Raw genomic sequence first — 68,940 nt, forward strand, 5'->3', positions numbered from 1 at the left:
ACGTGAGATATATATGTGTTCGCGCGATGGAGAACGGTAATTTCACGTTGTCATTGGCTGCGCCCCAATCCTAAAGCGACCTAAAAGATACCAAATCACGATTAATAACAACAACAAAGCGCATATTTCAGTTTCGAAAAGAATAAATTTGAAAAAAATAAGCAATGAAAAAAACCCCACGAACTACACCTGCTGGGTCTCCAACTCAAGCCGTCAGCCCTGGTAGGGCGTATTTTACATCGAGGCCACAGGTACCCGCACGGTGGACTCGTTTTAACAGGCGCTCAAATAAAGAGTGCGTGCAGTGACATCACACATGTCACGTGGGTGCTCTGTGCAGCGAAGCGTTTGGAAACACGCCGGCATTTGTGTCATTGGCGGGCTTGCACCAACGATCAAACCGAATCTCGTCACAAATCTGTGTGGTGGTGGTAGTGGTGGTAGTGGCGGCAAAAAACTTTTTTTATCCAAAGCTGGAAAGAAACAGGCGCCGGCTGGGAGCACCGGCACAGTGCAGCGCCTAGTCGACGGCCAGGAGTTCGTGGCCACTAGCGGCAAGTTCGACCAGCTGGATCACAGACTCTTGCACTTGTCTTTGCACCAAGAACGCGTGCTACGCCATCCACTCCTTCATTTTGGGGACAGATAAGAGGCCATGCTAGACCTTATAAGGTGGTGTTAATTTTTGTCTATTCCCGTTTGCAGCATTTTACTTATCTTCTTACCGTAAAGACAAGGCCTTCTATACAGCTCTCCGATTATTTTTGGTGCTCCTGTGGCATCGCTAACTAAACTAGATTCTTTTTGGCAAACCCAATAAGTGGGTATGTTACATTTTCTGTAGACAATCACCATCATTTCACTATCATTATTATCATCACCATGGCTGTTTCAGGCCCTCCACTGTGACCATAGAGGTGGGCGCTGGCTGTTGCATTTCAGGGTCTCTAAAAGCAACTAACGCCATCCATCCAGCCGAAACAAGAAACGCAGTTGGGTATAATTCCTAAGGAAAGAGGAAGACGAGGTCTGTTTCCCTGCTATGCGCTTTAGTCCGCCTTAGAGCGCCCGGTGCGCATTTGGGGCGGACGACGGCCGAAACATGAGTGATCACGGCAGCGCCCGCGACCGTCTCCTCGGGATGCTCGTGTTGTCGACTCTCACCTTTGTCGTCATGACCATCACGCCGCCTATACGCTTCATCGTGAGCTTTATCTCGAACGTGGTCTTCTCTGTGGTCATCGGTTTTCACCTGGCTGAGCTCGTCGAACGGAAGTACCGCAAGGAAGTGCGTCTCAAACACCCCACTGTGTTCATAACAGGTAAGGCGACAGCGATGAGTGATTAGTTTTCTGTGCAACCAGTGACCATAGAACTGCACATCTCTGCGGGGGTTCTCATATAAACAGGGTTGTGACTATCAACCCGGCAACCGTGAGATATACAGACAGAAAGTTGTCATGGCAGTCGTCTCTGATTGGCTAAGCACGCTGCACGTAGATTCTATGGGATAAATGTACCTACAAAGATGTGTTTGCAGATCCCCCTGTGGCGCTGTGATATCGTACTTGGTTTTAAACGAAAAGGCTCAGGTTCAAGTCCGAGATTGCGATGTTTTTTTTTTAACTTTAAGAATTTTTCAGCCATCGTGATTTTGTTAATGCATTTTTATACTTTGGGTTTTACAATACCAACAGATCGACGCACAGGGCTTCTAGAATTAGTTTAATTCGTTGTATATAGGTTGTGTTGTGTGTCGTTGGGCTGGGTTAGATTAGGTTTGCTGCATTAGGGCTGGATTAGGGTAGATTATGACGTGTTGGGTTAGTTGGGTTACGAACATGCTTGCTGTATAGTTATTAATTCGGGAAAACACCTAATTTTCAAACATTTTTGGTTACCCCTTTTCTAAAACAGTGTTTAGATAACTGTATAAGTTACATATATCAATAAAAAAAGTTCAATATCTGAACTGGCCTGTGATAAAATTAGAAATATCCACAAAATTGTTGCCGGGCATTTACCTCTCTCCCGAGTGTTAGTTTTAAAAAAATCACCAATAGTGAGCTCGTACACCGTAATAAAAATGTGCTGATAAAATTTAGAGCCATTTGAAACCGCAGCTTGACACGGCGTTGATATCCCCTGTTAAGCCTTTGAGGTCGTCGGGGGTGTCATTTGGACACCAATTCTTCTCGTGCTTTTAAAGGAGTCGCAGAGTGGCGTTTGTAAAATTTGTTTTGTGCGTTTGGATGAGTGAAATTCATTTGAAAAAAAAAAAACCAGTGGGATATCTCAATCAGTAAGGCAGAATTTGGGGGATCTCTTAAAACACCCAGTTTGCTCTGCAATGCAGATGCACGCCAGTAGTGTTTGTTAAATCAAAACCCCTAACTACTCTTTGGATATTCTTACGGGCTACATACATCAGCAAAAAGGACTTCGATACCTCTCCAGGTCGGCGAGATAACCCCAAATTTTCCAGGACACAATTTACCACTGTTTGTGTGAAAGATCCCTAGGTGGTCAAAATTAATCCGGAGCACTCCCCTACGGCGTGCCTCATCGCCTGCGTTGCGTCGGCGCGTTAAACCCTACAATCAATCAATTAAGAGTACAGTTCCCGACAATCCCGCCTTATCGAGCCCGTGCGCCATGATAGAAATGTCCTCACGAAGTTTCAAATTTTCAAGGGTAGCAGTTCTGGCTGGGTGTTGATGGGTCCATCAGCCAGTGTACCGGGCACCTGTTTTTGTAGGTATAGATTTTTCTCAACGTGGGCGTCTACAGAAATAGTTGAAACGTGAGGTAGCAACTGCATGTTAATGGGTACGTCAGCCAGCGTTTTGGGCACTTCTCTTCATAGGTATACATTGTTCTCAACGTGGGCGTCAACAGAAACAGTTAAAACGTGAGGTTGCAACTGCATGTTTTTCTTCAGAGTGACCGCGTAGATGGCGGGAGACAATATGTGGATTTAAAAAGTAGATATACAGAATGCACCAAGAATGAAAGCAACATCACGGCATCGCTGATAAAGCCAACATTCAAATAGCCTTGGTGCCTATCTTAGATGTTAATCGAGATCACTTTACGAGGAGGCAGCCCCTCAGACTTCAACACGGAGCAAGAATATATAGGAAAGGAAACGCCATTGCGGCAGGCGCGACCAAGCGACCAGATAATGGGTCTATTCGTTTCACCTGCACCGCGTGAACCAGTTCAGGCGGTGCCGCACTTCGCCGTTCGTTTCAGCGGCGCAGCTCGCGGCACCTGAACAACGCCGTTCGATTCACCGGTGGTGCCGACGGGTGCAGGACGGGTTCATGGCTTTGCCTGCACTCCCTGCCGAGGAGGTAGGCGGAAGCAGACGAAAAATGTGCAGGTCTGGTTCCGCCCATGGCGGAACCCGCTTTGCACCGCTGCGAACTGGTTCAAGAGGTGCAGGCTGAATCGAATAGACCCAATGTCACAATGATAACTACGGCAACCTACGGAGCTCCGGAGCTCTGGCGGCAAACAACTTGACAGCGGCAGCGGCACCTGGTAGAATGTAGTAAAAGAAATACTGTTTGCAGCATTCACCGCAACGCGTGAATCGCTATGCGCTCGAGGTGCTACACGACACGGCGACGGAACGCGCGTTTATCTCGGACGTAGCACGCGCGCGCGCGTGCGCACGTCATCGTACCGCAACGTCGGTGATGCTGGCACTTTTCAGTGCACTGTCGCATAACCAATAAATTGACCGGTGCACTCAACTTGCCTCCAGCGCATCGCACGCGAGATAAGGCCATGCGTTTACAGGTTTTACATTTATTTCCATCTACAGGTTTGTAATTTGGGCTTGCTGCTCGCAAGATAGCTTACGCATTAAAAGAAAATTACCCTTTTATTCGCTCATACCGGCCGATTTAAATTTGACAGAAAATTAATCGCGAAGGCGGGCTCTTCAACCAACGGAAGCGCAGAAGAGCGCACACACTCTCGCTTTGGCCACGGATTAGAGAGTTTTAGCTGACCGTTTCTGACGGTCCGCTCCGCTCGGATAGCAAGCGGGAGCTCCATTGCGCATGCGTGGCGCGCTAGGGCGCTAGCGGTGATACCGGAGCGGGGCACCGTTCCGCTAACCGGGGCGTCCTAGCGGACCGTCGCAGCAGCTTAGGCTTCCGCGCTGAATTCCAGCATGGCTGCCCTGCGAGGCGAGCGCATTACGGCGAACTCCGTTTCGCCAGTTACACGAGCGACGAAACCGCGAAAGCGCTTCCGAATAGGCTAAGGTGCCACACACTTCAACGCTTCAACGAGGTTTAGAAAGCAAGCAAAAAATTCCGACCGAAGCGCGGAGCTACTTCTATGCAGCTCCAAGAAAGGCAGCCTTGTCTTGGCTATTCCTAAGCTTATCGCTTCTTTTAAATTATTTAGAACCATTGTACCGTGTCTGTGACTACATTATAGAAAAGAGGCTAAAAGAGGCAAAAAACGCGACGTTTTCATTTACTTGAGGGACCAAATACCAATTCTTATGCTTCCTTTTGGATGAAGTTTTGGTTTACACACGCGCAGGAAAAGACCAGTCACGCGAATCATTCCGCGTCGCGTGAGATACGCTTATCGCTTAGCTAAACGCCTTTCTGCTACTGACGCTCCGGTTGTTCTAAGCGGGTCGTAGGGAGCAGCGGAGCGTCCAAAACAGTCAGCTAAAACTCTCTAATGTGTCGACGGTCCGGCGAAATACCGACGCGATGCCGCGGCCGGGTTGGACTGGGCGAGCGCCAAGACAACGCCGCCTGTATTAACATTGCCTGACGCGTCGCGCGCTTTTCAATGGGAAGGGTAGGAACGCTTAGTTCAGGCACTGATCCGCTATGTGGCGCGTGCCGGCGGACATCTCGCCTTACGTCACTGCTCGCGAGTCGCGAACGCTGCACCCACTTCTACGACGTGTGTCTGTCAGATTGCCTGTTGGGCTTCAAGGGTCGTTTCGCTTACATCTTAGCCACGACGGGGCGCTAGTTCTGTGGCGCACTGGGGATCTCGTTCAACGTGTCGCTCGCTTCATACTTGCTGCATTTTTCCAAAGATAAAGACGGAGGCGGACAGAATTAGTGTAAGAACATACTGATTGTCGGGTAGACAGATAGCTAACAGAAAAAGGATATTTTCGGATGGGGCAGCCATTATTTTACTGATATTTTTCTTTCTGGAGTATTTAGATAAGAAAAAATTGCGTGCACGTTTTTTGTTCAGGCGCTCACTTCTACGATTACTTTCCAAGAATATCACGTGCTTGTAAACTTCAGAAAATTATAGGAAACAAAAGGATAAGCAGCTGGGATCCCGCCACGCTGTCCTGGCGCTTCTACAGTACGTCCTCAATTTTAGAAGTGCGTACCGATGCGGAGTGCGAACAGCGGGGTCAAAACAATACCTAAATGCGGAGGGGATAGAGGTGGGATGCCCCACTCAGAAAATTTCAGGGCCTGTGATCCGAGTAGATAAGCGCGCAAAGCCGGCATCAGCCTGCGAAGGGATTTTGCTTCGTGACAAAGGAAGTTTTATCAGTGACAGACCAAGACAGACAGGCATGGTGAAAAACAAGAAGGCGTAGGAGCGCCGCCTCGGGAACGCTAAACAAACTTTCCACTATTTTGCATAGTTTCCGAGAAGCGGCGCTGGCTGGCGGACACGAAAGCACGCTGGAAGGCTACGGAGCGGGGAAGGGTAGGAGAGAGCAACAGGAGAGTGGCTGTTTGGCCATTTTTCGCTCACGCGTTAGGCATTGTTTATACAGGCGGCGTTGGCCAAGAGAACGCGCGCCGGCCGTGGTGATGACCACTCACTTCCTTCGCTTGCCGCCAGATGCCGGACACTTGACGCTCACCAAGTGCTTGTGATGTTATCAGGCTGCCCCAGGAGGCTCAGTTTCCCCTCCTATTTTATTCTTGCTCCGTGGTCTTCAATCCAGTGTCGTGGTTTATTCCTGGACTAGCACCACATATTCCCCTGGTGAGCCCGGGGAAACATTATTGCGTAGAAATTGCCATAGCAATGCAGCCGCTACGTTGGAATTGAAAGCGTTATAATCGCCATGACAACCACGCGAGGAGGCGCAACGAATGGGGGAGAGGTGATGTTCGCGCCATACTGTGGCTCTTGATTTTGCCCTTCCCCCTCCCTCCTCCTCATGCGACCGCCGGGGCCCTTGTTTGACCCGACCGGGGCGCAGCTAACGCAGCCAGGCCAGGCCAGTGTACCAGTAAAGAGGCCAGCTCAAATTGCGCTTGAATCTTTTATTCCCTCAAAGTGCGCGAACGCGGCGTGCCGTGAGAAACACTGATACGCAGTACAATACAGAGTTGTCGCCAAGCAAGCCGCACGCACGGCACAAGTCCTATTCTTCAGTTCAGCTTAACGGCATTCGAACACCTTTCGCTACCACGATTAAAAAAAAATTTTTAGTTGCGATCAGCCTTGGTGTTCCTGGCGTCTCCCTGTCTGCGCCGTAATGTCCGAGAAAGCCCGCACTGTAAATCTCCCACAGCGTGAGATGTGTGCGTTCTCTTTGCCGGACAGCAGCGGTGGCCGCGGTGACCGTTATCGCCATGGAGGGTGGTTATCGCGCCGGCGCGCCCACAGCCGCGCCGAGGAGAATAGGGGAGAGGCGGAGAGAGAAAAAATTAGCAGTGGCCTGGAGCGGCCTTGCCAGGATATACGTAGCGTGACTTAGGGTTCAGCAATCCAATTTAAATACAATCCAGTCCAGCCCAGTCCGGTCCAGTCCTGTCACTGCTCCTCGCGCATGCGCAGCACGGCTCTCCAGGAGCCACGAGAAACGGCTATCAAACGGCTCCGCGCAGCGTCAGCCCAGTCCGGTCCAGTCCAGTCCAGTCCTGTCACTGCTCCTCGCGCATGCGCAGCACGGCTCTCCAGGAGCCACGCGAAATGGCTATCAAACGGCTCCGCGCAGCGTCAGCCCAGTCCGGTCCAGTCCAGTCCAGTCCTGTCACTGCTCCTCGCGCATGCGCAGCACGGCTCTCCAGGAGCCACACGAAACGGCTATCAAACGGCTCCGCGCAGCGTCAGACTTGGCTACTGAGCAACGAAGACACACAGCTGGGAACGCGCCGGCGCCAGTGGGTCTGCCGCGCCTATGACGTCACTGCTCTGGACTGCGCAGATCGGCAAATGTGCAGACTCAATTCTCTACACACCCGTACTCAAATCCAATCCAATTGAATCCAATCCAATCTAATGCTCCTCGCGGTTGCGCAGCGCGGACCTTGAGGGTCGACGCGAAACTGCTCAACCTCAGCCAGTGTAGCTTACGCTACAAAAGTGACAGTAGAAGTCTTTCCCCGAGGCAGTTACATTTAGAGGAATAGCAAAACCGAAACTAACAAAAAGTAACATAGGCCTGATTTTACAGCGTCGTTCTTAAACATAAGTGGGGAGGGGGTGCCCTCCTGGCGTTCGTTGTTATTTATATCACGGGTAAGAATCCAATGAGCGTAATTTTATTTGCTTTCATGCGTAGCTGATTATATTTTGGGGGTGTGAGGCTGCTTTTCTGATGAAGGCGACTGGCGGGAACGCCCATGTGTCAAGGTTTCGGTGCGCGTCATGGAGGAAAGAAAAGGTTAGGAGAGGCCCTGACGTCACATTTGTGAAGCCGCGCACGCCATGTCGATGAGCCCCCTGAGCCCAGTACCCTTCCCCATTCTCCTCTGGGGTTTCCGGTTTGATAACAGCTTCGCGGTACGGACGGCTCGCGAAAGCGAACGCAGACGACGGGAGCAGTGTGTTGGTACGTACCGCACAGCGGCCTTTGTGCGTTACGTCTCAGTTGCGAATTTCGCTTCGCTTCACGACGAAGAAACACACAGCAAGCAAAGCACCGACTGTGGCTCTCGCCAACGCTGAGCGGGAAGGCTTTTACCGGCAGCAGCCGGCGGCGGCTGCTGCTCGCTCTGCTGATCTCGAGGTGACGCCAGGGCCGCTGCGGCCGTGATACGAGTTGGGGCCACCTCCAACGGCAGAGTTATCAAACTGGCCTAACCTAAAAACGTTTGCCGTAGCGACTGCACATTTTTTCAAGCGTAACGAGGCAGCCAGAGTCAAAGTGCAGTAAAACATTATCCGTGGCATTTGGCCAAATTTAGCAGCCGCAGCCGTAAAAAACTAGGCAATGCTGTCTATGGGCTCAACAAAAATGACGTCACTTCCTTCATACATTTAGAAAGGCTTTGAGATGCTGGGGCCTCTCCTGAGTATTCTTTCCTCCATGGCGCGCGTTGACGATCTCAAGTTGGTTAAAATTTACCCGGAGCCCTTCACTGTGGCTCGCCTCATTGTTCGTGTGTAGCTCTGGTGCGTTAAACCTTACAATCAAAAAACCTTAAAATTGTAGTTTGCAGTCCGTGGTCCATTTAAGGGGAACTACACTGTTTACATTCCCATAGGACGTACTAGTTAATGACCCACAGCCTTAAAAACCAACGTTCACCAATACGAACAGTCTTGCAAATACATACAAATGTTCGCAACCGCCTATTTTTGAAGTGTTTGGCTTATCTACAATCGAACCTCGTTATAACAAATTATTATCGGGGAAGCAAATTATTTCGTTATAACCGATATTTGTTATAGCAGTACATGTATAATTCGGCTATAACAAATCGACAATCTGGCTCGAGGCTATAGAACCTACTATATTTTTTGAGGCTTAGAACCTACTATACACAAGGTAATCCTTACCTTTCTCCGTGCTGCATTTCGAGCTCAATGAAACGGAACATGAGTATGTGAAATTACAACAGAACAGAGCCCACTTGACAAAACAGGACTCCGTCCTTATTTATTTGATGAAGGATGTGGTCTTCATCTGGTGGATACATACAGCACTGAGCAGGATGAAGATTTTCAGTGTCCACGAACAAAAGGTCCTCTATACTTCTGTAGTTTAGAACTAAAGGGGTATTTTCCAATTCGCTTCTCAGCCTCCTGATAAAACATTTCTTTTTTGATATCCGATATCGCGTGGCTCTCATGGTTTCAGCTTTCTTATAAAAATAAGTGTCATTGATATAAATCGTGACCTACCAAAGGCTGTATTTAATTCGCTGTAGCCGATAATTCACTATATCCGTGTTCGTTATTACGAGGTTCAACTGTACTAAAATAAATACACAAATGCCTCACTTGCTAGACCGCTAGCGTCATCTAGAGAAGGCTAAATAAACCAAAATGTGTAGCTTCTTTATTTTTGTTTAAATAAAGAATTCATACATTTAAAAAAGGCAAACTAGTCCACGAGGAACAGTTGTGTGGATCTGTAAATCTTTCGTATTGACGCACGATGCTTTTTTAATCCTTCGGGTCATGAAATATTTAAGTCCCACAGGAATGTGATCAGGTGAGTTCTCCCTAAACTATAAGGTCTGCAGGGAGGACCTCTGACCGAAACGTGAGAACAGCGTGAGGTTCATGCAACGTACATTTTGTGGCAACAAAGACTTTTACTATGACGACACTTATGCTATGACTGCGTGGCTATGAATTGGGTCGTAAACACGCATTGCTGTATTATTGGTTGCGCATTGCGTTTCCCAAACGTTTCTCACCGCAGGCTGTGACAGCGGTCTCGGGCTGCACACAGCGCGGCGCCTCACCGAGCACGGCTTCGAGGTGTTCGCCGGCTGTCTCGATCCCAGCTCAGACGGGGCGTCCATACTGAAGGAGTTGCACGCCACCATAGTTCCCATCGACTACCTGGACGAAGACAGCATCGTCCAGGCCTACAAGACTGTCACGGCGGCGCTCGGCGAAAAAGGTGGGGCCGTACTGTCACGTGTTCTGGTATACCAAAACGCAAGTCTGAAATCCCAACAGGAATACCGGAAACACCTAGCAAGAATTCCTGTCGTACGACAGGAAGCTTTGTTTCGACAAGAGAAATCCTGCTGTTACGACAAAGCTACCAGTTGTTACGACACAGATCTGTCGTAACGACAAAGACAATTTTCTTAAAGACGAATGTTTCTGTAGTCACAACAGAACTGCCATTTACTGTACTCTTTACAATTTGCAATTACATTCAAACCGTGTGCAACTACTGATGGGTCATCATGATGACGACAAGACAGGAGTTCGACACGACGGAACATCACATTCAGGACAGGAATGCCACACACGACATAACAGTAGAATCACGACATGACAAGTCTACGACAAGACAGTAGGACACCCGAAAATACGACAAACTACACAAATTTTTCTTGTCCTTTTCGACTGGGGTTCCGTTTGAGCACATAATTAATTTTAATAAGTACTACTCTCCTTGTCGCACGGAAACCACCGCCATCACAAACCCTTGTTAGACAGGCGTCAGGTAAATAACCGTTGGCTGCTGCCTGTCATAATCCTGTGCTTGGGAATATTTCGCTGTATTTTCACTAGGTGGCGCAAGCTTGGCTAAGGCGCCCGATTTAAAGCTGGGATTTTTAAACGTGGCGCCGTGCACATGGTTTGTTGTTGCCTCACTGTATATTGACTAGATGGCACGAGTTCCCCTAACTTCCGCTTAGAGGTAAGGTCGGTTCATGGCCAATTTGTTGCCTTCCTTTTTTCCGACCTCATAAATAGCAGAGTTACACCCGAGGCGTGAGGAAACAGCAGTAGTCAGTCACATTTCGCCGCTACACTAAAACGATGAATTCACTAAGTAGTGATGTACTGTTATTTACACGTCCTTACAACTGACCACGTCCCCGTAGTTCTTTTAGATGCGACGCATCTCTTTCACTCGCCTTGTCCCTCCGGCGTCGTCCGGCGTAGTCCGCATCCCTCCCCCATTCTCCTCGCCGCGCTAGCTGCGCGCTAGCGCCGCTCTCACTGCAGCGCCATCTGCGTGTTAGCGCTCGCCGGCGGTTGCTCCGTCGCCGTGCCAGCTGTGCGTTGGTGCGGGTTAGCGCGCAGCTTGCGCAGCTTGCGCTCGGTTAACACATGCGCATGCGCTGCTATGCGCTGCTCTCTCATTCCGCTGCATATACACGCGGTAACTGCGCCGCTCCGCTCAGTTGTTCCGCCGCCGCTCCGCCGATGATATCCTTCGATGAACACCGATGATTTGAACGGAGACTAACCGGCCTGCTATCGCGATGGTCGGCGCAACCGTAACAAGCACCGGCCACGCCGATAAACATTTACACCATCTCCCCGCGAGGGGAACCATGGGGTAGATGCGACGCATCGGGGGTGAACATGCTGCGTAAAATATGGACACACAACAACATTGGACACGCTAACATAACGGAAACGCAACGGAAACCCCCGATGCGTCGCATCTACCCCATGGTTCCCATCGCGGGAAGATGGTGTAAATTTGTAATTACAGGCAGCGCTTTTCATGGCCGTTTTTCCTTTGTACGCAGCTACTGACAAAGAAGGAACAAAGTTATGATAATTTGCGCCGTACTGCTATAATCCGTGCCTCGAATGACAGCCACCCTTGGGGACATTCCAAGAAGCGGCATTAAAAAAATATCCATAGCGCAGAGTCTAGCTACAGCATGAACTGAAGCACCCTTAATAAATTCCATGAGTGTAGTGAGGGTTTCATGTGCATGCACAGGAAGCAAGGAATGTGTATTCATTAAGGGTAAGCAGGTGCAGTCCGGTCAAGAAAACGCGAACACAATTTCAAGCGTGGCATTGTTGAGCTCGAATTATTTCGCTTTTTGTTTTCCGAGGCTTGTGGTCATCCCACCACCAAGTGACAAGCAGCATAAATTCGCCCGTTGTTATCTTCCTCCCACGTTTAAACGTTGTGTAGTATGAAATAGAGAGTACTGCGCCGTTTCTTGCAGAAGTTCTGTGGACTTCATGTATGTTTTTTTTCACTTAAACCCTGAAAATCAACGTCACGGCACGCAGAGCTGTGGGGCATTGTGGCCAACGCGGGCGTGACCAACTACGGGGAGCTCGAGTGGATGTCGTATGACGAGCTCCGTTGGGTGGTCACCGTCAACGTCACCGGCACGATACGGTTCGTCAAGGAGGGGATACCGCTGCTCAGGAAGAGCAGAGGCCGCCTCATCATCATGTCCGGCGTCCAAGGTAGGGCCGTTGCTTCCATCATCATCATTAACGACAGCCGGAGGCCAGTGCGTACCGATTCCCTGTCCAATCACCCTCCCCGCGTTCTTGACATGCGTCAGCTGATTGTGTTTTTAAACACGGTAGTCTTCCTTGGGTTACTTTAATGCAGAAATTCTGGTCTGTCTGTCTGTCTGTCTGTCTGTCTGCCTGTCTGCCTGTCTGCCTCTCTGCCTGTCTGTCTGTCTGTCTGTCTGTCTGTCTGTCTGTCTGTCTGTCTGTCTGTCTGTCTGTCTGTCTGTCTGTCTGTCTGTCTGTCTGTCTGTCTGTCTGTCTGTCTGTCTGTCTGTCTGTCTGTCTGTCGGTCCCTCGATTCTAGCACCCGGGCAAAATTAAAGCAGTTGCTGAACGCGAGATTTATAAGGGTTGAAAAACTGCGCATAGAAGACAGGACAATAAGGAAATGACAGGACGGGCGCGGCCTGTCCTTTCCTTAGTGTCTTATCCTTTATGCACTGTTTCTAGAATCCTTAAAATGACTCAACAACTAGCCCAACATCACGCTGTACCGAACGTTCATAAGCCCAACCAATTTCGAGACATCTAGATCTGGTGGCTGTGTTCGTACTTGTGAACATTGTTGAGAAAAAAACAAAATTTACGGCTATGACTTGATTACGTGACATTACGTGATATTTGCAGTGTATTTACATTAAAAAAGTTATGGATGCTTCATTTGAAAGACGCTCTTGGGAAAAGCGCGAAAAAACGACTACACGTAGAAAAGAACACAGGACAGCGCGCTGAAAATTCTTTTCTACGTGTAGTCGTTTTTCGCGCTTTTCCCAAGATGTATCACCAACTCGCCCAACTTTCAATTGTGAAAGACGCTAGTGTTCCTTGGGCTGATATGGCCAGAGCTCTTCGATGTAGGTAGTTGCGCAACTCCGCCTCAAAAAAGCCCCCCCACCCCCCCGCTTTGGATCGTACGTAGGGTGGCGGCCGCCGCGCGCACTATATTCAAAGTGAAAATTTTACGTTTAACTTTATTTTAAAGGGGCATATTTTTTTATTATTTTTGTAATTGCCTAAGTTATCGATTGTCCATTTAATTGCGGTTTCTTGTTGCGATAGTTTCTGCGTCTGCGCAACTGCCTCGAACGATTGGCGCTTGCGCGAGCACTTCGGCATAACATCGGTACCATAGGTCCGACCTGACTCACTAAATTTGCAGTTCTCGCTCGGCCTACAAAACACTGATTGCAAAACCTAATCCAGTAGCAGGTCAAGGGGCTCTAAATCTCATACCCAGCTTCCTCGCTCAAAATTACAACCTCTCGGGAACCTAGAAAAACCACTTTGGGAAAATGATATTTGGCATAAAGCTAGAAGTCAACGTGAAGATTAAAACGCTAAAAGAACATTTCAGGTTTCTGAATATGTTTTTGTGTAATTCGCTGTCAAATCTAAATCCCCATGCATTTCTATGGGATAGTTTCCATGGCTCCGGAACCCAGTCGCGCAACGTGCGCGACTTGAAACTGTGCACAAAGCAAGTATTCACCTCAAATATTAGCTGTGCAAAAGAAGATTTTCATTTCGCTAAAAAATTGCAGAGTAATCACTGTTGAAAGGACTGCCATGAGCGGGAAAGCTGCACATGCTTTAAAGTTTGCGTAAAGCTGCTGAAGCTAATTTTACCTCTTTTTTTGCCGCCGGAATGCCGCAGATGACGCGCAGCAGACGACAATGTGCAGGCGACAACGCATCTCGCTGAACAGAAGGTGGCATTTGTCTACTACTCTTGGTTCAAATGCACATGAAACGCTTGCGTGGTTGTACACGTTAGGCTTCTTCGGCACAACAAATTTACGTTAGTACCCAAATACCATTTTTCGCCCAAATCGTCGAATGGCGAACCGCGTTGTGTAGTTTATTTTGACATCAATACATGGCGCCGCTGTACAGGAAAAGCCAAAACAGTGAACCAATTGTAGAGCCCATTTTGGATGCATGGGGCCTAAGGGTTGTTTCGCAACTCCTATATCAAGTAACTCTAGATATGGCACATGAAATTTAGCCACTGCAGGAGCAGTGTTCATGAAGGAGTGTGGTGTCTTGGGAGGGAGCACCCGATCATTTCGCAATGACGAAACCGGCAGGCGCTTGAGGGCACTGCACGTTGGAGGAGTGCTGCGCCGGCGGTGACACCAGCCCGCCGCCCCCAGCATGCAGGTTGAACATGTAACGGCGCCGTGTGTCGCGCCGGTGAAATCGACAGGCTTGCATTAATACAGCTGCCTAGCTTCTCTGCCAAGTACACAGAATTTTTTCCTTGTATAAAAGCTTCATTTTGAGTGCAGCAATTTGCGCAAATGAAGCGAGGAGAAAGACAAGGATTATCCGCGAGTGTACTTGCGGTTAATTCTTGTTAGTCCTTAGAATCAATGCTACAACAGCACGGGCTTCACCTAAATGCGTTCTGTTTTTCACGGTGGTTATCAAGCTTAGTTTTTACCTATGTAGCATTATATTCGAGACAAATATTTTTATTGAGGAGGCTTTTAACCTGTAAGCTGCTCCCATACACGTAGTGCTTGCCAGCCGGATTTCTCGCAGTTTACGTTAAAAGATGCAACAAAATCCGTTGTATGGTATTACAGTATGAAGCCTTCTGATCTCCAAACAGAAACAAACGCGAAGCTCCAGCCGCATTAAAGGGAATATTTATAAAACACTTTAGCATATAGCGCGTGATCTGGCAAGGCACCTGCGTTGAGCTACAAATCACACTTCAATCTAAACGTGCCGGGCTTCGTCATCCGTGGGGTTCACACATTCACTTGCACCTTCTTAGTTTTAGGAGCTTCACTGTTTGTCGCTGAAAACGTTTTGCCTTTGTTTAGTGATTTAGCGTAAAAGGGGAACCTGAGCAGGACGTAGAACTTGACAGTTCGAAGAGAAAGCTCGTTTTTGTGACCAGGGCATGTGACACTGGTAAGATTGGCAGCTTGCATAAACACAGCTAAATCGGACATTGCTGCAGAACTATTCTTCCTTGTGGTGAAAAAATTAGCAATGGCTTAGCTCGGCTATGCCAAGATATACGTAGCGTGAGCTAAGGTTCAGCACCCGTACTCCAATTGGATTGGATTTCAATCCAACACAATCCAATTTAATCCAATCCAATCCAAATCAACTGCAATCCAAGCCAATTCAATCCAATCCAAGTCAATCCGATCCGATCCGATCCAAACCAATCTAATGTTTCTCGCGCTTGCGCAGAACGGCCCTTCACGGCACACACGAAACTGCTCAACCTCGGCCAGTGTAGCTTACGCTACAAAAAATATAGCGAAAAAGTTTTCCAAAGTGGTTATCAGGTCCGCAAGGGCAACGGAAGGATAAATGAGGCCCCCATAGTCAAATTGACAAATGAAGTCGTTGTGCTCATTGAGGCTAGCAGGTGCCCTTTTTGTCGTTAAGCGTTTGGGGCAAAGGGTACAGCCCATTCTATGCAGTATTCTACGGGCGCCGTATCTGGCAACGTTGCTATACCCGGTTACAACTTAAGAACGGCACCACCTCATGTAGTGTATCATTCCGCCGAAGCGCCGGACCTGTGACGTCAGTGCGCGCGCGTTTTGAAAGAGGATCGCGCTAAATTCGTGACATCATCTGCTTTTCTCACCGAGTTTGTTTGTCGTCACTGCAGTAATTTATAGGCAGATTAAGTCCTAAAAGTCATGGAAACGACTCGTGTCCGGTGTGGTTAATGTGTGCGTGCGCTGGCGGTGATTGCTATCGGTTGTTTATCTTGCGTCTCTCATTTCAGAACTGATCGATTGTCCACACCTCACCCCACCTATTCGTGAACGGCGCGAGATTTCGTAATTATGACATACGAATGAACAAATAAGTTTTAATATAGGACGTAAAAGAGCGAGTGCGTCATTAATTTATATGACTCACTATGTTACAAAGATCGATGCAGTTATGCGTACGTGAAGTACTCGATGTGCTGAAGCATTAATTTCGCGAGGTACGCAACATTATGCGTGTTTGACGACGACGCGGAGAACGATTTCAGATTTTTAGATTATGCTGATGGTTAATAACAATTGCATCAAACACTCTTGTGTTTAGTAATGTGTGCACAAAAGCCACGCCCATCGGAGGTGCACATAGGTAGCGCGTTGTTTGTAAAAAGGAAAAAAAAAATAACAGAATTGCTCCTTTCAGATCACGCGTGAAAAATAGCTTCGCTTCTGCTTCATTATTACGCGTGAGTTTATTACTGTCTCTTCCTGGTTATTGCTCCTTACATGTGCATTGTCTAAGCACTGCCGTCATTTCTACGACTGTCCTTAATATAGCACTGTTACGCGTTTTTTTACGCAGTCTTGACAAGAAAGCCTGCGGTTTACAGGAAGCGACCATGAAGTGTCTGCGCGTAAAAACCGTGCTTCACGGGGCTGCACATTTTTGGGAAAAAGCGCTTTTGCGATTCTGATCGAGTCTCGAAATGGATGGTAAATTCTCCATTCCTGAAAAATGCTCTTTCGCAGCTGCCATTGTAATTGCGATTTTCACAACGCCAATGTAGGTTATAACAGGCTATTTCGATCACTTCTTTCAGATTTTTATACGCCCTAACACACGGCATTTGGAGTATCATTTTACGAAACTGGGGAAAATGCCTGTACAGGGAAAATTTTTTGGCGTCATAGTTACAGCTCACCCTTTTATGCCCATTTGCTTGAATTTACATCTGCTGGGGCAAGCTCAAAGAAATCGCAGGCCAAATAGCAAAAAAGTTTGCTTTTCTCTTAATTATATGTGGGAGTGAATTATTCACACTTATAATTTGGCTAGAGAGCCGCCACTTATAAACAGCATTTGTTTTTATTCCCTTTTGCGCTGAAATGTTTATGAATGAAAAGTTGTAGTGTCTTCTACGCAAATTCAAGTTCCAAAACAAGGGCATGATGCAGACAGTCTCACTGACAGGCATACTCATGCGTACGAGCTTGAGGTATCATGGACACGAGCTTGAGGTACCAATTTACAAATATGAAAAGGTTAGAACCCAGAAACCTTAGCAGGCGCTTCCTCCTCCTCTCCGCCCCCCCCAAACTAAATTGGGCTAAAACGTGTTGTGTGGTTTTGACATGGAGCTTCCCTGAACAACAGAATGCAGAGTGCGACAGGTGATTCCCTGCAGGCCTTCCATCTGGATTTACCACTAGGGCACTACCACAGGTGTATGAAGACATTAACAGTGCTCGTACACAGTTTTGTTCAATGTTTCCTCCACATTATCACAATAACGCACTGCTAAGAACCTCGATATCTGACATTTCTCTCTGAAGTATGCTTTACAGTCCAGATGTTGAAACTTGAAACTCGGTCCTCTTTATCACATTAAAACAAAGTTGCATTCAATGACCTCCCCATGCCCGTAATATGAGTCACATTTTATCGTGTCTTACAATGAGCCTGAGATTATTATACATGCTTTCGTTATAAGCAGTGTACTCTACACGCACAAAAATAGCAACGGCTGCTTTTTTGATACCATTCAACACGACACCAAGCCAGGGATGTGTTGAAAAATTGCAACTGCACCGTAAATTGTAATTTTTTAATTACATATTATATACATTAAATTACACTGCAAGCTTTGACTTGAAATCACATAAAAGCACACCTGTAGTCAGGGTTAAAAGTACACATCCTCAGTGAAAACACAACATCCCATACGTGGCGCTGCCATGAGAAGTCCATTCAAGCACATAAGTAGCATATGATGCCACTTAGAACACTGCAGTGATTTCCCTTATACCGGACTTCCAAATGCTTCCGGTGCAAAGGGGCTTAGTGAGATTGTTATACAAGTCGTTTTTTGCCTCAGTACCTCGGCAACTCTTCATTGCCAGCAGTTTCAAATGAAATAAAATCAGCAAACAACGAGAAATATGGTTGCAGGTCACATAATGCTGCAAGACAATTTCAAGCTTATGCGCAGAAGGTTCCTATTCATCAGGCACAATGCCACAAATTAGATGCAAAGAGAACAAAACGACATGAGCACATTTTGTACAGCAGCCACTTATCGTAGCAGCCAATTAAAAAAAAATTCTGTACTGCCGCGAGGCACAGTCCTCTCGTTGAAGTTTGTCGCTGAAAGTTTCAGGCAGTCCGATAACTTAATCTGACAGCCTTGCCCTGGTGGTATTCAGCTTATCTTGTGCATTGTTGCAATATGTTGGCATTCGTTCCAAGGGCAGAAGAGTGTATTGTGGAAAGGTAGGGCACACATGGTAGCAACGTCAACAAATTTGTTGGTTCGACAGTAAATTAGCCTGCTAAATGTAGTCGTGCAGGCAGAACAGCCATTCTTATAAAAAAAGAGACTTCCTTAAAATTGTTGACTGCAAGCTTGGGCAGATGGTGGTTTCTCCCTGGTCGATGTAAAAATGAGCGGGAAGTTTTTCTGTTTTCTTTGCGTGCATTCCCCCGACAAGGCGCAAGCTCGTACTGACCTGTTTGCTTCCCCACAAACAGTACCACATAATGTAACGGGAAATTTATTTCTTCTTTGTGAGGGGATATTGACTGCATAAAGTGTCAGTGACAAGGGAGAGCAGAGCCAGACACTCTCAGCTTGTGCACTAATGTTCGTTTTGTGGGACAGTGATAGGATCCATGCGGACCCGGGACGTCAGTGGGGTGCCGCCCCGCAACACATGGCGGCATGGCACGTCTCAAGCTCACCTGGACCGCTTCTGCGTTACCAGGGACTTCTTGCAGTGGGTGGCTAGATGCGGTGTCACACGTCTTTTCTGACCATGGACTAGTGTCTTTCTCCATATTAATCAGTTTGGCTCGTGTGGAAAGAAAGACCAGCAATCGCCGGATAACGAATCCTGACGCTGTTCACAAACCCCAACGCGTTGAAAAGGTAAACAAGACCACTGGAAACCTTGAAACCAACACTGCAGACGTGGCCGCATGAAAATATTTTAAGGAAAGATTTGAGCGTGAGGCCACAAAGATAGGTAGGCGAAGGCAGCCGAGCATAAAGTTACAGAGCGTTGCCTCAATAATACAAGATTGTCTTTTCAATAATGCAAGATTGTGTCACCATCCCCCTTAGTTTTATGTTTCATGTTCCTCAGCCCTATGACCAGCCATGTAAACAACCTTGGTATTGTTCCAGAAAAGAAGTTGAATTCTGCTGCATAAAGCAAACATTGTGGGAGGATACACAGGTGGCAAGCTCGCTGTAGGCCAGACCGCTATTCAACATTTGGTGGGCTCTTAAAAGAGCCGTTTGGAGCTTCGGAGCTGAAGACTGCAGCATGGTAAGCCTCACTCCATTTGCTCGATGCCGGAGAGGTCGTCATCTGCACTCCCACAGCTGTCGTCGTCTTCCTCCTCCCTAAGGCTGATGATGATTGGCTCCACATGGTCACTGAACCCACGCGCCTCTCGGCACTTGTCCTCAATGCCAATGACGTGCTCAACAGCCTTGGCCCAGTTGCTTGGAGAAACATTCTCAGCTGCTGTGATAAAGAGCTTCCGCCCACTGTCAATCTTGAAGTCAGTGTTCAGCCTAGCAACTTCACCTTTCATCCGCGCCCAGATCAGCTCGATGGGGTTAAACTCGCAGTGGTACGGTGGCAACCTCAGAACGACGCACCCAGCCTTTTCTGCCGCGACATCAACCCTGAACTTCACAAACTGGTCTTTCACTGGCGCCACCAGTTCAAGAAGCTGCTTCTTTGTCATCGTTGCATCACACGGGATACCTTTTGATGTCGGCCAGGCTAGTATGTCAGGCTTGCGTGAGGACATGGTCGGGACAGTCTCCAGCCGCCTGGAATGGTAGGACGCGTTGTCCATGACGACAACACTACCCTGGGGCAGCCTAGGGAGAACAGAGTCAAACCAAGCCTCGAAAAGCTCGCCGTCCATTTCCTCGTGATAGTCTCCCGACTTCGTTCCTTTGAAGACGGACAGACAGCCGTCAACAAAGCCGTCCTCGTTGCCGATGTGGGTGACTATCAGCCGCGCTCCTCTTCCGGATGGCTGTTTGAGCCCAGTCGTCAAACCACGCAGGCAAGCGTCCTCAGACGTTTTCACTGTATCGTCCCTCCAAGCCTTCGTCACGGTGTGGCCAGCGTTTACCCAAGTTTCGTCTGTGTAGAACACCTTGCGGTGCTGCTGCCTGTACTCAGCGACCTGACGAAGGTACCGCTGCCGCCAAATCAGCACGTCCTGACGCTCGATCATCATCGAGTTTCGTTCGCGTTTCTCGAAGACGAAGCCGATGTCATTCAGGAGGCGGCGGATGGTCCACGTTCGAAGGCTGGGAAGATGCTCACTCCTCCGAAATTCTTCCGCAATCTTCTGTGCAGTAGGAGGCTCGTTGCGCCGGAAGAGGTCGTGCACAATGTTTCTCAGCGCGCACAAAGTGAAGCTGTCATACATCGCAGTGCGGCGTTTGCGGTTCTCGCTCCCGGGCCTTTTCCGCGAAGGTGTTGTCAGCTTCCCGTCCGTCGCCTTCGCTTTGGATTTGATGTCCAAAACCTTCCGAAAACTGACACCGGTGTACTCACTTGTCTTGCGGCAAGTCTCTTTCACGCCAACGTGCTGGTGCTTCCCTCGCAGCTTCATGTAGACGTTCAAAACTGTCTGCTGAACGTGGCTACAAAGAACAATGCCGATGCAGTTCTTCCTGTACAGATGCTTCGGCGTTGATGGGCTCTGAGGGGGCGGTGAACTCGCCCCAGATCGCAAACGCGACGAAGAATCTGGAGTCGAAGAAACAGTAACAAATGCGGCTGCAGGTGGTACTGCGTAGTCATGCTCCGCCAAAAAATCGACCTCGTACGAGACGTCCATGTTGGAGAATGAGATGGTGTAAAATGTGGGGACAAAAGTACAATGCGTGAAGCAAAGAGGCCACTATACGCTAACACATCGTAATTTAAAAGCTAGTGAATAATGCATGCGTGTGTAAAATACAACACGTAAGCCATAAAAAGTAAACTGAACTTTGTTATTTTTTCTTAATAATGTTTTGTTTTGTCATTTTTGCACCGGGTTTTGACTGGGAATGGCATTTTTTTATGATATTTTTACGTTTTGATACACGGTAGTTGTGGTAATGTATCTCACATTGAAATTTTAAAATCCCAAGAACATTAAGTGTACTTGTTTTGTTTTGGGGGGTTCTTTTATTTTGTGCTTCCAAAAACATTCGCAGTAACGCACTCTTTGCGCCGAGCGGAGGAACAGCCGGTTGCGGTGATGAGGTGCGAGGTGCCGTTCTTAAGTTGTAACCGGGTATAGCAAGGCGGCCTGAGCGGCTATCAGCAACGTCGCTGTCATGGTCGGCTGGGAGTAAAGCATTCAGGGCAGTTTCCGCGCCATCTAGGCTTCCTTTGTCCATCAGCTGATCTAATGCGGCGATGGGAGCTGGGCAGCGTTGCTCGGGTGTGGTTTTATTATGGCAAAGCAATGAGCTGGCTCTTCGGGACTGCAGTTTCCAGTCTTAAGCGGCTTTGCAAAGTTGTGGAAAGCGAGCGCTTTCACGGCTTATAAAAGCTGAGTGGGGTTGGGGTGGTCATTGTTTCCGTTCAGCTGCTGTATGTGAAACATACTTTGGTGCGTCCGGGAATGTGGTCGGAACGGCTTCACGTGAGAGATGTGGTCGTCCCCGAGGGATCTCGACAAGTTCGCTCTGAATCGTCGTTTTAAACGTGCGCTCAATGAAGCAAGGCTTAAAATGGCAGACAACACTACCTTCGTTGAGAACTTTATCTCCTCTTTTGATGTCCCACGACCAAATCTCGCACCGATCAGGCCCGGAACGCGCAAAAACGGAGTGTGTTTCCTTGCAGGACCGCCAGCCAATGTTGCATACCGGCACAAAGCAAGTGGTGTCTCTTTTTTTCTTTTCAGCGTTCCGCCATAGGCCTTACTAAGATGTCATGAGCACTACTGCACAACGTTCATGCCCAAAAGAACGCCAGTTAAAAAAACAACGTGCCAGCGGCTTACAGAATTCTTCAAGTGCGATGCTCCCCGAACAATTTACATCAGTAAAACCAGAAACTTCCCAGAACTACTTCCCAGAACTACAGAACTACTCCGACAGCACGACAACGCCATCCAAGATTCGGGAACTCAGTACAGTAAACTAGACGAATACCGCGAAAAAGTGGACCACTGTATCGAATTCGGGAAAGTGCAAATGATTGACACAAAAACGAATAACTTCAAAAAGGTCCCGTCGATCGAGTCATGGCACACTACTCGGGAGGAAAAGCAGATATTTACGTACCTTAACCCCCATTTATGTCGGAAACCGCCAACGCACCCCAGCAAAAAAAAAAAAAAAAAAACTGCAGAAATTCGGAGAATTATCTTCTAATGCGTAGCATTCTAATGCCGCCTGTCTTGAGTATGAGTTTTTTTTTCAGTCATATTTTTGGTTTTGTTTTATAAATAGTGTCTGACCAATTAGCTCCAATTACGCTTTTATAAAGATTAGTGGCGATACTTTCGCGAAATGTTCAATATTGCGGAAATCCCGGCATGTGTTATACATTTTGCCGATTTCCGGAATTATTTATATTTTTCTTATTTTTAAGTTTCTCAAAACTTCGCCCAACCAATTATATCAAATTATTTTACCATAAGGAATACGTTTGGAACTTTCGCGGAAACTGCGTTATTGTGGATCTGCAGGGCGTTACACTGTTCCCGATTTTCCGTAATTATTTTGTATTTTTCTTACTGTTTTATTTTTTTTTTTTCAAAATTTGGTTCGACCGATTATCTAAATTTACGCTATTATAGTCAGTACAGGTGGGACTTTAGCGAAATCTGCATTATTCTGGATATGCCATGTGGTATACGTTTTGACATTTTCCGTAATTTTTTTATAGTTTTATATTTCCTAGTTTTCCAAATTTTATTCGACAAATTATCTGAATTTACGCTATTCTAACGATTACATTTAGAATTTTCGCGAAATCTGGTTTATTGTGGAAATGCAGGGCGTTAAACAGTGCGCCATTTCTCGTAAATATTTTAAATATTTTTTTTATTTTTCAGTTTTCAAAATTTTGTTCGAGAAATTATCTTCATTTACGTTATTCTGACGATTATACTTAAAACTTTTGCGAAATCTGCATTTTTGTGGAAATGCAGGGTGTTACACGCTCCTGGCTGTGGGAGTACTCGGCCAAAAATGCTACGCATTAAAAAAAAACTTTCCTATTTGACTACTACTTTGCGTCAACGCTACATTCTGATGGAGGTGTCTAAGAGACAACGAAACATGGGGAACGCCTTGAATGAAGCCTTTGGTTATAGTATTTTATTTACTTTCATGCAAGTTTGCACCCATTTCTGACAGGGTTATGTTGAAGATGTCCAGATAAAAAAAGCCACGTCGCAACACAACACGAGAATGCCCGGCCTGGAAGCGCACTTTTTGCGCGTTCCTTGCCCGGCAGGCCGCGACGTGGAGCCGTTGAGCACCTACTTGATTGATTGATTGATTGATTGATTGATTGATTGATTGATTGATTGATTGATTGATTGATTGATTGATTGATTGATTGATTGATTGGTAGGGGTGTCCCATTTGTAACGGGGTGATGACGTGTCATCTTACCAAAAAAATTACTATGCCTATTTTTTATACTCCTTGTTTAATACTAGCACCGCTGTTATGGCAGGCATAAAAACGTATTAGGCACAAAACACTTTTTTAGTTGGTAGCTGTCCTAGGCAATATTCACCTCTCTGCTTTTCGTCCACCAGAATAATTAACTATCAGGCGCTGAAGTATTCGAAGTGCTCTTTCAGTTTCGCCAGACGATTAAGCATCGATAAAAGCAATAAAGTGTAACATAAAATTTTCGTGTCAGTGCGCCTTTAAATCCTAGGGCTTCTGAATGCCGAAAACTTCCCTCATGTAGATCTGGATGAATACCCTCATATTCTACCACTATGTGCCGCATAGTTTCTGTTTATTTTCCGCAGACACGCATACCCCATTATTTTGTGTATACTTCCCCACAAAGCTCTTAGTTCGCAAGACACCTTCTGTAGCCTCAAAAAGCAAAGCACTGCCCTGGAAGTTATCGTAGAAATGATGCTTTCTGATGTCCGATTTCTCAGCCCGGTTCATCTATTACGACGCATTAGCTTCCATTTTTCCTCTCCATTTATTCGTTTCTATCTGCCTTTCCGCTTTTTAGGTTAGCTTGGTTGTATTGGATTCTCCACTGTTCTTTTCGTGTTTCATCGTTTCACCGGTAGAACTCCTGGTAGGTGCAGCGCCCTCTGCGCGCGCCGGGTGGAAGACATAGCTATGGCGTGGGGGCAACCATAGGAAGGCGAAGCTAAAGTTTGCCGCGCGAGGGCAGCGCTACACTCTCCCCTCCGCGGGAGCACGCGGTGGCTGCCGCCGCTTCGGCACGTGCTTTTTTCGCTGCGCGCGTGCTGCATTTTTCGCGCTAGAAAGAGGGCTGGGTAAAATTTTCTTTTGACTTATGGAACCATACACGTCAGCACGTGTCCAGCAAGTTCGGTTTAAACGTAGAGTAGTTACTGAGTTCATTTTTGTCGACGCTTGTCTTGTCGTCTGCTACGGACCCGCCGCTCGACCGGCAGAGTGCCCCGACGATTTTAAGGGGGGAAACGCGTTGCTCGGCGGTCGCCGGCTGCTGTCCTTTTGTCTGCAAGGCAACAGCTGTTCAGCATGTCACAGAGTATTTTTCTCTTCGCGTACTCCCTTCGCGTGCTCGCGCTTCGGACATCCGGGTTTTCTGGACTGCAGCAGCACTGAGGCTTGCACAAAATGTAAGATAAACGTGATTGATTATGGTACTAGGTTATTTCTTACTCTTGAAACAATCAGCTGCAGCTTATAAAAACGCTTTAGAAAGGCACAGGCTAATTAAGGGGTGCGCTGACAGCGCCGCATTTCCATTTTACTTGTCCTTGAAGGAATTTTTGTTCGGAATGTTTGTCACCCGCTTGGAGTACGAGTATGGGTTAGAGTGACAGTTCGCGGAAACAATAGAACAGCTTGTGGCGTATAACTTTTAATTACTATTAATATACAGAATTTGTGTATACCTCTTTTAATTGCCAGTATTTGTAAATGTGGGGAAAAAAACGAACAACGCAGCAATCCCGTCCAGAACACAAGTCACAATGACAAGACGGACCAGAGCTATTACAGCTACGTAAATCGCTAGAAACTATTTTTTTTTTCACCCATGCAAAATGTCAACCTATTGTGTTATATATGAACGATATCCAACGGCACCAGCTAAACAACTCCGAAGTTCATTTATTATAGCGGAAAACAATCATTGGCAGCATGCATTAAAAAAGTGTAGAGGGGAGGACTCGTTAGAACACTATAGTTCATACCACAAGCTAGATGCAGCACTATTGAGGCTACGTTGTTGTCAACAGTGCGCCCACTTATGGTGCCTTACTCGCCGTTCCCTTCTCCCCTCTCGGCAAGTGGAACCGCAAGGCCCCGGCGCCTTTTGTCGCTTCCTTCGCGGTGAGTAAGGCGCCCTGAGGGGGCGGGCTGTTGACAACAATGTAGCCTCCACAGTACTGCACCTAGCTTGTGGAATGAACTATAGTTCGCATTTTCAAAGCCGGGTAATGTAAACTGAAAGCACACAGCTACAAACAAAATCTGCCAACTTATTTTACCTTTCGAACCGCAGTGATGTATACCGTCTATCCTTTTGGTGCGCTTTCGCGGGGAATATGCAGAATTTAACGAATGAATCCTCTTCTTTCGCCTTGTTACTGTCGTGGCAGCTGACCATGCAACAATATGGGGGGTTTGCTTCGCTTTCAGCTTCATCTTTTCGTTTCGGGCTAGTGAGGAGTGTTCCGGCCGCCCTTTGTACGTGCTGGCTTAAGTGGCTCGCGCAGCCGGCGGTCGCTTCGTTCGCATTCGTGAGTAGTAGGCAGGATGCCTCAGGCGGAGCGGGAGACAGCGCGAGCTGCGCGCGCACTTGCCAGACGAGGAGGAGCGGGCCGGGGGGCGTCTGCTTAGGGATTTGAAAAGCCGTTCACCAGACGCAGTCGTTTCGCGATGACTGAGGTGGTTAGACCAGCCAAGGGTGCCCACAAAGCACTCTTTATCCCGTGAAACCGCCGGGCACTCGGCCGCTCGACTGGCGCGTAGCAAACGACGCGTCTCTAGCAGACGACAAGACAAGCACCGGCAAAAATGGACCCAGTAGCTACTCTACGTGTAAACCGAACTTGCTGGACACGTGCTAATGTATATGCTTTCATGAGTCAAAAGAAAATTTTACCCGGACCTCACCGTAGCGCGATAAATGCAGCACGCGCGCAGCGAAAAAAAATTCCCGCGCCTTCCCGCGAGGGGAGCACGAGTAAATGCAGAGCATTGGGGCCTCAGTACTGATTGAAGGCAGTGTTGCTTCCATCGCTTCTTCCGTGATGCTGGAGTAGCAGACACGAGTAAACGTGGGCACGAGCGTCAACCAAGGAAGGAAGGAGCAACGCAGTGACTTAAACACGAGTGACCGCTAGCCGCTATATTTGCAGCGCGCGCAGTAGAGGGAGAGCAGTACGGGGGGGAGAGCGCGCATGCGCAAGCAGAGCGCGCCCTTCCACGCCCCACCGCGCTGCTATCACGCACCTGTTACGCCGAGACCGCGACGGAGCGAACGGGTTGACTACGACGCATGCGCGCGCCAGCAGCTGTTGAGAGAGAGGAGGGAAGGAGAGGCGCACCTACTGCGGACGCGGAGCTGTTGACACCGTCCGACGCAGGAAGAGGCGAGGCTAAGAAATGCTCTGCATTTAAAAAGCACGTGCCGAAGCGACGGCAGCCACCGCGTACTCCCGCGGAGGGGAGAGTGCAGCGCCACCGGCGATCGTTCCTGAGCCTATTGCTCCGCGCGGCACACTACACGCTTTGTATTGTAGTACACTGTCCGTGTACACTGCACCGTCGGCATGGAGGAAAAACATTTTCTTCCTCCATGACAGTCGGGAGGCGAAACGCGCAGCAACGGAGAAAAGAAAAACCCTGCGCAGCGGACATGGTGCCGCTGCCTGGCATTGGCCCTGTGAAGCAAAGTTGCGTGTTTCCAAGGGCCCATGCCAGATGACGCAACCATGACACTTTGGCGGCGCGCTGGAAAGAACCGCGCCAATCGTGCGGTTTTTCGTCTGTTAGATGCGACTGCATCTCATTCACTCGCCTCGTCCATGCAGCGTCGGCGTCGTTGTCGTCCGCTCCTCCCCCATTCTCCTCGCCGCGTGAGCTGCACTCTCCGCCGCTCACCCTCTCTCGCGAGGGGCATTGGATTGGATTCAAATGGATTGGCTTGGCTTGGCTTGGCTTGGCTTGGATTTGGATTGGATTTAATTAAAGTGGATTGTGTTGCGTCATAGCCGCGGCAGACGCACTGGCGCCGGCGCGTCCCCTCACCGTTATGCGCTCTATAAAACGCGGTGCCTGCGCCGCTCCGCTCCATCGTTCCAGCGCTGTTCCTCCGTTGTCCAACGCCGCAACGTGAACCCCCTATGCGTCGCATCTACACAGGGGTTCCCGCGAGGGGAGGTGGGAGTTTTTAGTGACCATGGCAGTGGTCATAAAGTGCCAGCCAGCTGTTAGCGTGAAGACATGCCCATCAAGCGGAAAGATGCGGTGACTTACGTAGAAGGGGCGGCCGAAAACTGCCGTGTTTCGACGACATTTGCAGCGAAGCAGATGTGCGGCCGAGTTTTTGCCACTGAAGGAGTCCGCGTGCAAGAGGTGGAAATAGACGCTCCAGTATGGTCTCGAACGTTAGGTTCAATGGTTTATGAACGTAACACTTGTGTCAGCAGATTTCACGTACTCAGTAATAAAAATCACCAGCGCTACTGTTTCTTTGTTGCACGTCCGAAACCACTGATGCCAATTTTGCGGCAAATTTCAAATCAAGCGAGTACATTTCTAAGGAAACAGAACGGTAACGACCACTCCGTGGTAACGACTCAACAGCTACTTTCGAGCATTTCTCACGCAATATCGGCTGGGGCCGACCGAGTTAGATCGTTGTTGACATGGGTTTCTCGAAGTAGAGTTCGAGCTCATAGGGCTGCGAATAAAAAGAGCTTGTTTTATGGTGATAAGCCGACCGCGAACTGGCTTCAGTGCAATACTGCAAGGTGAATCAACATGAATCGGAAGCAGACGCCGCAAGTGGACTCACTAGCTTCAGTGACGCTGCCCCATCTATTGAGTGGCTCTCGAAACTGATTGATTGATTGATTGATTGATTGATTGATTGATTGATTGATTGATTGATTGATTGATTGATTGATTGATTGATTGATTGATTGATTGATTGATTGATTGATTGATTGATTGATTGATTGTGGGGTTTAACGCGCCGACGCAACGCAGGCGATGAGGCGAGCCGTAGTGGAGGGCTCCGGATTAATTTTGACCACCTGGGGATCTTTATCGTGCGCCGAAATCTCGTACACACGGGCGTTTTTTTTTTTTTTGCTTTTCGCCTCCATCAGAAAAGCGGCCGCCGCGGCCGGGAATCGAACCCGCGACCTCGTGCTCAGCAGCGCAAGGCTCTCGAAACTGCGCAGAAGGTTTGAAGTCGAAAGAATTACTAACAACTCGCGCCCGTGTTTGGGACACAGGGGCATGACTATCCCTGTTTTACCTGCGCGCATATTATGCGAGCAGGGGTTGGAGTAATTCTAAATTCACACACTTAAATACACATTCCTCAGTTATGGCAGTAATGTTGTCTGCCGAACAAACGCGTAGCACGGTATGAGAGCCTTAATCTTTCGAATGAAGGATGGTTGCACGTTGCCTTCGTGGTTCTTTTAAAGTAACGGTAAACAGTAAGTTACAGTTTGATTGTTAGGTTTCAAAAACAATCATGCCAAGTGCATACTTACGGGCCATGAAGATAAAATGCAAATTTGAAATTTGGTTCATTCAAATGATTGCCTCGTTAGAATCATACTGACACCACTTTTAACATAAACTTCTCTCAAATAAGCTGTATAATTTTAAAAAATTAAATGGCCACGCGACCCGCTAGCTCACTTCCCGCAACAGAACCTTTGATGTGATACCAGCCAGCTCTGCGATTGGCGGAGGCTGGCAAAAGCAAACGAAAATTAGGCAGAGGTTAAAAGCTTTCCGAACGATGTATTTGCGCTTAAATTTAGGGAACATTCTTTTTATAGCAGTAATAATGGTTGGAGAAACAGTGGAAGTTATGAAAGCATGCGTAAACATAGAAGTACCGATGCGTACTACTTTTAGTACTGCGCGCACAATGCTTGATATAGCTGCACAGTATTGGTGGGCTTTGGGGTTGTGTCAGACGACAGTGGCCGATCGACGCAAGCAACGGCGTCTTACGTGACCATATTTCTCGAGCGAGGACTATGTTTCACGAAACGAATAATTTGCTCCCTGAACAAAAACAAGCCAGGTTTAAATATGGTCATAAACAAACCAAAGCCAGAAAAAACTTGCCGCTGTATGGTGGCGCCATATAGGTTCACTACAGTAAACAAGTCTTCGCAATCGGCTGCAGAGCTGTCGGTTCCTGTGACGTCATTGCAGACCACGAAAATGCATGATTTAGCGGGAAAACCGAAATATTAACCTAAATTGATTAATTTCACCATGAATAAAACATCGTTTGTATCCGGACTAGCGCTGGGGGCACTATAAAACACGATATCTTTCAACTAGAACTAGCTTGCTTTTTGTCTTCATGGACCCCTTAAGCATTCACATGAACACGCAATCAACAATTACCGCGGACTTTTGCAGGCCGACTGTCCATCCCAGGGTCTGTAGGCCCGTGCGCTGCGTCGGCAGCCCTGTGCTCTTTGGCAGACGGACTCCGCCGAGAGCTCCACAAGTGGCAGGTGAATGTGTGCACGGTGGAACCCATGCTCTACAAGTGAGGACCTCGTATTCTCCAGTCAAGCATTGGGCCGTTTTGAACTGATGCCTAGGTTCTTCTACCTGTGCCAAAGCAACGTTTGCCGTTTGTTTATAGGTGTGTAGGATATGATCCCGAGACAGATTTAAGCAGCTACTAGAACGTACCTTTTAAATAAACTTGAAATAACTTTTTGCTAACCAACTTTGCGTACAAGTTTCCGTTTTCTTGGACGGAAGAATGGCGATTTCTTGTACGAAGCAGGAGATTTCATAGAGACTTCGGGAAATTAATTTTATAAGGGCAACCGTTTATTTTCGCCATTCATACTGAGAGTTTACACAGGGAGGCTTGGTAGACGGCGTTTATTCAGCTACCGGCAGCCCAGCCAGAACGAACCAATCACACATTGGGGATGACCGTTCGCGACTGCGGAACGATGATGATAATGAAGAGTTGAGACTAGACGATGATGAACGTGGATAATAAAGCTAGAAAATTCAAATATACGTTCACAATGCGTGCATTATTTCCGCTAGCCGGATTGACGCAAGCATTCCTCTATAAAAAAAGGTGAAAGATGGGCTCGAATGCAACGTGATACACACAAAAATTCAGAAGGGACGCCAAAAACTCTTCTGTCGTTTTTGTCTTTCCAACTCCCTTGTATCTCTCATGGTGTTTGTATTTATACTTATCGTTTGTTAACATACCCACAAGGGAGTGTGATTTACGGTTACATTGTTATTTATACGGTTTTATTTATAGTGAACTGTTGAGGCTGCACATACACTTACTGTGCCATATTGTCACGCTGCCCAAAGGTGCTCTCACAGTTTACAGAACCTGTTGCGCTAATGCTGTACCACTGACAACCTTTTTCTGAAAGCCTTTCGTTTTTTCGTTTTAATCCCAATATCGTGGGGCTCTTAGAGCGCTTGGCGACTTGTATTACCGAACGCATGTTGCGCTTGCTTTTTGCGTGTGGTTCTGTAAAGTTATCGACGTATATAATTTGACCACTTGCATTAATCATCCATGTGTCGGCGAAACCCTACTGTCGCTACAGGAAAAAACATCATTACGGATGCAAAAAAAAATATGCTGGCAGACGAGTTTCCGGCTCCCATAATTGTTTTTTTTTTTCACAGTATTGTCCTGGTACGTAGCGGAACTTAGAAGTCGCTAATTATTCTGTCTTTACCATCTGCTCCCGCACATTCAAGCGGGGAATACAGCGACATGTGGTTTTCGCTCACAAAAGTATGTTGGCAATTTGTGGCGGATAAATCACGAAGCATGACTACTTTGCTAGGAATAAACTGTATGATGATGTAAACTATGGGATTCGGTGGTTTACAATGCAATGTAAATGGGTCAATCGACTTTTTGTGCTTCTGGTATGAAATAGCCTTAAGCCTCACTTATCGGAATTCTGTTTTTTGTATATAATAAGTATCGTGCATCAAAACCTGCAAATGCTTGCAACCGGGGTTTTGACATTGACTGCGCAAGTAGCAAGTTTAAAGTGTCCCAGGAAAATTTGCAGATACCTAAAAGCTTTCTTCCCCATCCACTCATTGTACAAAAATTGCCGTATCCAGGACTAGAATTACTGACCCGGAAAATGTGAAGATCGGCATCAACGAAGTCATCAACAGGATGAATCCTGCCATGAAGGAAGAATACGGGCAAGCGTACCTGGACACCTTCAAAAACCTGATTCCAAAGCGTATGCAGAAGTACATGCACATCAACCTCAACGATGTCTCCAAGGCTGTGCATTGGTGCGTCTTTCTGGCTTCGGCTTTTCCTCTCGTAGTGGCTTGTCCGTGGTAGACAGGGAGATTACGGGAAAATGAAAAGCTGGCCGTAGTAATATATCACTGCCCAACTTGTAGCATACCACTAGGACCACGGTTTTAAAATCAGCTTAGAACAATAAACATGCGAAGGCGCAACCTTAGTACGTAGTCGTTTTCGTCACCTCTCTCATTGCACACCTTGCTACTATGTCGGCACTCCAGTGCCACAGCCAGCAACAGTGCCGAATATAACGGAATGCCAATCTTTATGCAAAATATATCATGATGTCAGCAGTGTAGTGTGCATAATCCAGAGCGTCAATAATGGTATCACCTGTAACACCATTACCACTATTTTCTTGTCACCCATACCTGAAAGAAAAACTTCAAAAGACAGACTGTTAACTAGGCTTTCAAATTCCCGACGCAAAAGCTCATGATTGGTATGGCAATGTCATATCTGAACAGTCGCAGTCGTCCTGAATATTGCACTGACCCAATGGCTTGTGTCCCACCGGCTGGTCTAAGGCTAGAAGCTCTATTGTGCAGAGCTGACGCAATTTTTTCAGCTGACTATGTGTTACCGGGACAAAGAGGGATACGGGGAACAAAGAGGATAAATATTCTAAAGCGAAACTTTCTATCACTCATCGATGGCGTCCGGCGCAGGGCAAAATGCACCAAAAAGTAGCCAATTTTGCACAGTGGCCAAAGGACGAAAAGGCTTCCCGTTGTCGTAATAGAATCTGGGTCCCCCACATCATGAAACCGACATCTACCCGACCACAATTCCGACCAGGTTTCAGCGTATTTTAGAGAAGTGGTACTTGAATGGAGAACCGCTCCTGCTTAGATCTCACGATTGCAAACAGGCTGTGTGCCGCCACGATGGCCGAACCTCAAACCGTCTACCAAAGCTATCACAAGGCCATACTGTGCAAATGTAAAGATGTCGAATCAAGTGGGGACGCGCCAGTAACGAAAACTAGTGAATTCACCAGAGGCAATCTCTATAACACGTGTCTTCATTCAACGTACCAATCTCTATAACACGTGTCTTCATTCAACTTACCAATTAGGTAGTACCCTTAGAGGTCACTCCGGTACATCCATTCCTGCTTTGAATTTAGCACTCAGCATTTATATTGTATGCAAGCAAGCCTCGTGTTTCAACCATCGTTGTGATTAGACGGAGGGCTGATTCAATGTTTTCTGTTTTTTTTCTCTTTATGCCAGTGCACTGACCGACCCGGTTCCCAAGGCCCGATACCGCTGCGGCAGCACGGACGTAGCGCTCTGTAGCCTCTTCGAAATCCTCCCCGTGGAAATGGTGGACAGTGTGCTCATCAACGCGTTCCAGCCGCGCTCCAGGGCTCGTGCGAACCTCGCCGCTATGAACAGCGCCATGAGCAACGCCATGAGCAGCGCCGTGAGCACCACGTCGAAGGCGCAGTGACTGCTTTCTTTCGAGCCTTCGAGCATGTTGGACAATCGACGTGAAAGAAATTTCCAGGTCGTCACGACAGCGAGAAGTTCGCAGACTGTGCCAATAAAGTCCCCAGCTTTGGAAGCCCGTTTTACGCATTGTAGAACTTCTCCAACACGTCAGTGGCGCAAACCTAGACACTCTTGTGACAATCCCCGTGTGAATAAAAGTGTTTCTGTCATTGTTTCATTGAATGCTGTAAGGCAGTGTGATTTAGCTTCCCTGGCGCATTCATTTTTAAGTTAGGCAAGAGAGACGACATCTTCGTGTCACCAGTTCTTGTTTAGATTTGAGAAAGAGTGAACACTACAACGAAGTTTTCACATTTAAAACGTTTAACTTCTGCCGAGGGAGAAATAAAATATTTTACAGACGCGTTGTGAAGTGTGGGCCTTCATTGTGTGCGTCTTCGGCAAGGAACAGTGTGACAATGGAAAACACGACATTTGTTAGTATCACTTCGTTAAAAAGAAACAGGGTGCTTTGAGCTCGCAGCATCAAACTAACTTTCTGTGATGATTCATGCTCTAGATGGAGTGCCTATCTGTGTACGAGAATGTGAGAGGCTTGTTAAAACTGTAACTGCACCACATAGAGTGTCCAAAACGTGCAGTGCAGAAAGCACATCGCATAGATGTTGTCTCATTTAGAGACGGATAATGCTAGTCTAGTGTCTACAGGAACGACACAGTGATTCCACTTGTAGTGCAAGCACTTCTTAAAAACACTATAGGTGAGGTTACTGGACGAAGAAAAACATTCCGGGAATGTTCAAGCTGACTAAATGGGATTGAAGAAGCATTAATGTCTAATTGAGGGTCACACACCGCGCCTTCGAATGGGTATGTTTCCGGCCCTACCAACTGAATTGATGGACAAGAGTGACCGATGATGAACCTGGAATCGTCTAAGCAGTTGACTCGCATACAGAGCCTGTCATCGTTAATATCCATTTACGCTTGTTTTGTTAGAATTTTGTTCTGTTGTGTTCACCAGCGTGCTGACGAAAAGCTTAAAGGTGATATGTTTGCGAAAAGTGTGTGAAGTAAGTGGCGGAGTTAAATTTCTTTAGGCTTACAAAGGTCTAATGACGTCATCTCTATAGGCTGCGGAATAATTTTCTAAGCAGTAGCAAGATAAACATCAGTCGCTTGAAAGTAACCACCGCTAATGCATCACCATCCTCTCTTACCAGCACAAAGGAGTGTGAAAACGCCCACGTAATGAAATGACTGCGGCTTAGCCCAACCAGGCCAATTATGCAGTCGAAAGCTGCCGAAGCACTGCTCTGCCAGCACAACGATATGGCTAATCGAACCTTCCGTACTGCGAGCACTGACTACCGTTGCTTCGTCAGTTTCCGAATAGATCATCTAAGTAGAAGGCAAAACGTTCATTTCCCCTTCTAAAGCTCCTCGCTCTCGTCTTCTGCTTCCACTTCCCACCGCCTTACCTGGGCGTAGTTCCCGTTCTCCACTGGTTTCAGCCTGCCGGCTTGAGCACTAGTTCTCTCGATTCTGTTTTAACTCATTATCAAGCCGAGTGACACCTGCAGGATTGTCGGACTCCGCTTGCCATTTTCGACAGTGGGACGATGCAGACTACACAACTTCGGAAGAGATGGACCAAATTCCCGGTCCCTCCTTCCCGCTACGGCTGCTCTCGATCTCCGCCTCCCTTGCGCGGAGGCGGAGAGCGAGAGCAGCCGTAGCGGGAAGGTGTTCCTTCAAGATCAAACTCTCACGTGGGGTGAATCCCGCTTGACAATGGCAATATGGCTTTCGCCATAAAAAAAGTCTGCGGTTTAGCTCAGCTATCATTGGATATGCAAAGCGAAAGCTTAGTTTAGACTGGTGAAGCCTTGGTTTAACTTGGTGAACTTTTGATACCGACCCCTTGTTCACTTCCTCGACCACGGCCGTTGGGGCTGTCTAATATTCAGCGTGCCTTTGCCTACTATTTTTGCCCGCTTCCGGCGTTTTGAGAACCGGAGGGATCGTTCTTCCTCAGTCTCCGACTCGATCTTCGCCCGCTTGGCATTTTGGTCACTGTCCAGTAATGAAGCTCGCCGAGAGACATCCTCGGGGTGTTCCGAAGCAGCTTGAGGGTGACAGCTCAAAGACTTCCGTCCCCTCGCTACGCTCACAGAAGATGGCCACAACTCACTCTGACCCATGGCGAACGCGGTGGTCTTCGCCGGTCACGCGGCGAGTCACGTAATCAGGCGGCGACCCAATTGCGGAGAGCGCATGCGCCAAGCCTTCGCCGGCGGCGGCGGCTACTGCTTCGGTGTTCGGCATGGCGAGTCACGTGTTGCGTTGCCAAGCCTGCGTGCAGCAGCGGTCAAACAAAGGTCACATTCTTCACGACGGCGCAAAGGCTCGACGACGTTAGTAACGCTTTGCTTTAAAAGTATTGCCCTATATCTCGTTCCTGCACTGCAAATGATGTCGAATGACAACAAAGCTGCTACTGTCGCCCCCTGTTACTAAACTGGCCTTGTGTTCATACATTACTTTTTTTTCCTCCCTCTTTTAGGGTCCCTCTATCGGCCTCCCTACCCTCTGCGGACCTCTAGCCACCTGTACTATCCCGTCCTGCCCTCTTAAACTGCCTCCTAAATTCCTAACGTCCGCCCCACCTTCTCTCCCGCCATTCCTTCACAGCCCACGGTAATCCTCTCCTGAAATCCTCCCCCTTCTCACAAACAACCCCACAAAAATAGAGCTCTCTCTCTCTCTGTCCCTCTCATTCCTTCTCCCCTTCCCATCACCTCCTCTCGCGTTGTACTTCTCTCGCTTTCTACTACTGTCTTTCCTCAGTCTACACATGGCTTCCTACCAGTCCATGGCTTCCTACACTGCCCCCTAAATTTCTGACGACTGCCCCGCCTTCCCACCTGCCACTCTTTCCCAGCCTACGCTTTTCCCTTCTCAATTCCTTCCCCTTCTTACAAACAACAGGTCAAAAATGTAGTTCTCTCTCTCTCTCTCCTTCATCCCTTGTCCCCTTCCCATCACTTCCTCTGGAGTTGTATTACTCTCGGTTTCTACTACTGTCTTTCCTCAGACTACTCATGGATTCCTACCACTCCATCCCCACCCTCTCAACAAACACACTCCTCTTCAAATGCTGTTCCCCATCTCTCCTCCCTTTCTCTTCCAGCTATATCCTTTTCGCCATTGCTCATAAGCGGAAAGATGTACCTAACCTTGTTAATGACTCAACTGTGCCATAACTAATGCGAGTAATTGCAGCCGCAGCACTGGTTTCGTTTCGCAAGTGTGAAGAGGCTTCATTTTCTTCGAGTTCTGACTCCTGAGTTGCACGGTCCTGGGACGCTATGTAATCTATCATCAGCGAGGTCACAAACTATATTGTCTGTTCTCTCCAGGCTACTGGGGAGCAGTACAAAATGTACTGCAATGACGTAGCTAGTATGGCGGAATCGTCGAGGCACACTAACATCATCATTATCATCATCGTCGTCGTCGTCGTCGTCGTCGTCATCATCATCCCAATGAACCGCTGCAGCTGAGTCATTTTGTGTCAGTACTTGAAGGAACAGCTACTGCTGGCTATCCTACTGCCAGTCTTCCACATAAATATGCGTCTGCGACATCAGAAGATATTTGAGTTATTGTATTCTTATAAAAAATACTAAAAAGACCATCAGAGCGGCGGACGAGTGTATTGGGACTTTTTAAGCGCCCACGGAACTCGGATGAAGATTTTAGTTACCAGTTTAAAATGTTTATACAGGATATGACTCCCAGCTAGTATCACCATGATTATAAAAAAGGGCAATGGCATTACTTGAACACAAGCGCATAATGGTTGTTGTTCAGGGGAATGGCAGCCAGTAATTTTTTCGCTAATGAGGTTTTAAATATTAGTGATGATGAATTTTCTAAATCCAGAAGTACTGCACTAATCATTGAAGTGTCAATCAAGCATTTGTTGGTACCCGCGAAAGGAATATAACACCGGTATTTTCAGCGACGAACAAATTGCGCGCTTATTCATTCTGACTGATAAAGAAACCCCGCATAATATGAAGAATACCCCGTGACGGAGTTCCCACGCGCATCACAAACCAGCATCCTCGCATAAGGTGATTTATTAAAGAAACTGCGTTGCCCGTGACACGTCCCAAAAGACAGCGTATCACATTGATAAGGGTATGCATAGAAGGAGCAGCAACTGGAAGTGCTGCAGGGTGCGTGTCGGAGATAAGTCACAAACTCGGTCGCGATTTGTGATTTTTTTTATTTAATTCTGGGTAACTCAGAGGCAGCCTGTTCGAGGGCGTTGCTATACGATGCGCGCGGAAGCGCCATCACGTGCTATGTTTCATATTTCGCGGGTTTCTTCATCAGACAGGATAAATGAGTACGCAACAGGGTGTCGAACCGGAACCGGAACCGAACCGAAAACCGGAACCGAACCCGAATTTTTGCCCGGAACCGGAACTGAACCGGAACCGTATTTTTTCCGCCATTTTGGAACTGAACCCGAACCGGAACGAATCGAAGGAACCGTTCCGAACCGGTTCCGGGGCCTCAAAAATGTGATTTCCAGTTTTCCATTTCGGTACCCTACCTTGCGTCTGAAGATATTTTGCCACTCGCCAGACAGAACCATGAAATATTTTGCGTAGTCGGCAGTTCCCAAGACCCATCATGTTCTCTTCTAATTATTGCCCTCAATTTAATTTAAAGTTGTCCGTATATACTATCAGTTTGCGTTAGGTGCTGCCCATCTCTCCCAATAATCTTTTACATTTAGCATAACTTAAGTGATAACTAGAGACCGGATTTTAGGCAAATGCCTATTTTTTTCCTTGCGTTCCGATCGCCCCATTTCGATATATGAGCACGAATTGGAGGTCAAGGATCGCTTTTATGGTGGTTTTATAGTGCCTATAAATGCCTATTTTGGGTGTTGGTGCCTAAACTCCGATAAATGCCTATAAATGCCTTTTTTCTCAAATTGGCGCCTAAATCAGCACTATATGTAGCGTCAAGTTTCGCTTTCGAGTGCAATTTGATACCTTTATTTATTCTACCTGGATATATTTACTGTTCTGAATTCTATGGGTTTGAACCTGGTCCTCTTTTTAACACTCCCCCCCATAGAGTTAATACTACTGACTCCCCCTCCCTTTGCGCCGGTGCAACCCGAGCGGCGGCTTCTGCATGGTTTACGGGTGGCTTTCCCGCAGGACTTGGCGGTGGACGCACAACTCTACTCCCCAGGGGAACTATGATACCGTCAGGGGCAAAGAAAGTGATGGGGAAAAATTACGCCCACCTCCCCTCACGGGAACCCTGGTGTGATGCAACGCATCTGGGTGGTTCCATTGGTGTTTCCATTGGGTTGATTCTCTAAAGGAACCATCGCATCAAGCAATCGTCGAGTACTGCGAGAGAGTGCACCCTCTCGCGTGCGCGTCTTCAAGGAGATGCTGCCTGATGTGCCCCTTCCGTCAGAACCCGTCGTCACACGATGGGGAACGTGGCTAGAAGCTGTTGAGTACTACAACTGCTACTTTTCGGACACCAAGGCCGTGATCAACGGCCTTCCAATTGACGAGAGTGTTGCAGTCACAAAGGCTCAAGCTTTCCTTTCCGTGAATAGCCTTCCAGGAGACCTCGCGTACCTTTGCGCCAACTTCACGTTCTTGGCGGATTCTATCAAAAAACTTGAAAGTGCGGGAGAAACTCTTGTTACGAACATTGCGCTAATTCTCCACGTACAGGAAAGAATCGCCACCATTCCCGAAGGACCTGTCGCCGAAAAGGCACGTGCGAAGCTGCATGCGGTCTTGGACAAAAACAAGAGGTTTTCTGTCCTTAAAGAAGCTTCAGAAGTCCTTGCTGGGGAGCACTGTAGGATCCCAGTGTCAATTAACCCATCGAATCTTCCCAAGTATAAGTACGCACCAATCACATCTGTCGGCGTCGAGCGTTCGTTCTCCGCGTACAAACTCATTCTCAGCGACAAGAGGCACAATTTTGAACCCGGAAATCTGGAGATGCTGGTAGTTACCTATTGTTTCTATAATTTTCATAGTGATTCTTAAACTAGGTTCCGCGTTCTGTCCAAACACAATCCCTTATATTTATATTTCGAATGAGCGTATGTGTATTTGGCAGTGTTGAAAGGTCTTGCCTGTATAATTAAGGTACCTGTAGAAAATTGCTAAAGTTTGTACGTAATGTTAATTTCTTAACAAACCTTGTCTATCTAGCATTTATTATTTGCTTGCTTTATTTGCTTGCGTCAGGCAGACATAACTTTGCGCTTTTATAAATGAGTATTACCATATTTCAAGTATTGTTTCTCCTGCCTGTTTCACAATATGCGGCGCTTGAGTGACTTTCGCATCTGAACATGTATGTAAGCAATGCGCTTGTAAAATTAAGCCAATTGATCGCCATTAGCCCAGAGGTATTACGGGGCAATTCCACGTCTAAGGTCAATGTATAGAACTTGTTATGAGAGAAAAATAAATTGAATTGAATTGAATTGAACTGTTACTGCCATTGTGGCCTCATAGCAATGACATTTTTGGATTTCCTGTCGTGCTTACAGTTCGCTCACGTCTTCACTTGAAATGATTAGCATTTATCTAAAAATTTATTGCGCCTATTTTATTCTTTTTAGTGCCTAAAACGTTGTTTTTGCCGCCTATTTTTGGCGCCTAAAAGGTGCTTTTTTAGTGCCTAAAAATCCGGCCTCTAGTGATAACGCATATTACGAGGCAACATATCATGGAATATTCTTCATGGTTTCTATCTATATTGTGTTTAAAATCGTGTAAAGTTTTCAATGTGTTGTTAATTCGCATGCATCCCTGTCCGCTTGTGAAGGCCTTCAGGGACACCATCAACAATAAATCTGCATCTTCCACTTATTCTAGTTTGAATGAACAGTTATATACAAACAGCACTGAGACACAAACGCTCGCAGTTCTCAAAATTAACGTCACTTTTTCTTGTATACAGTGCTGTTGTGTCCTTTGGTTACTGCTCTAAGAGAACATGAGATATAAAAAAATGGAGAATCCTAATTTCCACTTTTAAAGTATATTTGATAGCATTTTCATGTTATCTTGAATCTGCTCAACCTTACACTTAAGAGGCGGATGGATTGACGTCGATTAGTGCGGGTTAGCGGGTAGACTGGGGTGAATCAGTTAGGTGAGTGAATGAGCTAATGGGAATTAGGGGGACTGATGTGTTGATTAATTTGGATTAAAGGAATTAGCGGGTCAGTTAAGGCGGATGCGACGGTCGGACAATACAAGATATCTTTGGGGTCCTTGGCATTTGGAAATTTTGCAGCGTTCTCCTTCTCGACCAATCAGAAAATTTTGTCACGCACAAAGTAGCCGCAAAGTTATGTGACGACCACCTGATTGCTATAAAACGTCTTCTTAATGCCCGTACGTATTGCGCCATTATGTTGTTGCTATATTAAAATTGACATCTCGCACTAAAGTTAATAACTAATTGCCTAATGCATATTTTATATTCATCAAAGGGTTTTCAAATCGTGTGTATATATGAGGGGAGACAGTTGGAAAGAAACTAAACTGCGAGAAAAAAAGGGAGGAACGATCAACTGGTTTGATGCAGGAGACGCCCGATAGCATTCTTCAATACCTTCTCTTTGTGTTACCGTTCTGCAGCCTCCCACAGGTGTAGCATCTCAACCCCCGAACACAGCCCCCTCTAAGCTGAGGAAGCGGCGATAGCACGTGCGCTTAGCCAAAGCGGCGACAAAACTCTCATAACAGACTCTTAGCAGGCGTGGCCCAACTTTGCCAACGGTCGATTGCATGTTACAAAACTTCCGATGATCAATCAGAGACCACCAAGGAGACCAGCCGGGCATGTATGGGCACCAGCTCATACTGGCATCCCCGGCAAACAAGATCACCAACCTCGTGGGTCGAGATTTGACTCGCTTAGCCAGCGCTGATGAAGCTCGGCCCGAGTGCATACATCCTGCAGTCACAGATTAGGAAGTTACTCAGCACTATGGCCTCTTCCGTAGAACGTATTCCTCCCCGCACAAATCACTACCGATTAACCAGGAAAGATTACTCCGCACCCTGTGGGCACACACCTTCCCCCACAACACCAGACTTCATCTCTTTGGCGGGACACAACTCTCTGCATTTCGCTGCTTCTGTGGAGAGCCTGGGAACCTCATACACATAGTAGGCGGCTGCGACAAGTGTGCCGTAGATCCATCCAACCTCCACGTTTCCATAGAGAATTGGGAGACAGCCATGGCCAGCTCCGGCCTGGAAGATCAGTTGCTCTTGATGGAAACGGCTGTCGATTCGGCCCCCTCGAATGAGGACGCCTCTCTGAAACTTTGCCTCAATTGAATTAAACTTCATTTTCTCTCTCTCTCTCTCTCTACAAGTGATCATTACTGCTGCTTGTGACTTCACTTGGCTATCATCTTTCCTAGAGCCCAATCGCTGTCACTAGTCGCTGAAGGGCCATTAGCAAGTTCGTATCTCCGGTGGTTCCCTATCCAATGCCGTCCTATACACGCCGTCCAATTAGTCTTTATAGCCATTCTTTCTTTCTAACAGCTCTGTTAGCAGATAAAAGATGGGCAGAAGGAAATTTCTCTAAATGCCACCTGCAACAATTGGCAGTCGGCGCAACGTACTCGTCACACTACCATAGAAAACATTTTGCAGGTACAGTTAAAGGAGCTCTTCAACACTTTAGGTAAACTCGCCGCGGTGGCTGAGTGGGTAAGGCGTTGCGCTGCAGAGCACACAGACGCGGTTTAGATACCCGGCCGCGGCGGCCGCTTTTCTGATGGAAGCGAAAAGCGAAAACGTCCGTGGGTCCGAAATTTCGGCGCACGTAAAGATCCCCAGTTGGTGAAAATTAATCCGGAGCCCTCCACTATGGCGCGCCTCGTCGTCGGCGTTGCATCGGCGCGTTCAACCCAACAACAAATAAATAAATAAATAAATAAATAAATAAATAAATAAATAAATAAATAAATAAATAAATAAAGCAGTAAATAAATAAATCAACACTTTCGATAAACGCTTTCACTCTTCTTCGCATTTGGAAGCACTGCGAAAACTATCGCTATTGCCAGCACAGAGCAACAGTGCGTGATTTGCTCGTCGATGCGGATGCACCTTCCGTTTCTGCTTCGCTTTTGTGGCTTTTTCTTAAGTGGCTATCAAATGCGTTCTATTCTGCAATTTAAGGAAAGTCGGCCAACAGCCGCTACACCGCTGTAATGACGTCATTCAGCGGTCGAAGAACGCGAAGACCGGGAAGGAGAGAAAAATATTTTGAGCAAGTTTATATGTTATCTGACGAGGAGAGAGCAGTAATTTTTGGCTGAGGCACATTGCGACCCCATAATCTAATGTGTTGGTTGACTACTTCCTGCAAGCACTCAAGATTTAGAAAAAAGTTGAAAAAAGTGTTGCAGCGTCGCTTTAGTTTGGCGAAGACAAAATATTTGGACAAAGAAACCTTCATTATGACTGTTTTTATGCCGACTTGATAAGGAAACGAAAAACGAGCACAAAAAATTAACAGAAAAAAACACGCCTGCTTTTTTTCTTCGAACCCGTTTGAACCCGTTTGAACCGGTTCGAACCGGTTCGAACCGGAACGGAATGGTGCTCTGGAACTGAACCCGAACCGAACCCGAAAGGCTTGAACCCGAACCCGAACCGAACCCGAAAAAATTCCGGTTCGACACCCTGGTACGCAATTAGTTCGTCGTTGAAAATACCGCAGTTAGATTGCTCTCGTGGTTACCTACAAGTGTATCATTGAAAAGAAAATGATTTGCACCGTAATTCTAGAGCTAGACATTTATTAAAAATACCATATAAATCACGTTAACGAAAAATTTACTGGCCGCTACTCCACTGCAATAAAAACATTATGCACTAGGTTTTGTTCGAATAACGCCATTCCTCTTTTTTAAAATCTCGGTGCATAATAGCTGGGACACTCTTTATATTTTGCGGAGTTAGTGTGTACCCAAATGACCACTATATCAAAACTATATTATACTTTCTGTATAGACAGGTCGCCGTGTGCTGTGCCCACGACCTGTTTCTGTTCAAGGTGGAAGAAAAAGAAGACAGTTACCGCGCGCCTGGTCGGCCTTGCCCGAACAGCATTCAAAATGCTGGAGGCTCCCAAGAATTAATCAGCACGACGGAAACAAAGCCGAGTGAAAGCCACAGAAGCGACCGGAACAGACGTTGCCGTAACCGCTACGGCTGCCAGCGACTACGGCAAGATATCATCCCAAAAATGTAAGTCAGAGGTGTATTCGTTCAGACTTCGTCGAAATGGCTCAATACGTAAAGGTACATGCAGCGGTAAAACAGTGCATGATTGGGACATTCCCTCGTCATTACTACAGATGTGTACCTTATGAAAGTACACATACCTACCTCCTATCCCGATAGCAATAGTTTGTGTGAATACTTTGACGGGCTATCAATCGGATTGAAGCAGGGAGGTCTGCGCGAACTACTCGTAACCGGCTGTTGTATAGAGTAGTGTTGCTAAATTGCATCATTCACTTTATACTTGAGAAGTAAGAAGCGTTTCCAGCTCACTTAACTATTCCTTTCAGCCTACACGTCTAAGGCACGCAAGAGTCATGAGCTACGGCGTTCCTGAGGACTGACTGGTAAAACCGTAATCAAAGGGCAGATATGGAAACAATTGCATAAAGCAGGGGCTAGTCTACTTAAGTGCTGACATGAACGATGTGCAAACATTACTGGTGCTAAGTCGTGGCAAGTTATGCTAAAGTGTGTATTAAGCAAAACTGTGTCGACACTCGCGCTTGCCCTTATCGAAGATCGAACAGGGTGATTTCAATTATGCAGCCGTTAGCGTATCAGCATTTGTTCGGACTGTGGCTGCAGCCTTCCGGTATGCCTCCCGGAAATTTAAGGATAATTTTATTGTTACTGCACGTTGCATGAGGACATGGTTACCATTTATGCAGCCCTGACGGCTTCCGACGCAGTTGACCTAGCCATGGATACACCGAGACGGCAGGCAAACACTCCCATGGCGGTGTTCGTGGTCGTTTCGTTGTGCACGTTTGTGATTGCCGCCGTGACGCCACCCCTGCAGTTCGCGATCTCAGTCGTTGGTCAACTGGCCTTCTCCGTCATGATTGGCGTCTGCATCAAGAGGCACCTAAATGCCAAATTTGGTCGTCGGCTTTCTGTGACTGGCAAGGCAGTCTTCATCACAGGTGCGGAAAAAATGGTGCTAAACGCCGCGTTCGTTTTCCTTAACTGCATATATGAAGCGGGAAACCAATTATGATCCCGAAATTGCATGTGAGTGATATCTCTCCTCTCTACGATCAATATTTAGGCGCCGGATGTAGCTGTAACCGTGCTGGGGTCCCAGCGTTTTAACTAGAGTATGTCTATTAACGAGGGTCTCGACTACTCGAAAATATAATGAGAACAATTTTTAATGGAAGAATAATTTGTTAATGTAGGGTCATATTGTTCTAAAAAAATCACCGGTGCGAAACAACAAAACACAAGAAAGAGAGTGGGACCATACATAGAGCTGTATCTCGGTACGTTCGTACTGCTGTGTATTCTTGTTTTCTGGTGTTGTTGATCACTTCAGAATGTACCAACAATCTTCCACTTGCGAAACTGTTTTGCTCATTCGGCAGTCTTAAGTTGCTAACCTCGCGGCTCGATTGGTATCCTCGGACGGAAGCTACGAAGCTTTTCAGCAGAAGTCATTCGTCGCTGTGCAGGTTGCGACACAGGACTCGGCAACGCCATGGCCCTGGCCCTTCGGCAGAAGGGCTTCACTGTGTTCGCGGGATGCCTCGACGTCAGCTCAGAGGGTGCACGAAATCTCATGTCTAATGGCATCACCACGCTGCACGTGGACTACCTGAAGCACGAGACCATTGTGGCGGCATACGACCACATCCGGGATAGTTTGAACGGCAATGGTACGTCCGAGCCATAGAGTTTCATACTAACATATACTAGAGGGAAATCTTGCAGCACTGCCTAGGCGAGCCGTGCTTCAGCGAGCGTTCCGTCATGTACAGGGACAGCGCGTTTTCTTGTCTTTGTCATGGCTCATTTACAGGCTGAAAAGTTTGCTCTGGCTTTCAAAAAGCCACAGTTTTAGGTGAAAACTACTTTAATTGTATTGAATTATTATAAAAATAGAGTTCCTGAAAGATTTATTATTCGAGGAGTGTTTAGAAGCTTTATGCTGGATGAACAAAGAAAAAAACATTACATTTGTTGTTCAGTTTGGCTTCAAGAGTAAAACGAAGCTGTGTGAGTAGCCAAGTCAAGTAGGCTAGGAACGTAACTCGCCGCTATGGCGGCACCCAAAACGGTAATTAAAGCAATTTTTTTCATCAAATTTCTTTGAAATTGATATCATTTTGAGACTGGCCGCAAGTACAAAAGTAAGGGCTGATAACGAACACTAGAACCCTTTCGGGGGTGTAAGCAAGGAATGTAGGGGAGGAATTGTGGGAAAACCAAAACTACCTCCATATATTGGATCTCAAAGCAGCCAAGGTCATTCTCCCCACTCGGACATCGTGTAGCCTTTAAAACCCTCTAGTTCCATCTATATCATCATCATCACCATCATCATCATCATCACCATCATAATTATTATTATTATTATTACCATCATCATCCTATCAACGTCCACTGCAGGGCAGAGGCCTCTCCCGTGGGTCTCTATTTATTTCTGTGCTGTGCTACCTTCGCCCAAGTTAACTCCGCAAGCTTCTTCATCTCATCCTCCCACTACCTTTCTGCCGCCCCCTGCCACGCTAGGGATCCACTCTGTTACCCTTAATGACTAACAGTTAATTTGCCTTCGCATTACATACCCTGCTCACACCGATTTCTTCTTCTTAATGTCTACTAATACGTCCTTAACACACGTTTGTTCCCTGACCCACTCCGCTCTCATGTGGACCCTTAACGTTACACCTAGTTTCTTCCGTTCCATTGCTCGCTGAGTCGTCCTGAATTTAAGTTGAATCTTCTTAGTGAGCCCCCAAGTTTCGGCCCCGTAGGTTAGTTCCGGTAACATGCAGCTGTCACACACTTTCTCCTTCGGGAACAATGGTAGGCTGCCATTCATTATCTCAGAATGGCTGCCGAATTCACTTCACCTCATTCTTACCCTTCTAATTATCTCGGTCTCATGGTTGGGATCCCGGCTCAATACTTGGCCTAAGTGGATATAATCGCTTACCACTTCCACTGCCTCACCACCTATCTCAGACCGCTGCACCCTTCCGGGGTCATTAAGCATTAGTGTCATCATCATCATCATCACCAGCCTATCTACGCCCACTGCAGGGCAAAGGCCTCTCCCATTATTCTCCAATTACCTCGGTCCTGTGCCAATTGTGTAGCATTAGTGTAGTTTTCTGCATATTAAGTTTTGGCCCACAATCCTACTCTGTTTGTCCAGTGCAGTAATCATTCTTTACAAATCGTTCCCCGAGTTACTTAACAAAGCAACATTATCAGCAAATCTGAGGTTACTCAGGTAGCTTACGCTTACGCCCACCCGATCCCAATCCGTAGCTCAAAATGCCTCTTGGAAGCATGCTGTGAATAACATTGGAGAGATTGTGTCTCCTTGTCGGACGCCCTTTCTCATAGGTATTTTTCAGCTCTCCTTATGTGGGACGATGATAGCAGTGGATCCATTGTAGATATCCTCTGGTATTTGTACGTAACGCTCGTCTACACCCTGATTCCGCAATTCTTCAATAACTGCTAAAATTTCAACACAGCCAAATGCTTTCTCATAATCTACGAAAAGGCTATATATAGGAGTTGAGTATATTCCGAGCATTTCTCAATCGCCTGATTGATAATGGAAATATAGTCCATTGCTGAATAGCATTTACGAAACCCTGCTTTTTGATTGTGTAGACTGAAATTTAAGGTGGAAGAAATTCTATTAGCGAACAAGTTGTTAAGTACCAAGTAGACGACAGACAGTAAGCTGATCAGCCTGTAATTTTTCAAGTCACCTTTTGTTTGTATTAGAATGATGTTCGCGTTCTTCCACGAATCCGGTAAACTCGCGGTCATTAGGCACTGAGTATACAGGTTTGCCAGTTTTTCTAGTATAATTTTCCAACCATTCTTCAAGAGATCTCTATCCTGTCTTCACACCGTGCTTTGTTCTCTTGCATTTCTTTCAAAGCCTTCTCCACTTCTTCTGTCGTTACTGGTGGGATGTGTATCTCCTCTGAACTACATCCTCGTAAGGTATTACCCGGGATATCGCGGCTACTGTACATAACTCTATACAGCTCCTCGGCTACTACAACTATTTTATCCCTATTTGTGATGGCATTGCCTTGCTTGTTTTTAAGGGCATACATCTGATTTTGCCCTACACCTAGACTCCTCTTCGCTGCTTCCGACTCTGCGGACACTTTGCTCACTCAGTAATCACCTAGATTTCCCATCTCCTCCGCCTGGTCACCGCATCATCGCCGCATCATCGATGCTTTTCTGATGTCCCGTACACTGTACAAATTCACGTATCTGCAACCCCCGCTATCTCAACTCTCGTCCGTTGAGGCCTTCCCCTCGCACACTTTACCGCATCGCTGTGGGAGTACCCTCCTACGTGCCCAGCGCCACCCGTCTGGAACTCAGGATATACAATACTCTTGAACAACGCATCGCGTGCCATCTCCAGGCCCAACTCGAACGCCTGCAGACTTCTGCCCAAGATCGTGTTATTCTTAATACACTTAACAACCCCACTTCGCAAGTACCCCCATACCACCGGAACTCCCTCCTTGGGCCACTTTCGCTAATTTACGGGTTGAGTCTTTGCCCCGCAACATGAACCCTGGTCGACACCCTGCTCATCGGGCACTGCGAGTTCAGGCCCTTTCCATACGAATGAACTTTCTAGACTCCAATGGTTCCATCGTTTACTTTAGTGACGCCAGCGACATCCCCACAAGCTCAACGGGGATGGCTTCATTTCTCCAACTCCCTGCTTTAGAGACTGCCACGCTTTCCATTCCTTCCCCACCGGATTTTACCTCCCTCGAAGAATATACGCCATTGCCCTTGAAATGGAGCAGGCCACTCTTACTGTTCCGACCAACACGCCAGTATATATCTTCGCCGACTATCAGTCAGCCCTTCGTAATTTCAGTCACCATGAGACCCACACACACACCATTGACATCGTCACTCCGATACTTGCATCGAATCCTCGGCCACATTTCCCACTGGTTTGGGTTCCCGGCCATGCTGGCATGTGCGGAAACGCTTTAGCAAACGCGCTCACTCGAGTACCTTTCCCGGGTCCGCTCATGTCCTGGCCAACCTTGTACAACCCGCCGACGCTTCGTACTCAACACCGCACTTCCCGCCGTTACCAATTACACGCCCAACGCCTATCACGCACCTTGTACCCACCCCCAGTTCCCGTCTAACTCGTGAGGCTGCGTGCCTCATTCGGCAGGCTCAAACCTCTTATCACCTCCCATCACATTCTTCACCGAATCTATCAGCGCCCTTCTCATCCTTCCCGTCCCACCTATTCTTCTTACCCATCCATCCCTCATTCTTACTGGGACTGCACCATGCCCTCTCTTGATCCATCTCTCGCCTCCATCACCTTCTGGGAGCTCTGGCTGCCTCCCCCGCCGGCAGTAAACACCCGGGCTGCCAAGGAAGCTCTCTATAAACACGTGCACCGGATCCGCACGGGCATTCTCCCGTACTACGTGGATCCGGTGAATTGAACATTCAAATTAGGACCTGGATTTAGTTCCCGCGGAAAATAAAAGTTTGTTCTCTCTCTTTCTCTTTTCGCTGCTTTCAGGCTGCCTCCATTCTTAACAGCATGATAAATCCTCTGCATGTTATACTTCGGTACGTCAGCTGTCTTACGCTTATTGATAAACTTCGAAAGCTGCGCTAGTTCTATTCTGTCAGCTTCGGTGGTTATTGTCATGCTTTGCCCTTTCCCAATTAAACCTTTGTCTCCTTGAAAAGTTTGCCAGTATCTTGTTTAGCGATCCTACCTCCGACTTGTACTGCAGACTACACGATAATGCTTTTAAGATTGTCGCTGGCTTCCTGTGTCGTAAACTCTGCTTCCTTGATTAGAGCTGAATATCGGTTCTGCAGAATGATCCTGAATTCTTCAACTTTCCGTCTTGCTGTTAGCTAATATATCGGCTTCTTCATTGCTAGTTTGTTACTGTCCTTCCTGGGATCTAGCCTCCTTCCAGATCTCACCGTAAGATGGTCACTACACCTTACCCTTACATCCTGCACGACGCCAGGGTTACCGCATTGTATAAAGTCTATTTCATTTTTATGCTCCCCGTTCGGACTCCTCGACATTCACTTCCGTCTCTGCCGTTTCCAGAAGAAGGTATTGATGATGCTTAGGTTATTCCGTTCTGCGAGTTCTACTAGTAAGGCACCTCTTATTTCTACGACCCAGGTCACAGTACCGAACTGCCTTTTCTCCAGCCTTATTCTTGCCTACTCTCTCATTGGAGTCTCCCATAACTACGGTGTACTTTGTTTTTACTTTAGCAATCGCCAATTCCGCATCTCCATAGAGCCTTCAACCAGCGGGTTGTCGTGGCGGGATGTCGTCGCGTAGGCCTGTACCACCTCGATTTCGTACCTCTCATTAGGCCTAATCACAAGGCCAGCTACCCTTTCGTTAATACTATAATGTCCGTCTTTGTGGCCGGATAAGGTTTCATTGACTAGAGGTCCCACTCCCAGTTCTCTTCTGTCCGCTAGACCACGGTAACACAGGATGTGTCAATTCACCTGTCCTCCTAACTAGCGAAACCCTGTTATATCCCATTTAAAGCCCTCTAATTATTCGAACACCTCTAGACTCGCCTCGCTCGATAAAGTCCTGGTGTTAAATGTTGCCAGCTTCAGATTCCAATGGCGGCCTAGGCGGGTCCAGGAATTCTTAGCGCCCTATGCTGCGTGCCAGGTCTGACCGCCACCGTCGTCAGTTGCTTCGCAACCACTGGAGAGTGAAGGCCGAGGGTGATTTGGCGTATTCAGGGGAGGCTGCGCCATTACTACGCCAGGGTGGCCAGTCCTGCTCTGGTGAGGGAGTGTGTTACCGGCAATGGTCGCCGGCATCATACCGCCCTCCAAGACTCATTCTGCCATTCCACCAACACGGGGATTTTTTTAAATGCAGGGCATTTCTTTAACTCACATGTAGCGTCCGATGTCCGTCCGAAAGAGCTCAGCGCGCAGGCGCGCCCTCTCCCCCACTCCTCCTCTCCCGCATCACGCTACCCTCCTTGCTCTCAACAACAGGTCCGCACCCCTCCCCCTACACTATAAAAAAAAATAATACTTACCGGCGCCAGGTTTCGATCCCACGACTCTGCGGGCGGAACGCAAGGTGCATGGTGCTCTACCCACTGCGTCACAAAGCCGACACAGAATGGAAGGCTACGAACGCGCCTTATATCCTTGACTCATTCAAACTACGTCAAGAAACTGCTGAAACAACGCATTCACTACCTGTGGGCGGAACGCGAGGTACATGCTGCTCTTCCCACTGCGCCACAAAACCGACACAGAACCAACACCAACACCACGGAACCCCACTGTGCTCTGCATTTACATGTGTCCCTCGCGCGGGGGCATGCGACGTAGCTGCTTTTTTTTAATTGGGTGGGAGTTGTGCGGTGCCGGGATTCGAGCCACGCTTTTTCTGCGCGCGAGGGGGATGCTCTACCCCTACGCCACCGCTGCCTTCCTCCCATCCATATATCAGTCATTACAGCCGTAACCATTTGGTAAATAATCAATGAGGCATTTGGTTAACTAATATCGATATCCACCTCCGTAGGTCTGTGGGGCCTCGTTGCTAACGCTGGCGTGGCTTGCTATGGTGAGACCGAGTGGATGCAGTCCCGCGAGCTCGAATGGGCCATCGACGTCAACATTCTCGGTACCTACAAGTTCATCATGCACGGCATCAACCAGATCAAGCGCAGCGAGGGGCGCGTCGTCATCGTCACGGGACTCCACGGTCAGCCATCTTATTTACCGTTGCTGGGAGGAACATTTCGTTGCGAATGCCCTCGATCCTGTAAACTGAAATCCGTAGGATGTAATTCGCCTCCTGGTCGTCTGTGTAAATGTTGGCGGGCAAATTTAAATAAAGCCGTTTTACTCAATGTAAAAGCTGTCGGAAGTGCAGAGGAAGGATTGGCCACATTGGAATGTAGCGCCGTTATCCGCTCACTGCTACTTTCCCATGCAATTCACAGTTCCCGCCTTCGCAATGCTCTCGCACCCCACGCCTGAAACTGGACCAGCGGGAGTTTTCGCTCCTTTAGAGCACCGCCCTTTGTCGCCCGTCTCTCGGCTGCGCCGCGTCGCCATTTTCGTGACCGAGCGAACGGTGGGAAGACCAACGAGTGAAAGAAAAAATCGGCTGGCGATTACGATACTCCCTAATGCAGCATTTGGCCACAACAAAAGTGCGCTGAGGCAGCGCTCACTCGTGGGTACTCTCGACGGCAGCGATGCTGAGCCTCTGCGTCGGCGGCATGAAGTGAGCATCAGGAAGGGACCGCTAACTGCGTCTTGTACGAACGCACATCACAAACACGCGCCCATCGTTCGCTACCCATCGTTCGCTTTTTCTTTCACTCATTGGTCTTCGCATCGGTCGCTTGGTCATGACGACGGCAACATGACAGCCTAGAGACGGGCGACAAAGGGCTCCGCCCTAAGAAAGCGAACAATGTAGAGACCGGCGAGTTATAGAAAGGAAAGGTGGAGAGTGTCGGGAAATTGGGAGCGCAGGGCGGCTCACCATGGCGGCGCGAACCACCGCCCTCCGAAAGTATGCGGTGGGGGAATGGAGGGGGCAGATTGATGCGCCCGCACGAGGCGTTCGACGGCGGAACCCGTCGACGGAACGCAAGAGTGACTTCTGCCCCAGAAACTGCTGCTGCGCGCAAATATCGCATTAGGTAGTGTTGTAATCGCCAGTCACTTTTTTGTGCTTGGTTTTCCTCTCACCCGCGACGGCGTTGCACTGCCACTTTTTTCGATTACTATCGTAAAAACCAACCCAACGAGCGTTCCTATACAAATTAACGCGCGCGCTGCCGGTTAATTACGTTATATTTTGACTCAAATGTACCTATAGTTTTGTTTGCGCTAAGCAGCAGGGATATGTACAACAAGCGCCAGCGCTTCATGAGTTTCGAGATCTTATGACTATATAAACCGCTTGGCTTTCAAAGCCTCTGGGTTACGCCGCGACGACAGCCGCTACGACAAAACGCTGTGTGGCGCCACTTGTGTACGGCGAACGAGCTACGATGACAAGTCCAGCGCCTAAAGTGCTCTGGGCGTTAAAAAGTCAGCATCCAAAAGCCGGTTTGATTCATTGTTTGCCGGCGATAATAGGCAGGGATACGCCAGCTACAAGCTTACTGACCGTGTTGGCGTGGCTTTGTCTCTTGGTCCGACTGGTGCAACTTGCTCGAGTGTAAGATGTACTCGAGCGGTACCTTGGTATCAAACACCAAAACTCTGTAAGCAAATCGGAGCTTACCGCCGGCGGATCGATGAGGACAGTTCCGTATACCTTTGAGTTACCCGACGTGCAAAAATCCGTAGTTTACGAGAGAACAAAACAATCTTGCCTGTAATAATCTCGACCTGTACGAGGGTACCTCTTGTGTGTCGCCAGAAACGGTCTCGCTTACACAAGGCGGCACTTTAAAAGCTGGTTTATTGGGGCAAAAGAGATAGAGCTGCTCTTTAGCGACTCACAGCACTGCCCCAAACCGCGTCCCTGTATCTCCCCGCGAACTCGGGGCGCCGTTGGCGAGGGAGAGGGTGTTACCTCTCCCAGGTAACACTTAATGACACTGAGTGGGGATGCTCCCACGACAGACGGAATGTGTCATTATTATACTGGTAGGCCAATAAAAACCGACGTAACTCTGCTTTTGACCACCGACAGTCCTTCAGCTCTATCGTGGTGCTGTCGATTCTAGGCGTTCTCCCGAATATTCCTCGGTGATGTAATTAAATTTGAACACTCGACGCTTGTCAGCAAATCAACTTGCGCTACATCGAAATAAAATTACTTCTTGTCAGGTTCTTCATATATCGTCGCGGGAAAGATTGACCGTGGAAATGCCGACCTGTGGAATTTTTTTGTGCAGCTACCGCAGGGAGCTGCATAGAGCGAGCGGCAGCTATTCGAGCAGCTGTAAGTTGGTGAACCCTTCACGACATGGTTATTGCGCCAAAAAGACGAACATATGAAATGCGATACACAAGTGCTGCGCTAATCAAACGACTAGTTCGGCGACGGCTTCTTGCGATCCTAGAAGCCGCTCGAGGCGATGTAACTTATCTCTGAGACTGAGTCTTTAAGCGAAGGAAAGCTTGACATGCACCTCAATCATTAACTCGAACAGATGGACTGGTGTTAATCAACCATATTTCGGGGAAACTCCAGGTGTAGTAAGTTTCTGTGACTGAAACATCAATTCGCTGTCGCGCTACGAAAGACTAGCCTTCTGACTAGGTCAGTTGGTAGACCGATTTCTCCGGTTAAGTGGTAGTACCAGGGTTCGAGTTCTGGACAAGGGCCAATTTTTCTTAAACTGTGAAGTTTCTGAGAAAGCCCTCGAACTTTCCTTTGCAACCGCGTGGCTGCATTGAGGTGGATGCTCATTTTTTTCTTGTAGGAAACTAACTCCAACTCGGGGGTTTCCCCTAAATCTGGTCGATTAAACCTCATAGCTTTAAGTTTGCTTGTCTATTTTTGCGCTAAAACCACGTCCTTCATTTAGGCTACCAGTTTACATTAAGCGAAAGGTCAATCTATGCCCCAACGCATCTTCCTACGCAGGGAGGGTCGCAATCCCAGGAATGGTAATAGGCTCCGCCACTTCAGCTGCTCTGTGCCATTATGCCGATGGCCTACGGCGCGAAATGGCCAAGTACAACGTTCAAGTCTGCACCATCGAGCCGGCGTTCTACAAGTACGTGTCATGTGGTGGTTGGCTTCTGATTTTGAGGGCTTGCGAAAACCAATGAGGATTCAGAAGGTTAAAGGGCGGTTGTTTTTTAAGTTACAACTGACCGAAATTTCTCTTAGCAGTGAGATAGTACCTTACCATCCACGTTAAGTGTATATCCTTTATCATCCGCATTTCTCATTCACCTTGTACTCAAATCAGAATGCATAGAATGAAACCGAAATGTTTATATGTTTTACGATCACGTGTTCGACTAGATCCTTCAGCTCTTTGTCCCCGCATTTAAGTGGATGAGCTAGCTGCTACACCAGTGAAGGATGTTTAAAAATCCTATTACTGACAAGACAAACGGGAACAGCCAAAACAGGAGCAGTGCTCGTTGAGAGTGGTATTTTCCTTTGCTCCCGTTTTCACTGCGCTGTTTGAATATGGTTCATTACTCAGCAGTCCCGTATAGGAAAAGGAAAGTCCCATGTAGAGTCGTGGAGAAATGTACTCCGATAAGAAAAGTATAAACCAGAACTTACAAATAGCGCGATGTCTTTTCATGCATGTCGAATAGACGTGCGGCTTAATCACTCTAACAATGTTGCGAAATGTAGCTTTTTAAATGTACCAATAGCGCATCATATTTGGATTTCGAGGAAAGTATTCTTCAATTCTGAGTGTTGTGGTTCTTATTTTCCTGGTTGCAATTTTTTTGTACATGACTCTGCGTGGGATTGTTTGTTGTGAGTTTAAGAAACTCTTTGTTGCACTCTTTAAAAATTAAGGATCAAGCAATACTCTGCAAACTTTATAACACTGAGATAGAGAATCGCCATTCAATATTCGCTCTATACACAAATATTTTTTGTTGTTTTTGCATACATCGTACAGAAATTTTGCCTGATCTCCAGGCGTAGGGTACGAGCCATCTGTGTCTTAGTTCGAATAATTGTGACACCCGCAATTATGTTTGTTGATATTTATTTCTTCCTTATTTGGTTTTTATTCTATACTGTGGTATTGGTAATGATTAATGTAATTGTTGAAGCATTCCAACTATTCAGGAATGGCTAATTTAAAATTTCGCGTTCCGCGGCATGTGGATTATCGAATTTCCGTACTCGAACATAACATATTCAAAATTCTCCCACTGAAGTCCACACAATAAATAAAGTTTTGATTTCTGTTTTTGCAAAGTTCTGTATGCGAAAAAACAACACGAGAAGATTCTGCCTAATGATCTAGAGCGAGTGCAGGATGATTATTTTTTAGACAACCAATCAGAACCGCGAAATTTCCACACCTTGTAGTGCTTGCTCCGCGCCGCCTTGCTGTAAGTGTACAAAGCATACACTTCCGTCACAAATAGTTTTATCATGTATTTTATTTTTCATTTCGTATTTACTTTCAATCATTTTAGTGTTGTGCAATCTTGTGGGCTTCAGATAGTGTTGTGAAGTGATAGCGGAGGAACATTTGAAGCCTTTGGAGTAGGACAGACGTGTCGTTAAAAATTGGTTCAACGTGCATGCATCCCAAGGCCTAGGCGCCCTCCAAATTACATACAAAGCACAGACCAACCTTATTCATCTAGCAGAAACCAAACATGGAACATCACCATCCGATCGTTTGGGTATTCCAAACTCATAATGTTTCTCTCTACACTTTTCTGTGGTCTGGGCTACGCATCTCTTGCATCCGTCAGTAAAGCATTTTGCACCCACCAACACCTCATACAGATAACAATTACCTGGTATGCTTTACACTCACGAAGAAAAAGCAAAACCCCACTTTCATTCTGAAGTACACTATAGTACAATAAACAAGCTTCATCCAAAACAGAAGAAAAACACCTACAGTAAATGCAAAATACTTATTCAACAACCGAGTATGCCCCCTTCAAGGTTCCCATCGCCAATCGTTGCAGAACGGCCATGACGGATCCTCCCACGGTCGCGTCGACGCTGAATGACGTGACGCGGCGGCTCGACCACGTCGTTCAGGAGGAGTACGGCTCGGCGTACCTGGACAGCTTCAAGCTCACCTTTACCAAGAAGCTGAGACGATACTCCCACCAGAACTTCCAGGACGTCACCACCGCCATTGTCCGTTGCCTGTCCTGTAGCGAGACAAACGTCCGCTACTGCTGCTCGGGAATGAGGCAGATGTTCACGTGGTCGGTGCTTGAGTTCCTGCCGCTGAAGATCTGCGACTTCTTCCTTATCCGCAAGTTCACGCCCCGGGCAGGCCTCGCGGGTAATATACAGGTCCGGAAGTTGCTCGTGCACCCCCCGACGATTCTAGACGACACAACGGAGACCAAGCCACGCGACCACGTGGAGACCGTCCTACCCACGTACGTGACACCACCGATTTTCAAGCCTTTTTAGATGGTGTAAAGCACAGCGCAGGCCAATGTATTCAGTGGCGCAGTTTTGTGCCGACCTCAAAAGATTTACGTCCAGTCTGTGGCAGTACTGGGGTGCATATTGAATCCCGTAGGGGCAACGTCGTTGAATTCCGCGAAGGCAATGGTAATGTAAAAAGGATAGGAACAGCAATGGTCATCAGACGCTGGGTACCCTTTATGATAATTTGCATACACTCCGTAGTACTGACCAGGTAGGTAGGTGGTGGTAGACCGATGCCTTTGAGTACTGGAGGGTATTGCTTGAGAAAAATGTGAGTCCTTTTGGCAATGTTATGAAACCTATGGGAAAAGAATTTTAAGAAACGCGTGACAAAATAGCTGCTTTCCCTTCAAAGTATCCTAAAATGATAAGACAGTGTTAGGCTTCCAGGGCATGCCGGCGCTTTTTAAACCGAAGCCAACCTGCTACAATACAACGCCGAAAAGTATCAGACGTCAAAGTGACAAAGGGCGCGCAATTGCTTAATAACTTAAACAGTGTGCTAAATATATTCTTCGAAGCCTTCTTTATTTTGACTACTTAGCATGCTTTACTGTGTATGTACCAATGAGATGCGTAAAGTGGTCTTATTTTAATGACGTCTTATGCAAGCACGAGTGTTTTCTGATGCATGACCAGCGAGGAAAATAAGGCAGTTTAGGCGAATAAGGCAATAGAACAATTTACACCGGAGCTTAGGACCAGTACGTGGGTTCGACGCTCCGCTGAAGCAGCCGTTGCTCCGACAAGGTGAAATTTAAAAAGCCCCTGTGTCAAGAGTGAGCGCTCGCTACGCGTCCCCGGTGATTTAGTTTGATCCGGAGCCGTCTATTACGGTGCGCCTACAAAACCAGATGCCACTTTTACACGTGAAACTGGAATTTAATTTTTTAAAAATAAGACAACACAAACGAAAATAAACGAACATAAAAATAAACGATCATGGCGGTCAGTGAAAATATCACGTGTTGTCAGACAAGCTGTGGCTGCATTACTGGTTTTGGTACCGTCGCCGCAGATTGTAATAGGAGTTGTGTACAGAAGGTGTTCTACCGTAACGCCCAAGATTTTGAAGAATATCACACTGCTGTCTTCTGAGTTTTCAGCAACTTTAAATCACAATCCCTGCCGTTCATATGCTTATAAATATAAACATACGTTAAGCAATCATGTTCGATTCGCGAAAACAACATTAAATAATGTGTTTAGAATTGTTCGAAGTTCAAAAATAAAAAGGTATACGGGTTTCCACACAAATTCACGGATGTTCGTTTATTTTTTAAAAATAAATTAGAGTTTTACGTGTAAAAGTGGCATCTGGTTTTGTAGGGGAACCGTAATAGACGGCTCCGGATCAAACTAAATCTCCGTGGACGCGTAGCGAGCGCTCCCTCTTGACACAGGGGCTTTTTAAATTTCAGCTTGTCAGAGCAACAGCTGCTTCAGCGGAGCGTCGAACCCACGTACTGGTCCTAAGCTCCGGTGTAAATTGTTCTATGACATTTCAGTACCAGACGCTCCACAAGCCAGGCGCTTCTACGGCGTGTTAGGTCATAATGTTTCCATCATTACTTAATGAGCGGTTTTGAAACCTACAAGGCTTTTTACGGCGTTTTTTCCTCCACTCCTACAGCACTACTGCACCGTTAAATATGGCAGTGGAAGAGGTACGACGCTTCGACTCATCAAAGTAGAGGGACAAGGATCAGACGGTGGTGCTGATCCTTTGTGAAGCTCACCGTTGCGTCTACTGAAAGCACGGGGAATTAATCATGCCCATCGGACTTCAAGACGTTCTGCGTGATGTTTCCAAGTGTCGATAAAATCAAAAATTGATGCGACAGCTAATAAATTATCAGGCTACTGCCGTTATTTCGAGAAAATGTATGCGCATAATTTTTTTGTATACCCCCTGCATAGTTTGCAACCTGCTTACAATTTCAGGTGTGACTAAGTATTGCCATGGTTGCAAACAGCACTGGCAGCATATATACTTCTCTATAGTGCACGGAAACGTAAGACGGTACTCATACAATCATCAGCCGCTTACTAGAGTCACCAAAAGGATGGAAAGGTTTCCGATGTTATGAGAATATGTCAGTGACTTTCGTAGCTGCAAGTAATCTCGTCAAGGAATGTGTGTGCCCCGTTACGGCGACGGAAAAGCACAGCCTTAACTCGCTCCAAATGTACAGCGAATTCACGGAAGATCGTTTCAATACGACAAAAGGCCATCGGGCAGAAGGTAGGTATTCCATGGAAATGTAAATGAATTACTACCAAGCTTTTCTGCAAAGTGAAGGTGGCCATGAAAGGGAAATCAACACCAGCAACAAGGCAAAAGAGCATTCGCCACAGCGAGATGCACTGCAAGGGCGATTTGTTAAATGATTGAGCAATGCAAGATCGAGCAAAAGTGAGAAACGTAAACAAGCACTGCTGTCACAAAATACAAATCAAACGCGCTAAAATACAGCGAAAATGGTGCACAATACATTCAAAATCTTAGTTAAGTTCAAAACCTGATCCTGAACACCGCATTATCAGGTCGTGAAAACGACTCATCCTACAGGTAATAGTCGTGAAGGACCCATGCTTATGGCTTGGGATGACCAACGAAGCATAAACTTAGCGCCCTACTTGACGCTTAGAAAAAACCCTAACTATGCCCAAAGACCCACGGCAAGAAGCATGTTAAGGGTAACGTTTGGACTGAGCAGTAAGTAGGGAATGGGCCCCTCGCATTAGAAACAACAGTAGGTGGAGAGAGGGAGGGATTTTTTTATGAGCATTAGATGCGAAGTGGTCCCTTATTTTAGGAATCCAAGCACCGTCTTCGCTCGACGGGCTCTCTCGACCAGCAGAAGTTGATCTTGAGGCACGAAGCTCGGCAGCAAATTCTTCCACTGCACACATGGGATGGCGAAGACGTGATGGCTGGCTAAAAGAAAGGCAAGAACTTTATTTGAGAATGTAATGCGAAGGAAAAACAGCCAGATCACTCGGGCAACTAAGTTACTACTGACTGCCGGGACCAGACGTAGCAGCAGGCAATTACATGCGAGGATCAAATGAGAAAGTAAGGACTCAAGGAATGGATTCTGACTTCCCAAGATAAGTGTATTTGGAGGTGTATGGGAGAAGCCGTCGTCCTGCAAAGGACATAAGGACAGGAGGTGATTTATAATACTGCTTTGCGCTGCTTTACACAACACACGTTTATATATTGATAGTGGTTATGTATAAGCAGGCGCCACCCAAAGTTTGTATGTAATATTGGATTTTGAAACAAAACGATTAAACGTGAATTCTCTCACCGTGCGCGCGCGAACAGAAGACCTGTACCAATATTACGACTTCCGTATATTCTATTCACGTAGCTAAATTACTGCAGTAGGTATCGCGAACTTCAAGCTATGCCAGGGACATCATGGTGAGAGAGAATTGCTAGCCAAATGAGATTAGGCGGGGATGGGTTTCTTGCCGAAGGATGCCCCCTCTTATACTGAGTGGGCACAAGGGCCCCATCGTCGTTCGCTTCTGCAGCCTTCAGATGGTCAAAAAAGCATAGAAATGTTCGCTTCTGTCCTCCATCTGCGAAGCAAACCTTTCTGTGTTAACCTTATCACCACTCCTCATCAGAACCTAATTATATACTTTCATTAATGCACTGTGGAAAAAAAAGTGTGTAAAAAATTCCATCCAAAAATATTGTTTACGCGAGTTTTGGTTTAAAGTAGGCAACGCACTGTAACATAGACCGCTTTCTTTATTCGTTATTTTTAAAGGGACACTGAAGTGATTCGTAAACATTGCGGGATTACTAGCGCAAGTTGTAGTCCGCAGTCTATAGGTCATGTTTCGACTATTCTGAGGGCGTTTACGCGAATTTATTTACCAGAAAAATCAATTCGATAATGCTGTCCTCCTCTCTGCATCCTCGCCCATTTTCAGTGGAGTTTTCGTGTGACGTCAGGAGGAGATGAGCTGGCAACTGGCTACGCTACTGCACGGCTCGCCGACCTTCCGACCGAGTCAGTCGGCCCAGCGTTTAGTCCGCCGGCCGCCGACAGGTCGTCGCAGTTCGCTCGCTCAGTTGAAACTAAGCCACAACACGTTTGTGAATGGAAGAATGTGCCTTTCTTTACTTTGTTTGTTTGTACACTGTATCAAGCTCCAAGTCCGGGTCGCTCCACGCAAGCGCTGCACAAGTGCACATGTGACGCTTCGCTGACTTTACACTAGTAGGAAAATCTAAGGCCACTTGAAGGCGGGAGAAGAGTGAGCAAGGTCAATATAGGTACTAAGGGACTAAAATCAACTGAAACTATTACCGTACAGCGCAAACCTAGGGAGCAGGAAGCACTTTTTTGCATGGGTGGAGAAGCACAGCGGTCAGCAGCACGACCACAGATCTGCGAACGCTTTTCCGTCTAAGAAATGCACTTGCTAGACGTGAGATATTGTGAAAGCATGGGGGACGCTTACTACACGAGCGCTATTCAAAAAATGGTCACCTAAGGTACCCATAATGCTAAAACTAAATAATAGTGTAATCTGGTTGTACATTATATACCCTATATATCCTATCCTCGGCAGCGCTGGCTCGTGGACGAGTGGTCTGACGCGCTAGGAGTATTCCTTTGCTAGTCGCAAGTTCGAATCCCCGAGGGTACATGCATTTTTTGTAAGTTGATTTTTTCGTTTGCGGCCGATGTTTTCTAAACTGAGCTCACCATTCTTGGGCCGTAACGCTTACTGCTCCACGAGCGATTCGCGGAACGCGCGCACACTGACACCAGGGTTGCCACTGAATTTGGAGTCAATTTCGCCAGCCGACGAGCAAGAAGTCGCCGAACTAGCCATTTTAAATGCAGAGCATTTCAGTAATTCCCGATGTCACCCGCGTTGACGTCCGTAGTCGTAGTCCGCACCCCTCCCCCTACACTATATAAAAAAATACTATCCGGCGCCTGGTTTCGATCCGTCGACCCTGCGGGCGGAACGCAATGTACAGGGTGCTCTACCCACTGCGCCACAAAGCCGACACAGAATGGGACGCTACTAACGCGCCTTATATCCTTGACTCATTCAAATTACGTCAAGAAGATGCTGATACAACGCATTCACTACCGCCAACTCCCCAAACACTAAACGTTAACGCAATACACCCACCCCCTATGCGACGCATTTACTCGAGTCCCCCTCGCGGGGAGATGGGCCCAATTTTTTTCTTAAGATTTCGCCGAAAATGTCGCCATCTTGATATCTGCGGTAGCACATAAAAATAAAAGCTTCTAATTTTTTATAATCCCTTAAAAATCAGCGCTGTTCAAAACTCTCATATTATATTAACGTTTTTCAACGCCAGTCGCATCGTGCGCTTCGAAATTCCTGGTTCTTCGACTAGCCGTTAGATGGTGGTGCAAGGATAGATAGCCGATTTATCATCATCAACTGAAGTTCCTTCATTGCTTTTAGCCAAAGGCCAAAGCCTCTCCTAACTTTTTTTTCTTTGTGACTGGGAAGGGTCGTACCGCGGGGTGTGGGGTAACGTAGCAACTGTTGCAGGATAGGCTTAATTAATAATAATAATAATAAACATTAAATTAACCACACCGAGGCGCCACCTTTACCTTCAGCCTATGGCTTCAGCCTAGAAGGCTATGGCTTAGCCGATGAAGGGACTTATCCACCGACGCAGCATGTGATCGTTATCTTGCAAACACAGAAAGTAGTAGTAGTAATGTCCTTTATTGGGAAGTGACGGCCGGTTGGCTAGAGGGCGAAATGGGAATAGCAGGGAGGGAGGATTAACACTTCTTGAATCTTCAAGGGTCGTGCAGGATCTAATTTTCCATTGAGGATAATTGCCCAGTTTGAGGGACCGAGTGGGTTTAGGCCCGGCTCACACAACTCGAGCCAGACCGCTCTCAAGGGAAAAAGTGCTTAGTGCGGCGAGGAATCGGGGGTCATGGTATGGAGGATTAGCTGGTTAAGAACCATTTGGGAGTGCATTTTCGAGAATATATCGATGGTCTGAGAATGCAGTGCAGTGCCAGATTAAATGGTTCAGGTCCGCGATACAAGTCGCTGAACATTGCGGACAACGTTGGGGTAGTGACTTTCCAGGGTGAATTCATTTGTATATTATGTGAGGAGTGAGAGCAGCATTCGCAAGAGTCTTAATAATGAAAATTTCGGCTGGGCGTGGTAGAGAAGGGACGCCGTGTAGGCAGCCAAGCGGAGTGCTTGGTGCTAGGCGGCATCGGCGCGCGTGGCGAGCGTGGTCAGTTGCAGGCGACAGGAGGTGGGCGAGACAGCAGCAGGGGATTGGTCATCCAGTGGAGGGGATACGAGGAGGCTCTCCCTAGCCGCAGACTGCATGCGCGGTCTGGTTGCCATGTCCCTGCATCATGTGTCCCGGTATCCATTCGAGGCGAGTGCACGTGCCGTTCTTGGCGAGTATGTTGACCATAGCTTGAATCGGGTGGACAGTAGGATGATCAGAGAAAGCCTTGTTGAACTCGTCAATAGCATTTTTGGAGTCAGTGAGAATACGAATGCGGGCAGGTAGTGGAGCAGAGACGTTGTAGACAAGATGGTCCAGTGAATGGAGAATGCCACGCAGTTCGGCTTCAGTGGGATACAGATAAAGTATATGTTTTGTTATGGAACCGTCAAATTCGGGACGTGCTGGAGAAAAAAAAGTGGCGGCTGGGCTTGGACGGATAAGTACCCAAAAGCGCGCTGAAAGTTAGCGAGCTGCGCGCCGCGGCGGCGACAGATTTTCACGGGAGTCGTGACAGCTGCGTACGTCCCACTCCCCCCCCGGGCCCCCGCCTAGACATGCGCACGCCTCGGGCAAAATGAGACAAACAGCCCTTCGAACGCCGCTTTCTCCGTCAGGCCCGACGGCAAAGCTTTGCAATGCCGCCGAGGCAGATGGAGAAAGGGGAACCGGATGAGGGGGAGAGTCCTCAGCTGAAAATCGCCAGAAATTCGCCATGTCGCCATTCATGATTTTAGGTCGACACGGGCCTCTCAAAGTCGCCAATTAGGCGAAAAGTAGCAACCAGTGGCAACCCTGACTGACACTGACGCGCTAGCCAGTTCTCGTTGGCATGCTGTTGCCACAAGCACCGACTACTTGCGGGCAGTGGGCACAGGCCAGAATCAGCAGACCCTTGGCCTGGTGCGAACACGCTTTTTACGATACAGGCATGAGTGAGGCAAGCTCCGAGTATGTGGGAAAAGCGCATGGAATTTGAGCGTCTGCGGTGACGCAGAGGGCGTTAATTCACTTCGTAGGCCTAAGCTAGGAATTGCTACGATTCCAAGCGGTCCTGGGAGGCTTATCTTAGGCATTTTACAGTCGAACACATGGCAGAAGCGCGGTACAACGATTACTGAGATATGGAGAATGCCCATCCAACGCTGCCGTCGGATGCCAAGCATGTTGTTTAATAGAACCGAAACCGAAACTTGTGTGAATGCTGACCTTGGACATCGTCCAATCACGGTGCCACCTCCTTCCCGACGTCAAAGCCTTTAGTTGGTGCGGCCGCCACAGACCGCGCATGGTAGTTTTTCTTATTTCCCGCTTTATAAAATGATTACCTTCTTATCAACCAAATAAACGACGAAAAGTGTGGTAATTTGAGCCAGTCTACGCAGTGCAAGCAAAACCGGGAGCTTGACAAATTCACTTCAGTGTCACTTTAAGGATCTCTTTTGAGGTACAGCTTGATGGCGCCATTGTGGGCGATGCTCTGGTACTTATTGGCCCTAGTCCTCCGAGGAAGCCTCCGCATTATGTCAGCCACAAACCCCATCACCGTGCATTGGCCCCGCCCTGAAGCAGAGCTGCCAAAATGCCCTGCCACGAAGTCGTCCCATGACCTGCACACCGGATGCATTACAGTAAGTAACGCCTGGAGGAAAGCGCAGTGTAACGACATTTCTAGGAAACACTTCGACTTTGGAAGCATTCGAAAGAAATTTCTGGTAAACGTGTAGGCAGAAATACGGCTGTCCGAAATAAACTGCTGATTGCAAACTCACACATAATCGCGCTTACGTTTCTGCGCCCGTCGATGTTTTTTGACGATATAGCAGCTCTCTCTGTAATCCAGTGCAAGTCCCAAAGTTAAGCGATCAAGCTAAACCCTTCGTAATCCAGCTTTCTCGATTCATTGCACCGCAGCATGAGCGGCCTACGGGTGTGAGGCCGGATGATGACGCAACGACGGCAACGTAAAGTGTAGAATTTTTGTGTTGTATTTTTACTGCTCTAAATGGTACATGCTTGAGGATGCATGACGCGTCACCACCAGTGGGATGCTATTGTATGCCAACATAGCTTTTTTCACTCGATGGCCTCTATTTCACGTAGGAACGGGCGGAGATGTTATATCACTCATGAAGTTGAACAATATGCCGTTGTTCAAATCAGCTAAACTAAGTTTGTACCGCAATACCTCGGTGTTTTTGCCCAGAACGCGCAGTTACCGCGCACTCAAATGCGGCGTAACGCAAAATACAGACGCTCCTCGGCGCACATCGAAGAAAGAAAAGCTTGATGTAGAGTGCATTAATACTAAAGCAGAAAACAGGGCGCACGATCCTTTGGTGGCACAAGAAATATTGTGTACACAATCATCCCGTCCTACACGAAAAGACACGGCGTCTAGCGCCCAAAGCAATCAAGCACGTGCTGCTAGCGCTACCCAATGCGCCGACCGTGAACCCACCCGTTGGTCAAAGTGTGGTGACCTCAGAGCATCGGGGTGGAAGTGTGAAGTAGCCTTAATTTTTTGGAGACTTCAGCACAGCACGTACGCCCAGCGTGACGATCCGGCCGCCGCGTGACGTATCCCGGGAAAGGTCCAATGGATCTCTCCCGAGGTACGTCACGTGCTTTACTCACAAAGGTCTACCCAACGGGCACATAACGCGCACAATTTATCCGACACGTAGTCTCCACATTTTCTTCGGTCAACGTGCAGTATCCTTCAACGTCTGCTGCCGCCGCTGTGCTGCAAGCGGCTCTTATACTGTAGTGGAAAGTTCTGCTTAGACACGCAGAGATCATCATTTCCGTTTTTTCAGCTATAGATGGTGGTCTCACTGCAGACCACTCCTTGCTTCCAGCGCCAATTGAAGTCGTGCGCGGTTTTCCTCTTCGAGGTAGGAAGAGCATAAACAACGTTATTATATACAAAATTTGTATGCAGCCTGCAGGCAGGAGGTGGAGTCCTCAGACCATGACCCCAAGCCGCTACCAAGCCGGTACCAGGACCCCAAGCCAGCCGCTACAGCCCACTGCACCAGCCGAAGCTGCTCGGGCTGGCATAAGCTGGGCAGAGCGCGCCTCTAGAGGTCGGGAGAGTTGAACAGATTCGCTGAGAGGAAAAGGTGCCCTTCAGGCTGCAAATGATCGATCCGACAAATTATTCTTTGTGTGGTGACTTCGGCGACGTGTCACCACGCATTTAAATGTAGGGGAAAACATCGTTCTTTGGGAATAATATAGAACCATACAAAAAGCTAACGCACGCGTTTGGTGTCCCGGGTGAGGCACGGCATTTAAAAAGTAATAAGAATTCACACAACAGGATAATGCACGCGATCGGCGTTCCGCCGTTAGCTAACCCGAAAGGACCATCGCTTTTTGGGGATTCTCGCCTCCGCAATCATCCTGAGTGAGGTGCTTCGTTCTATCTAAGCATCCAGGTGTCGGGCAGGCATTTAGGCGGAAACGTTTCACATCCTCCATTCTAATCAACAAGTTGAAACACACTACAGAACAAGTAACCCACATGATCCGACGCATTTCCTCCAAAACGCGAGGTATGCGGGAGGCAGACACGCTTCGACTAGTCCAAACATTCATCACATCCCGGATCACCTACTCTATTCCAGATGCTCTTCTGTCCGTGGCAGAACTCACGAAAGTAGACACGATAATCCGGAAAGCCTAGAAACAAGCCATCGGAGTTCCGCCAAGCACTTCCACAGACCGACTTCTCAAGCTTGGCATCCACAACATCGCAGAAGAATTAATCGAGGCCACCTCTGAAGCCAAAGAGTGCGACTGCTAGCCACACGATTGGGCAGAGCCATTCTCTCCCGCCTGGGAGTTTCAGTCCCACTCCAACATTCTCCTCCAGACATAAGAAGCATCCCACACACAATCCGTCAATGCCTTATTGTTCCGCCTCTACCGCGCAACATGCACCCTGGGCACCACGCGGCGAGACGTGACGCCAGAGCAAGAGACATTTGGAGGCACTACGGAAACGAATCCAACACTGCCTGCACGGATGCTGCTACACATCGCGGGGTTCATGCCCCGACGGCTGTTGTAGTCATGAAGACACAACCCCACACATACCACAACACAACCCACTGCAAGCGGAGGGAGCGGTCATCGCCTTCGCCCAGAGTCAAACCATAGCTACTCTCATCATCACCGACTTGCAGCAGGCGTGCCGAAATTGCACCAGCAGAAGAATTCACCACACAACCCTCAAGATTCTTGCACAACGCCCCCCAACCCGTTCCATCAAGATCATCTGGGCCCCCGCTCATCTCGACGTTCTGCGCAACGAGACCGCCCATCTCCAGGCTCATGAGCTATCCCGCCGAGCCTCTGTTGCCGTAAGTGAGCCTGAGGAGATGCACTCGATGGTCAAGTACCAAGAAATCACACAGCACTATCGACTAGAATGACAGCATTACCCCCCAGCGCACAAACAACTACCCAGTAAGCTGTAAAGACTCCTCCATGCCCTTCAAACGAACACTTTTCCCCACCCCACCAGGAGTAACATTTCGGCTCCTATCTGCTTTGTGTGAATAAATGTCTGTTAAGTGATCAATTTATTGACCGGTTAAAGGCAGTGGCAGTGAGTTTCCCTGGCACATTTTTATTTTGGGGTGGTTACAGAGACTAACTCTCTGTGTCACAATCTTTTGTTTGGATTTGAGCCAGATGGGTTGAAGACTACAACGAAGTTGTCACATCTAAAATGTTTAAATTCAGCCTAGGCAGCAATCATAAAATATGCAGTCATGCACCGTGAAATGTGGGCCTTCAGTGTCAGGGTCTTCGGCATGCAACCGGACAACATCATGAACACGACATTTGTTTGGTATTACTTCCTGAAAAAAAAACAGGGCCCTTTGCGTTCGCAGCATCTCACTAGCTTTCCGTGATGATTGAGTGACGGAGAGCGTAACACTTTACGAGACTTGAGAGGCCTTTTAAAATGAGAACTACGCTCTAGATAGCGTCCAAAACCTGCAGCCTAGAAACTACATCCCATAGATTTTCTCTTCTTTAAAGACGGTTAAGTCCTGTTTTGCGTGTACGGGAACAACCAACTACTACAGGTGATGTTACTAGATGGAGAAAAACATTCCCAGAATGTTCAAGCTGGCTAGATGGGATTACGGGAGTAATAATGTCCTGCTGAACGTTACAGAGCCCACATCGGAAAGGCTATGTTTCCGCCACGGCCAACGGGATTTTACAGACGGGATTGATAAATGATCCACCGGAAATCGTCTAAGCAGTGGACTCGCTTACAGCACCTGTCACTGTTAACATCCCGTAATGCTGAGTTGGTGAAAGAGAATTTTGTTCCTTTGTGTTGACCAGCGTGCTAATGAAAACCTGAAAGGTAATAGGTTTGGAAATTGTGTGGGAATTAAGTGGCGAAATGGAATTTCTGTTGCCAGCACAAAGATTTAATAGCGTCATCTCAAGAAGCTGCACAATAATTTCTAAGCAGCAGAAAGCTGACTGGTAGTAGCGTGAAAGCAACCGCCGCGAATGCGTTACCATACTGTCTTACCAGTACAAAAGAGTGTGAGAGCAGCAATGCAAATAAATGACTTCGGCTTAGCTCAACTAGGCCGGTGGGGCAAGAGAAAGCAGCCGATGCACATCTCTGCCAATAAAACGATATGTGTAATTTTACGTTCCGTAGTGCGAGCACTGGCTACCC

At 47.4% G+C, this 68,940-nt stretch overlaps 3 protein-coding genes across 3 annotated transcripts; all 3 read left to right on the forward strand.

Annotated features, from left to right (window-relative positions):
- Positions 1 to 1,102: 1,102 nt before the first annotated feature.
- LOC144143111 (retinol dehydrogenase 5-like) lies at positions 1,103 to 33,483 on the forward strand. Its single transcript, XM_077674917.1, has 6 exons — positions 1,103 to 1,322; positions 9,629 to 9,832; positions 11,935 to 12,117; positions 29,999 to 30,131; positions 31,718 to 31,900; positions 33,155 to 33,483. Exons 1-6 carry the CDS (start codon positions 1,103 to 1,105, stop codon positions 33,372 to 33,374), a joined length of 1,143 nt encoding a protein of 380 aa, XP_077531043.1. The 3' UTR covers positions 33,375 to 33,483.
- Positions 33,484 to 44,509: 11,026 nt separating this feature from the next.
- On the forward strand, positions 44,510 to 52,073 carry LOC144143113 (retinol dehydrogenase 7-like). Its single transcript, XM_077674918.1, has 4 exons — positions 44,510 to 44,699; positions 45,228 to 45,431; positions 51,359 to 51,541; positions 52,039 to 52,073. The coding sequence occupies exons 1-4, from the start codon at positions 44,510 to 44,512 to the stop codon at positions 52,071 to 52,073; spliced, it is 612 nt and encodes a 203-aa protein (XP_077531044.1).
- A 2,344-nt stretch (positions 52,074 to 54,417) lies between these two features.
- LOC144143114 (retinol dehydrogenase 5-like) lies at positions 54,418 to 56,905 on the forward strand. Its single transcript, XM_077674919.1, has 2 exons — positions 54,418 to 54,530; positions 56,443 to 56,905. Exons 1-2 carry the CDS (start codon positions 54,418 to 54,420, stop codon positions 56,903 to 56,905), a joined length of 576 nt encoding a protein of 191 aa, XP_077531045.1.
- The last annotated feature ends 12,035 nt before the right edge of the window (positions 56,906 to 68,940 follow it).

This window comes from Haemaphysalis longicornis, unplaced genomic scaffold, assembly GCF_048455015.1.
Source record: "Haemaphysalis longicornis isolate Haplotype H1 unplaced genomic scaffold, Haemaphysalis longicornis Haplotype H1 scaffold_6, whole genome shotgun sequence".
In the NCBI taxonomy this organism is placed as follows: Eukaryota; Metazoa; Arthropoda; class Arachnida; order Ixodida; family Ixodidae; genus Haemaphysalis; species Haemaphysalis longicornis.

Excerpts from the sequence above, each read along its gene's own strand:
- LOC144143113 (XM_077674918.1), top strand. The coding sequence starts at position 44,510 with ATGGCGGTGTTCGTGGTCGTTTCGTTGTGCACGTTTGTGATTGCCGCC. Across the intron at positions 44,700-45,227 it reads CAAGGCAGTCTTCATCACAG|GTTGCGACACAGGACTCGGC; the intron begins GTGCGGAAAAAA and ends GTCGCTGTGCAG. Across the intron at positions 45,432-51,358 it reads GGATAGTTTGAACGGCAATG|GTCTGTGGGGCCTCGTTGCT; the intron begins GTACGTCCGAGC and ends CCACCTCCGTAG.
- LOC144143114 (XM_077674919.1), top strand. The coding sequence starts at position 54,418 with ATGGTAATAGGCTCCGCCACTTCAGCTGCTCTGTGCCATTATGCCGAT. Across the intron at positions 54,531-56,442 it reads ATCGAGCCGGCGTTCTACAA|AACGGCCATGACGGATCCTC; the intron begins GTACGTGTCATG and ends CAATCGTTGCAG.
- LOC144143111 (XM_077674917.1), top strand. The coding sequence starts at position 1,103 with ATGAGTGATCACGGCAGCGCCCGCGACCGTCTCCTCGGGATGCTCGTG. Across the intron at positions 1,323-9,628 it reads CCCCACTGTGTTCATAACAG|GCTGTGACAGCGGTCTCGGG; the intron begins GTAAGGCGACAG and ends TTCTCACCGCAG. Across the intron at positions 31,901-33,154 it reads GTCTCCAAGGCTGTGCATTG|TGCACTGACCGACCCGGTTC; the intron begins GTGCGTCTTTCT and ends TCTTTATGCCAG.